We start from the raw sequence: 72089 nt of genomic DNA on the forward strand, positions 1-72089 counted from the left end.
CTTAACGGTATAAGAATTTGACCAATGGTTGGAGATGGTACTAAAATTGGTTTTGTCCTTGTGGAGCCATTCTTAACACTTAAATAATTTCACCAATGGTTTGAGATGGTTTGAAATTTATTTTGTACTTATTGGCGAATTCCTAACGCTATAATAATTTGACCAATAGATAGAGATGGTATTGAAATTGATTATGCCCGAATGGACCCTTCCCCAATGATTTAATAATTGACCAATGGTTGGAGTTGGTTTCGAAATAAATTATGGCTTGGAAGTCTCATTCCTAACGCTTTATAATTTGACAAGAGTTTGGAGATGGTATTGAAATTGATTTTGTTCTTGTGGACATTCTTAAAGCTATAATAATTTGACCAATGGTTGATGATGGTATTCAAATTGATTTCCTTCTTTTCGACCCATTCTTAAAGCTAAAATAATTTTGACCAATGTTTGGAGATGGTATTGAAATATATAATGCCCGGGTGTACTCATTTCTGAGGCTGTCATAATTGACCATTGGTTGGAGTTCGTAGTAAAATTGATTATGTCTTGTTGACACTTTCCCAAAGCTGTAATAATTGACCGATGGATGGAGTTGTTATTAAAATTGATTATGACCCTGTGGACCTATTCCTAACGCTGTGATAATTTGACCAAAGGTTGGAGATGGTATTGAAATTGATTTTGTCCTTTTGGACCCTTTCTTAACGCTTAATTAATTTGACCAATTGTTTGAGATGGTATTGAAATTTATTTTGTACTTGTTGGCCCATTCTTAACGGTGTAAGAATTTGACCAATGGTTGGAGATGGTACTAAAATTGGTTTTGTCCTTGTGGAGCCATTCTTAACGCTTAAATAATTTCACCAATGGTTTGAGATGGTTTGAAATTTATTTTGTACTTATTGGCGAATTCCTAACGCTATAATAATTTGACCAATGGATAGAGATGGTATTGAAATTGATTATGCCCGAATGGACCCTTCCCCAAGGATATAATAATTGACCAATGGTTGGAGTTGGTATCGAAATAAATTATGGCTTGGAAGTCTCATTCCTAACGCTTTAATAATTGACCACTGGTTGGAGATGGCATTGAAATTGATTTTGTCCTTGTGGACCCATTCTTAGCGCTTACATAATTTGACCAATGGTCGGATATGGTATTGAAATTTATTTTGTACTTGTTGGCCCATTCTTAACGGTATAAGAATTTGACCAATGGTTGGAGATGGTATTCAAATTCATTTCGTTCTTGTGGACCCATTGTTAACACTATAGTAATTTGACCAATGGTTGGAGAGGGTATAGAAATTCATTATGGCCGGGTGGACCCATCCCCAACGCTCTAATAATTGACAAATGGTTGGAGTTGGTATCAAAATTGTTTATGCCTTGGAAGTCTCATTTCTAACGCAGTAATAAATGACCATTGGTTGGAGTTGGCTTTAAATTTGATTATGATCTTGTGGACCTATTCCTAACGCTATAATAATTTGACCAATGGTTGGATATGGTATTGAAATTGATTTTGTTCTTGTGAACCCATTCATAAAGCTATAATAATTTGACCAATGGTTGATGATGTTATTCAAATTGATTTCGTTCTTTTGGACCCATTCTTAAAGCTATAATAATTTTACCAATGGTTGGTAATTGTTTTGAAGTTGATTATGCCCCGTAGGTCTCATTTCTGACGTTGTAATAATTGGCCATTGGTAGGAGTTGGTACTAAAATTGATTATGTCCTGGTTGACACATTCCTTGCCCTGTAATAATTGACCGATGGATGGATTTGGTATTAAAATTGATTCTGACCTTGTGGACCTATTCCTAACGCTGTAATAATTTGACCAATGGTTGGAGATGGTATTGAAACTTATTTTGTCCTTGTGGACCCATTCTTAACGCTTAAATAATTTGACCAATGTTTGTAGATGGTATTGAAACTTATTTTGTCCTTGTTGGCGCATTCTTAACGCTTTATAATTTGACGAAAGTTTGGAGATGGTATTGAAATTGATTTTGTTCTTGTGGACATTCTTAAAGCTATAATAATTTGACCAATGGTTGATGATGGTATTCAAATTGATTTCCTTCTTGTCGACCCATTCTTAAAGCTAAAATAATTTTGACCAATGACTGGAGATGGTATTGAAATATATAATGCCCGGGCGGACTCATTTCTGCGGCTGTCATAATTGACCATTGGTTGGAGTTCGTAGTAAAATTGATTATGTCCTGTTGACACTTTCCTAAAGCTGTAATAATTGACCGATGGATGGAGTTGTTATTAAAATTGATTATGACCCTGTGGACCTATTCCTAACGCTGTAATAATTTGACAAATGGTTGGAGATGGTATTGAAATTGACTTTGTCCTTGTGGACCCATTCTTAATGCTTAAATAATTTGACCAATGGTTTGAGATGGTATTGAAATTTATTTTGTACTTGTTGGCCATTCTTAACGGTATAAGAATTTGACCAATGGTTGGAGATGGTATACAAATTGATTTCCTTCTTGTGGACCCATTGTTAACGCTATAGTAATTTGACCAATGGTTGGAGAGGGTATTGAAATTGATTATGGCCGGGTGGACGCATCCCCAACGCTCTAATAATTGACAAATGGTTGGAGTTGGTATCAAAAGTGTTTATGCCTTGGAAGTCTCATTTCTAACGCAGTAATAAATGACCATTGGTTGGATTTGGTTTTAAATTTGATTATGACCTTGTGGACCTATTCCTAACGCTATAATAATTTGACCAATGATTGGAGATGGTATACAAATTGATTTTGTCCTTGTGGACCCATTCTTAACGCTTAAATAATTTGACCAATGGATGGAGATGGTATTGAAATTCATTATGCCCGAATGGACCCTTCCCCAAGGATTTAATAATTGACCAATGGTTGGAGTTGGTATCGAAATAAATTATGCCTTGGAAGTCTCATTCCTAACGCTGTAATAATTGACCACTGGTTGTAGATGGCATTGAAATTGATTTTGTCCTTGTGGACCCATTCTTAACGCTTACATAATTTGACCAATGGTTGGATATGGTATTGAAATTTATTTTGTACTTGTTGGCCCATTCTTAACGGTATAATAATTTGACCAATGGTTGGAGATGGTATTCAAATTCATTTCGTTCTTGTGGACCCATTGTTAACACTATAGTAATTTGACCAATGGTTGGAGAGGGTAAAGAAATTCATTATGGCCGGGTGGACCCATCCCCAACGCTCTAATAATTGACAAATGGTTGGAGTTGGTATCAAAATTGTTTATGCCTTGGAAGTCTCATTTCTAACGCAGTAATAAATGACCATTGGTTGGAGTTGGCTTTAAATTTGATTATGATCATGTGGAGCTAATCCTAACGCTATAGTAATTTGACCAATGGTTGGAGCTGGTATTGAAATTGTTTTTGTTCTTGTGAACCCATTCTTAAAGCTATAATAATTTGACCAATGGTTGATGATGGTATTCAAATTGATTTCGTTCATGTGGACCCATTCTTAAAGCTATAATAATTTTACAAATGGTTGGTGATTGTATTGAAATTGATTATGCCCCGGAGGACTCATTACTGACGTTGTAATAATTGACCATTGGTTGGAGTTGGTACTAAAATTGGTTTTGTCCTTGTGGACCCATTGTTAACGCTTAAATAATTTGACCAATGGTTTGAGAAGGTTTGAAATTTATTTTGTCCTCGTTGGCGCATTCCTAACGCTATAATAATTTGACCAATGGATGGAGATGGTACTCAAATGGATTATGCCTGAATGGACCCATCCCAAAGGTCTTAATAATTGACCAATGGTTGGAGTTGGTATCGAAATAAATTATGCCTTGGAAGTATCATTCCTAACGCTGTAATAATTGACCATTGGTTGGAGATGGCATTGAAATTGATTTTGTCCTTGTGGACCCATTCTTAACGCTTAAATAATTTGACCAATGGTTGGAGATGGTATTGAAATTTATTTTGTACTTGTTGGCCCATTCTTAACGGTATAAGAATTTGACCAATGGATGGAGATGGTATTGAAATTGATTATGCCCGAATGAACTAATCCCAGAGGATCTTATAATTGACCAATGGTTGGAGTTGGTATCGAAATAAATTATGCCATGGAAGTCTCGTTCCTAAGGCTGTAATAATATAACCAATGGTTGGAGATGGCATTGAAATTGATTTTGTCCTTGTGGACCCATTCTTAACGCTTAAATAATTTGACCAATGGTTGGAGATGGTATTGAAATTTATTTTGAACTTGTTGGCCCATTCTTAACGCTATAATAATTTTACCAATGGTTGGAGATCGTATTGATATATTATGCCTTGGAAGACTCATTCCTAACACTAATAATTTGACCAATGGTTGGAGATGGTATCGAAATATATTATTCCCGAGTGGACTCATTCCGACGTTATAATTATTGACCATTGGTTGGAGTTGGTACTAAAATTGAATATGTCATTGTTGACCGATTCCTAACGCTGTAATAATTGACTGATGGATTGAGATGGTATTAAAATTGATTATGACCTTGTGGACCTATTCCTAACGCTATAAAAATTTGACTAATGGTTGGAGATGGTATTGAAATTGATTTTGTCCTTGTGGACCCATTCTTAACGCTTAAATAATTTGACCAATGGTTGGAAATCGTATTGAAATTTATTTTGTTATTGTTCGCCCATTCTTAACGCTTTAATAATTGACCAATGGTTGGAGTTTGTGTCAAAATTGATTATGCCTTGGAAGACTCATTCCTAACGCTGTAATAATTTACCATTGGTTGGAGTTGGTACTACAATTGATTAAGTCTGGTCCACCCATTGCTAACGCTGTAATAATTTGACCAATAGTTGGAGATGGTATTGAAATATATTTTGTCCTTGTTGGCCAATTCTTAACGCTGTAATAATTTAACCACTGGTTGGAGATTGTACTGAAATTGATTATGCCCGAATGAACCCATCCCCAAGGATCTAATAATTGACCAATGGTTGGAGTTGGTATCAAAATAAATTATGCCTTGGAAGTTTCATTCCTAAGGCTGTAATAATTTGACCAATGGTTGGAGATGGTACTAAAATTGATTATGACCTTGTGGACCTATTCCTACCGCTGTAATAATTTGACCAATGGTTGAGATGGTATTGAAATTGATTTTGTCGTTGAGGACCCATTCTTAACGGTATAAGAATTTGACCAATGGTTGGAGATGGTATTCAAATTCATTTCGTTCTTGTGGACCCATTGTTAACGCTATAGTAATTTGACCAATGGTTGGAGAGGGTATTGAAATTGATTATGGCCGGGTGGACGCATCCCCAACGCTCTAATAATTGACAAATGGTTGGAGTTGGTATCAAAATTGTTTATGCCTTGGAAGTCTCATTTCTAACGCAGTAATAAATGACCATTGGTTGGATTTGGTTTTAAATTTGATTATGACCTTGTGGACCTATTCCTAACGCTATAATAATTTGACCAATGATTGGAGATGGTATACAAATTGATTTCCTTCTTGTGGACCCATTGTTAACGCTATAGTAAATTGACCAATGGATGGAGATGGTATTGAAATTCATTATGCCCGAATGGACCTTTCCCCAAGGATTTAATAATTGACCAATGGTTGGAGTTGGTATCGAAATAAATTATGCCTTGGAAGTCTCATTCCTAACGCTGTAATAATTGACCACTGGTTGTAGATGGCATTGAAATTGATTTTGTCCTTGTGGACCCATTCTTAACGCTTACATAATTTGACCAATGGTTGGATATGGTATTGAAATTTATTTTGTACTTGTTGGCCCATTCTTAACGGTATAAGAATTTGACCAATGGTTGGAGATGGTATTCAAATTCATTTCGTTCTTGTGGACCCATTGTTAACACTATAGTAATTTGACCAATGGTTGGAGAGGGTAAAGAAATTCATTATGGCCGGGTGGACCCATCCCCAACGCTCTAATAATTGACAAATGGTTGGAGTTGGTATCAAAATTGTTTATGCCTTGGAAGTCTCATTTCTAACGCAGTAATAAATGACCATTGGTTGGAGTTGGCTTTAAATTTGATTATGATCTTGTGGACCTATTCCTAACGCTATAGTAATTTGACCAATGGTTGGAGCTGGTATTGAAATTGTTTTTGTTCTTGTGAACCCATTCTTAAAGCTATAATAATTTGACCAATGGTTGATGATGGTATTCAAATTGATTTCGTTCATGTGGACCCATTCTTAAAGCTATAATAATTTTACAAATGGTTGGTGATTGTATTGAAATTGATTATGCCCCGGAGGACTCATTACTGACGTTGTAATAATTGACCATTGGTTGGAGTTGGTACTAAAATTGGTTTTGTCCTTGTGGACCCATTGTTAACGCTTAAATAATTTGAACAATGGTTTGAGAAGGTTTGAAATTTATTTTGTCCTCGTTATCGCATTCCTAACGCTATAATAATTTGACCAATGGATGGAGATGGTACTCAAATGGATTATGCCTGAATGGACCCATCCCAAAGGTCTTAATAATTGACCAATGGTTGGAGTTGGTATCGAAATAAATTATGCCTTGGAAGTATCATTCCTAACGCTGTAATAATTGACCATTGGTTGGAGATGGCATTGAAATTGATTTTGTCCTTGTGGACCCATTCTTAACGCTTAAATAATTTGACCAATGGTTGGAGATGGTATTGAAATTTATTTTGTACTTGTTGGCCCATTCTTAACGGTATAAGAATTTGACCAATGGATGGAGATGGTATTGAAATTGATTATGCCCGAATGGACTAATCCCAGAGGATCTAATAATTGACCAATGGTTGGAGTTGGTATCGAAATAAATTATGCCATGGAAGTCTCGTTCCTAAGGCTGTAATAATATAACCAATGGTTGGAGATGGCATTGAAATTGATTTTGAACTTGTGGACCCATTCTTAACGCTTAAATAATTTGACCAATGGTTGGAGATGGTATTGAAATTTATTTTGAACTTGTTGGCCCATTCTTAACGCTATAATAATTTTACCAATGGTTGGAGATCGTATTGATATATTATGCCTTGGAAGACTCATTCCTAACACTAATAATTTGACCAATGGTTGGAGATGGTATCGAAATATATTATTCCCGAGTGGACTCATTCCGACGTTATAATTATTGACCATTGGTTGGAGTTGGTACTAAAATTGAATATGTCATTGTTGACCGATTCCTAACGCTGTAATAATTGACTGATGGATTGAGATGGTATTAAAATTGATTATGACCTTGTGGACCTATTCCTAACGCTATAAAAATTTGACTAATGGTTGGAGATGGTATTGAAATTGATTTTGTCCTTGTGGACTCATTCTTAACGCTTAAATAATTTGACCAATGGTTGGAAATCGTATTGAAATTTATTTTGTTATTGTTCGCCCATTCTTAACGCTTTAATAATTGACCAATGGTTGGAGTTTGTGTCAAAATTGATTATGCCTTGGAAGACTCATTCCTAACGCTGTAATAATTTACCATTGGTTGGAGTTGGTACTACAATTGATTAAATCTGGTACACCCATTGCTAACGCTGTAATAATTTGACCAATAGTTGGAGATGGTATTGAAATATATTTTGTCCTTGTTGGCCTATTCTTAACGCTGTAATAATTTAACCACTGGTTGGAGATTGTACTGAAATTGATTATGCCCGAATGAACCCATCCCCAATGATCTAATAATTGACCAATGGTTGGAGTTGGTATCAAAATAAATTATGCCTTGGAAGTTTCATTCCTAAGGCTGTAATAATTTGACCAATGGTTGGAGATGGTACTAAAATTGATTATGACCTTGTGGACCTATTCCTACCGCTGTAATAATTTGACCAATGGTTAAGATGGTATTGAAATTGATTTTGTCGTTGAGGACCCATTCTTAACGGTATAAGAATTTGACCAATGGTTGGAGATGGTATTCAAATTCATTTCGTTCTTGTGGACCCATTGTTAACGCTATAGTAATTTGGCCAATGGTTGGAGAGGGTATTGAAATTGATTATGGCCGGTAGACCTATCCCCAACGCTCTAATAATTGACAAATGGTTGGAGTTGGTATCAAAATTGTTTATGCCTTGGAAGTCTCATTTGTAATGCAGTAATAAATGACCATTGGTTGGAGTTGGTTTTAAATTTGATTATGATCTTGTGGACCTATTCCTAACGCTTTAATAATTTGACCAATGGTTGGAGATGGTATTGAAATTGATTTTGTTCTTGTGAACCCATTCATAAAGCTATAATAATTTGACCAATGGTTGATGATGGTATTCAAATTGATTTCGTTCTTGTGGACCCATTCTTAAAGCTATAATAATTTTACCAATGGTTGGTGATTGTTTTGAATTTGATTATGCCCCGTAGGACTCATTTCTGACGTTGTAATAATTGGCCATTGGTTGGAGTTGGTACTAAAATTGATTATGTCCTGGTTGACACATTCCTAGCAATGTAATAATTAACCGATGGATGGATTTGGTTTTAAAATTGATTCTGACCTTGTGGACCTATTCCTAACTCTGTAATAATTTGACCAATGGTTGGAGATGTTATTGAAATTGATTTTGTCCTTGTGGACCCATTCTTAACGCTTAAATAATTTGACCAATGTTTGTAGATGGTATTGAAACTTATTTTGTCCTTGTTGGCCCATTCTTAACGCTTTATAATTTGACCAGAGTTTGGAGATGGTATTGAAATTGATTTTGTTCTTGTGGACATTCTTAAAGCTATAATAATTTGACCAATGGTTGATGATGGTATTCAAATTGATTTCCTTCTTGTCGACCCATTCGTAAAGCTAAAATAATTTTGACCAATGGTTGGAGATGGTATTGAAATATATAATGCCCAGGTGGACTCATTTCTGAGGCTGTCATAATTGACCATTGGTTGGAGTTCGTAGTAAAATTGATTATGTCTTGTTGACACTTTCCCAAAGCTGTAATAATTGACCGATGGATGGAGTTGTTATTAAAATTGATTATGACCCTGTGGACCTATTCCTAACGCTGTAACAATTTGACCAAAGGTTGGAGATGGTATTGAAATTGATTTTGTCCTTTTGGACCCATTCTTAACAATTAAATAATTTGACCAATTGTTTGAGATGGTATTGAAATTTATTTTGTACTTGTTGGCCCATTATTAACGGTATAAGAATTTGACCAATGGTTGGAGATGGTACTAAAATTGGTGTTGTCCTTGTGGAACCATTCTTAACGCTTAAATAATTTCACCAATGGTTTGAGATGGTTTGAAATTTATATTGTACTTATTGGCGAATTCCTAACGCTATAATAATTTGACCAATGGATAGAGATGGTATTGAAATTGATTATGCCCGAATGGACCCTTCCCCAAGGATTTAATAATTGACCAATGGTTGGAGTTGGTATCGAAATAAATTATGGCTTGGAAGTCTCATTCCTAACGCTTTAATAATTGACCACTGGTTGGATATGGCATTGAAATTGATTTTGTCCTTGTGGACCCATTCTTAGCGCTTACATAATTTGACCAATGGTCGGATATGGTATTGAAATTTATTTTGTACTTGTTGGCCCATTCTTAACGGTATAGGAATTTGACCAATGGTTGGAGATGGTATTCAAATTCATTTCGTTCTTGTGGACCCATTGTTAACGCTATAGTAATTTGACCAATGGTTGGAGAGGGTATAGAAATTCATTATGGCCGGGTGGAACCATCCCCAACGCTCTAATAATTGACAGATGGTTGGAGTTGGTATCAAAATTGTTTATGCCTTGGAAGTCTCATTTCTAAAGCAGTAATAAATGACCATTGGTTGGAGTTGGCTTTAAATTTGATTATGATCTTGTGGACCTATTCCTAACGCTATAGTAATTTGACCAATGGTTGGAGCTGGTATTGAAATTGTTTTTGTTCTTGTGAACCCATTCTTAAAGCTATAATAATTTGACCAATGGTTGATGATGGTATTCAAATTGATTTCGTTCATGTTGACCCATTCTTAAAGCTATAATAATTTTTCAAATGGTTGGTGATTGTATTGAAATTGATTATGCCCCGGAGGACTCATTACTGACGTTGTAATAATTGACCATTGGTTGGAGTTGGTACTAAAATTGGTTTTGTCCTTGTGGACCAATTGTTAGCGCTTAAATAATTTGACCAATGGTTTGAGATGGTTTGAAATTTATTTTGTCCTCGTTGGCGCATTCCTAACGCTATAATAATTTGACCAATGGATGGAGATGGTACTCAAATGGATTATGCCTGAATGGACCCATCCCAAAGGTCTTAATAATTGACCAATGGTTGGAGTTGGTATCGAAATAAATTATGCCTTGGAAGTATCATTCCTAAAGCTGTAATAATTTACCATTGGTTGGAGATGGCATTGAAATTGATTTTGTCCTTGTTGACCCATCCTTAACGCTGAAATAATTTAACCAATGGTTGGAGATGGTATTGAAATTTATTTTGTACTTGTTGGCCCATTCTTAACGGTATAAGAATTTGACCAATGGATGGAGATGGTATTGAAATTGATTATGCCCGAATGGACTAATCCCAGAGGATCTAATAATTGACCAATGGTTGGAGTTGGTATCGAAATAAATTATGCCATGGAAGTCTCGTTCCTAAGGCTGTAATAATATAACCAATGGTTGGAGATGGCATTGAAATTGATTTTGTCCTTGTGGACCCATTCTTAACGCTTAAATAATTTGACCAATGGTTGGAGATGGTATTGAAATTTATTTTGAACTTGTTGGCCCATTCTTAACGCTATAATAATTTTACCAATGGTTGGAGATGGTATTGATATATTATGCCTTGGAAGACTCATTCCTAACACTAATAATTTGACCAATGGTTGGAGATGGTATCGAAATATATTATTCCCGAGTGGACTCATTCCGACGTTATAATTATTGACCATTGGTTGGAGTTGGTACTAAAATTGAATATGTCATGGTTGACCCATTCCTAACGCTGTAATAATTGACTGATGGATTGAGATGGTATTAAAATTGATTATGACCTTGTGGACCTATTCCTAACACCTATAAAAATTTGACTAATGGTTGGAGATGGTGTTGAAATTGATTTTGTCCTTGTGGACCCATTCTTAACGCTTAAATAATTTGACCAATGGTTGGAAATCGTATTGAAATTTATTTTGTTATTGTTCGCCCATTCTTAACGCTTTAATAATTGACCAATGGTTGGAGTTCGTATCAAAATTGATTATGCCTTGGAAGACTCATTCCTAACGATGTAATAATTTACCATTGGTTGGAGTTGGTACTACAATTGATTAAGTCTGGTACACCCATTGCTAACGCTGTAATAATTTGACCAATAGTTGGAGATGGTATTGAAATATATTTTGTCCTTGTGGACCCATTCTTAACGCTTAAATAATTTGACCAATGGTTGGAGACTGTATTGAAATTGATTTTGCCCGGGTGGACCCATCCCCAACTCTCTAATAATCGACCAATGGTTGGAGTTGGCATCGAAATTGATTATGCCTTGGAAATCTCATTTCTAACGCTGTTATAAATGACCATTGGTTGGAGTTGGTTTTGAAATTGATTATGAACTTCTGGACCTATTCCTAATGCTCTAATAATTGACCAATGGTTGGAGTTGGTATCGAAATTGATTATGCTTTGGAAGTTTCATTCCTAACTCTGTGTAAATTAACCATTGGTTGGAGATTGTATTGAAATATATTTTGTCCTTGTAGACCCATTCCTAACCCTGAAATAATTTGTCCAATGGTTGGAGATGGTATTTAAATTGATTTTGTAATTGAGGACCTATCCTTAACGCTATAATAATTTGACCAATGGATGGAGATGGTATTGAAATTGATTATGCCCGAATGAACCCATCCCCAAGGACCTAATAATTGACCAATGGTTGGAGTTGGTGTCGAAATAAATTATGTCTTGGAAGTTTCATTCCTAAGGCTGTAATAATTTGACCAATGGTTGGAGATGGTATTAAAATTGATTATGACCTTGTGGACCTATTCCTAACGCTGTAATAATTTGACCAATGGTTGCATTTTGGTATTGAAATTGATTTTGTCCTTGTGGACCCATTCTTAACGGTATAAGAATTTGACCAATGGTTGGAGATGGTATTCAAATTCATTTCGTTCTTGTGGACCCATTGTTAACGCTATAGTAATTTGGCCAATGGTTGGAGAGGGTATTGAAATTGATTATGGCCGGTAGACCTATCCCCAACGCTCTAATATTTGACAAATGGTTGGAGTTGGTATCAAAATTGTTTATGCCTTGGAAGTCTCATTTGTAACGCAGTAATAAATGACCATTGGTTGGAGTTGGTTTTAAATTTGATTATGATCTTGTGGACCTATTCCTAACGCTTTAATAATTTGACCAATGGTTGGAGATGGTATTGAAATTGATTTTGTTCTTGTGAACCCATCCAAAAAAACTATAATAAATTGACCAATGGTTGATGATGGTATTCAAATTGATTTCGTTCTTGTGGACCCATTCTTAAAGCTATAATAATTTTACCAATGGTTGGTGATTGTTTTGAATTTGATTATGCCCCGTAGGACTCATTTCTGACGTTGTAATAATTGGCCATTGGTTGGAGTTGGTACTAAAATTGATTATGTCCTGGTTGACACATTCCTAGCACTGTAATAATTCACCGATGGATGGATTTGGTATTAAAATTGATTCTGACCTTGTGGACCTATTCCTAACTCTGTAATAATTTGACCAATGGTTGGAGATGTTATTGAAATTGATTTTGTCTTTGTGGACCCATTCTTAACGCTTAAATAATTTGACCAATGTTTGTAGATGGAATTGAAACTTATTTTGTCCTTGTTGGCCCATTGTTAACGCTTTATAATTTGACCAGAGTTTGGAGATGGTATTGAAATTGATTTTGTTCTTGTGGACATTCTTAAAGCTATAATAATTTGACCAATGGTTGATGATGGTATTCAAATTGATTTCCTTCTTGTCGACCCATTCTTAAAGCTAAAATAATTTTGACCAATGGTTGGAGATGGTATTGAAATATATAATGCCCGGGTGGACTCATTTCTGAGGCTGTCATAATTGACCATTGGTTGGAGTTCCTAGTAAAATTGATTATGTCTTGTTGACACTTTCCCAAAGCTGTAATAATTGACCGATGGATGGAGTTGTTATTAAAATTGATTATGACCCTGTGGACCTATTCCTAACGCTGTAATAATTTGACCAAAGGTTGGAGATGGTATTGAAATTGATTTTGTCCTTTTGGACCCATTCTTAACGCTTAAATAATTTGACCAATTGTTTGAGATGGTATTGAAATTTATTTTGTACTTGTTGGCCCATTATTAACGGTATAAGAATTTGACCAATGGTTGGAGATGGTACTAAAATTGGTTTTGTCCTTGTGGAGCCATTCTTAACGCTTAAATAATTTCACCAATGGTTTGAGATGGTTTGAAATTTAGATTGTACTTATTGGCGAATTCCTAACGCTATAATAATTTGACCAATCGATAGAGATTTTATTGAAATTGATTATGCCCGAATGGACCCTTCCCCAAGGATTTAATAATTGAGCAATGGTTGGAGTTGGTATCGAAATAAATTATGGCTTGGAAGTCTCATTCCTAACGCTTTAATAATTGACCACTGGTTGGAGATGGTATTGAAATTGATTTTGTCCTTGTGGACCCATTCTTAGCGCTTACATAATTTGACCAATGGTCGGATATGGTATTGAAATTTATTTTGTACTTGTTGGCCCATTCTTAACGGTATAAGAATTTGACCAATGGTTGGAGATGGTATTCAAATTCATTTCGTTCTTGTGGACCCATTGTTAACGCTATAGTAATTTGACCAATGGTTGGAGAGGGTATAGAAATTCATTATGGCCGGGTGGACCCATCCCCAACACTCTAATAATTGACAAATGGTTGGAGTTGGTATCAAAATTGTTTATGCCTTGGAAGTCTCATTTCTAAAGCAGTAATAAATGACCATTGGTTGGAGTTGGCTTTAAATTTGATTATGATCTTGTGGACCTATTCCTAACGCTATAGTAATTTGACCAATGGTTGGAGCTGGTATTGAAATTGTTTTTGTTCTTGTGAACCCATTCTTAAAGCTATAATAATTTGACCAATGGTTGATGATGGTATTCAAATTGATTTCGTTCATTTGGACCCATTCTTAAAGCTATAATAATTTTTCAAATGGTTGGTGATTGTATGGAAATTGATTATGCCCCGGAGGACTCATTACTGACGTTGTAATAATTGACCATTGGTTGGAGTTGGTACTAAAATTGGTTTTGTCCTTGTGGACCAATTGTTAGCGCTTAAATAATTTGACCAATGGTTTGAGATGGTTTGAAATTTATTTTGTCCTCGTTGGCGCATTCCTAACGCTATAAGAATTTGACCAATGGATGGAGATGGTATTGAAATTGATTATGCCCGAATGGACTAATCCCAGAGGATCTAATAATTGACCAATGGTTGGAGTTGGTATCGAAATAAATTATGCCATGGAAATCTCGTTCCTAAGGCTGTAATAATATAACCAATGGTTGGAGATGGCATTGAAATTGATTTTGTCCTTGTGGACCCATTCTTAACGCTTAAATAATTTGACCAATGGTTGGAGATGGTATTGAAATTTATTTTGAACTTGTTGGCCCATTCTTAACGCTATAATAATTTTACCAATTTTTGGAGATGGTATCGAAATATATTATTCCCGAGTGGACTCATTCCGACGTTATAATTATTGACCATTGGTTGGAGTTGGTACTAAAATTGAATATGTCATGGTTGACCGATTCCTAACGCTGTAATAATTGACTGATGGATTGAGATGGCATTAAAATTGATTATGACCTTGTGGACCTATTCCTAACGCTATAAAAATTTGACTAATGGTTGGAGATGGTATTGAAATTGATTTTGTCCTTGTGGACCCATTCTTAACGCTTAAATAATTTGACCAATGGTTGGAAATCGTATTGAAATTTATTTTGTTATTGTTCGCCCATTCTTAACGCTTTAATAATTGACCAATGGTTGGAGTTCGTATCAAAATTGATTATGCCTTGGAAGACTCATTCCTAACGATGTAATAATTTACCATTGGTTGGAGTTGGTACTACAATTGATTAAGTCTGGTACACCCATTGCTAACGCTGTAATAATTTGACCAATAGTTGGAGATGGTATTGAAATATATTTTGTCCTTGTTGGCCTATTCTTAACGCTGTAATAATTTAACCACTGGTTGGAGACTGTATTGAAATTGATTTTGCCCGGGTGGACCCATCCCCAACTCTCTAATAATCGACCAATGGTTGGAGTTGGCATCGAAATTGATTATGCCTTGGAAATCTCATTTCTAACGCTGTTATAAATGACCATTGGTTGGAGTTGGTTTTGAAATTGATTATGAACTTCTGGACCTATTCCTAATGCTCTAATAATTGACCAATGGTTGGAGTTGGTATCGAAATTGATTATGCTTTGGAAGTTTCATTCCTAACTCTGTGTAAATTAACCATTGGTTGGAGATTGTATTGAAATATATTTTGTCCTTGTAGACCCATTCCTAACCCTGAAATAATTTGTCCAATGGTTGGAGATGGTATTTAAATTGATTTTGTAATTGAGGACCTATCCTTAACGCTATAATAATTTGACCAATATATGGAGATGGTATTGAAATTGATTATGCCCGAATGAACCCATCCCCAAGGACCTAATAATTGACCAATGGTTGGAGTTGGTGTCGAAATAAATTATGTCTTGGAAGTTTCATTCCTAAGGCTGTAATAATTTGACCAATGGTTGGAGATGGTATTAAAATTGATTATGACCTTGTGGACCTATTCCTAACGCTGTAATAATTTGACCAATGGTTGCAGATGGTATTGAAATTGATTTTGTCCTTGTGGACCCATTCTTAACGGTATAAGAATTTGACAAATGGTTGGAGATGGTATTCAAATTCATTTCGTTCTTGTGGACCCATTGTTAACGCTATAGTAATTTGACCATTGGTTGGAGAGGGTATTGAAATTGATTATTGCCGGTGGACCTATCCCCAACGCTCTAATAATTGACAAATGGTTGGAGTTGGTATCAAAATTGTTTATGCCTTGGAAGTCTCATTTGTAACTCAGTAATAAATGACCATTGGTTGGAGATGGTTTTAAATTTGATTATGATCTTGTGGACCTATTCCTAACGCTATAATAATTTGACCAATGGTTTGATATGGTATTGAAATTGATTTTGTTCTTGTGAACCCATTCATAAAGCTATAATAATTTGACCAATGGTTGATGATGTTATTCAAATTGATTTCGTTCTTTTCGACCCATTCTTAAAGCTATAATAATTTTACTAATGGTTGGTGATTGTTTTGAAATTGATTATGCCCCGTAGGTCTCATTTCTGACGTTGTAATAATTGGCCATTGGGAGGAGTTGGTACTAAAATTGATTATGTCCTGGTTGACACATTCCTTGCCCTGTAATAATTGACCGATGGATGGATTTGGTATTAAAATTGATTCTGACCTTGTGGACCTATTCATAACGCTGTAATAATTTGACCAATGGTTGGATATGGTATTGAAACTTATTTTGTCCTAGTGGACCCATTCTTTACGCTTAAATAATTTGACCAATGTTTGGAGAAGGTATTGAAACTTATTTTGTCCTTGTTGGCGCATTCTTAACGCTTTATAATTTGACCAAAGTTTGGAGATGGTATTGAAATTGATTTTGTTCTTGTGGACATTCTTAAAGCTATAATAATTTGACCAATGGTTGATGATGGTATTCAAATTGATTTCCTTCTTGTCGACCCATTCTTAAAGCTAAAATAATTTTGACCAATGGCTGGAGATGGTATTGAAATATATAATAACCGGGCGGACTCATTTCTGCGGCTGTCATAATTGACCATTGGTTGGAGTTCGTAGTAAAATTGATTATGTCCTGTTGACACTTTCCTAAAGCTGTAATAATTGACCGATGGATGGAGTTGTTATTAAAATTGATTATGACCCTGTGGACGTATTCCTAACGCTGTAACAATTTGACCAATGGTTGGAGATGGTATTGAAATTGACTTTGTCCTTGTGGACCCATTCTTAATGCTTAAATAATTTGACCAATGGTTTGAGATGGTATTGAAATTTATTTTGTACTTGTTGGCCATTCTTAACGGTATAAGAATTTGACCAATGGTTGGAGATGGTATACAAATTGATTTCCTTCTTGTGGACCCATTGTTAACGCTATAGTAATTTGACAAATGGTTGGAGAGGGTATTGAAATTGATTATGGCCGGGTGGACGCATCCCCAACGCTCTAATAATTGACAAATGGTTGGAGTTGGTATCAAAATTGTTTATGCCTTGGAACTCTCATTTCTAACGCAGTAATAAATGACCATTGGTTGGATTTGGTTTTAAATTTGATTATGACCTTGTGGACCTATTCCTAACGCTATAATAATTTGACCAATGGCTGGAGATGGTATACAAATTGATTTCCTTCCTGTGGACCCATTGTTAACGCTATAGTAATTTGACCAATGGATGGAGATGGTATTGAAATTCATTATGCCCGAATGGACCCTTCCCCAAGGATTTAATAATTGACCAATGGTTGGAGTTGGTATCGAAATAAATTATGCCTTGGAAGTCTCATTCCTAACGCTGTAATAATTGACCACTGGTTGTAGATGGCATTGAAATTGATTTTGTCCTTGTGGACCCATTCTTAACGCTTACATAATTTGACCAATGGTTGGATATGGTATTGAAATTTATTTTGTACTTGTTGGCCCATTCTTAACGGTATAAGAATTTGACCAATGGTTGGAGATGGTATTCAAATTCATTTCGTTCTTGTGGACCCATTGTTAACACTATAGTAATTTGACCAATGGTTGGAGAGGATAAAGAAATTCATTATGGCCGGGTGGACCCATCCCCAACGCTCTAATAATTGACAAATGGTTGGAGTTGGTATCAAAATTGTTTATGCCTTGGAAGTCTCATTTCTAACGCAGTAATAAATGACCATTGGTTGGAGTTGGCTTTAAATTTAATTATGATCTTGTGGACCTATTCCTAACGCTATAGTAATTTGACCAATGGTTGGAGCTGGTATTGAAATTGTTTTTGTTCTTGTGAACCCATTCTTAAAGCTATAATAATTTGACCAATGGTTGATGATGGTATTCAAATTGATTTCGTTCATGTGGACCCATTCTTAAAGCTATAATAATTTTACAAATGGTTGGTGATTGTATTGAAATTGATTATGCCCCGGAGGACTCATTACTGACGTTGTAATAATTGACCATTGGTTGGAGTTGGTACTAAAATTGGTTTTGTCCTTGTGGACCCATTGTTAACGCTTAAATAATTTGACCAATGGTTTGAGATGGTTTGAAATTTATTTTGTCCTCGTTGGCGCATTCCTAACGCTATAATAATTTGACTAATGGATGGAGATAGTACTCAAATGGATTATGCCTGAATGGACCCATCCCAAAGATCTTAATAATTGACCAATGGTTGGAGTTGGTATCGAAATAAATTATGCCTTGGAAGTATCATTCCTAACGCTGTAATAATTGACCATTGGTTGGAGATGGCATTGAAATTGATTTTGTCCTTGTGGACCCATTCTTAACGCTTAAATAATTTGAAAAATGGTTGGAGATGGTATTGAAATTTATTTTGTACTTGTTGGCCCATTCTTAACGGTATAAGAATTTGACCAATGGATGGAGATGGTATTGAAATTGATTATGCCCGAATGGACTAATCCCAGAGGATCTAATAATTGACCAATGGTTGGAGTTGGTATCGAAATAAATTATGCCATGGAAGTCTCGTTCCTAAGGCTGTAATAATATAACCAATGGTTGGAGATGGCATTGAAATTGATTTTGTCCTTGTGGACCCATTCTTAACGCTTAAATAATTTGACCAATGGTTGGAGATGGTATTGAAATTGATTTTGAACTTGTTGGCCCATTCTTAACGCTATAATAATTTTACCAATGGTTGGAGATGGTATTGATATATTATGCCTTGGAAGACTCATTCCTAACACTAATAATTTGACCAATGGTTGGAGATGGTATCGAAATATATTATTCCCGAGTGGACTCATTCCGACGTTATAATTATTGACCATTGGTTGGAGTTGTTACTAAAATTGAATATGTCATTGTTGACCGATTCCTAACGCTGTAATAATTGACTGATGGATTGAGATGGTATTAAAATTGATTATGACCTTGTGGACCTATTCCTAACGCTATAAAAATTTGACTAATGGTTGGAGATGGTATTGAAATTGATTTTGTCTTTGTGGACCCATTCTTAACGCTTAAATAAATTGACCAATGGTTGGAAATCGTATTGAAATTTATTTTGTTATTGTTCGCCCATTCTTATCGCTTTAATAATTGACCAATGGTTGGAGTTTGTATCAAAATTGATTATGCCTTGGAAGACTCATTCCTAACGCTGTAATAATTTACCATTGGTTGGAGTTGGTACTACAATTGATTAAGTCTGGTACACCCATTGCTAACGCTGTAATAATTTGACCAATAGTTGGAGATGGTACTAAAATTGATTATGACCTTGTGGACCTATTCCTACCGCTGTAATAATTTGACCAATGGTTGAGATGGTATTGAAATTGATTTTGTCGTTGAGGACCCATTCTTAACGGTATAAGAATTTGACCAATGGTTGGAGATGGTATTCAAATTCATTTCGTTCTTGTGGACCCATTGTTAACGCTATAGTAATTTGGCCAATGGTTGGAGAGGGTATTGAAATTGATTATGAACTTCTGGACCTATTCCTAATGCTCTAATAATTGACCAATGGTTGGAGTTGGTATCGAAATTGATTATGCTTTGGAAGTTTCATTCCTAACTCTGTGTAAATTAACCATTGGTTGGAGATTGTATTGAAATATATTTTGTCCTTGTAGACCCATTCCTAACCCTGAAATAATTTGTCCAATGGTTGGAGATGGTATTTAAATTGATTTTGTAATTGAGGACCTATCCTTAACGCTATAATAATTTGACAAATATATGGAGATGGTATTGAAATTGATTATGCCCGAATGAACCCATCCCCAAGGACCTAATAATTGACCAATGGTTGGAGTTGGTGTCGAAATAAATTATGTCTTGGAAGTTTCATTCCTAAGGCTGTAATAATTTGACCAATGGTTGGAGATGGTATTAAAATTGATTATGACCTTGTGGACCTATTCCTAACGCTGTAATAATTTGACCAATGGTTGCAGATGGTATTGAAATTGATTTTGTCCTTGTGGACCCATTCTTAACGGTATAAGAATTTGACAAATGGTTGGAGATGGTATTCAAATTCATTTCGTTCTTGTGGACCCATTGTTAACGCTATAGTAATTTGACCATTGGTTGGAGAGGGTATTGAAATTGATTATTGCCGGTGGACCTATCCCCAACGCTCTAATAATTGACAAATGGTTGGAGTTGGTATCAAAATTGTTTATGCCTTGGAAGTCTCATTTGTAACTCAGTAATAAATGACCATTGGTTGGAGATGGTTTTAAATTTGATTATGATCTTGTGGACCTATTCCTAACGCTATAATAATTTGACCAATGGTTTGATATGGTATTGAAATTGATTTTGTTCTTGTGAACCCATTCATAAAGCTATAATAATTTGACCAATGGTTGATGATGTTATTCAAATTGATTTCGTTCTTTTGGACCCATTCTTAAAGCTATAATAATTTTACTAATGGTTGGTGATTGTTTTGAAATTGATTATGCCCCGTAGGTCTCATTTCTGACGTTGTAATAATTGGCCATTGGGAGGAGTTGGTACTAAAATTGATTATGTCCTGGTTGACACATTCCTTGCCCTGTAATAATTGACCGATGGATGGATTTGGTATTAAAATTGATTCTGACCTTGTGGACCTATTCCTAACGCTGTAATAATTTGACCAATGGTTGGATATGGTATTGAAACTTATTTTGTCCTAGTGGACCCATTCTTTACGCTTAAATAATTTGACCAATGTTTGGAGAAGGTATTGAAACTTATTTTGTCCTTGTTGGCGCATTCTTAACGCTTTATAATTTGACCAAAGTTTGGAGATGGTATTGAAATTGATTTTGTTCTTGTGGACATTCTTAAAGCTATAATAATTTGACCAATGGTTGATGATGGTATTCAAATTGATTTCCTTCTTGTCGACCCATTCTTAAAGCTAAAATAATTTTGACCAATGGCTGGAGATGGTATTGAAATATATAATAACCGGGCGGACTCATTTCTGCGGCTGTCATAATTGACCATTGGTTGGAGTTCGTAGTAAAATTGATTATGTCCTGTTGACACTTTCCTAAAGCTGTAATAATTGACCGATGGATGGAGTTGTTATTAAAATTGATTATGACCCTGTGGACGTATTCCTAACGCTGTAACAATTTGACCAATGGTTGGAGATGGTATTGAAATTGACTTTGTCCTTGTGGACCCATTCTTAATGCTTAAATAATTTGACCAATGGTTTGAGATGGTATTGAAATTTATTTTGTACTTGTTGGCCATTCTTAACGGTATAAGAATTTGACCAATGGTTGGAGATGGTATACAAATTGATTTCCTTCTTGTGGACCCATTGTTAACGCTATAGTAATTTGACCAATGGTTGGAGAGGGTATTGAAATTGATTATGGCCGGGTGGACGCATCCCCAACGCTCTAATAATTGACAAATGGTTGGAGTTGGTATCAAAATTGTTTATGCCTTGGAACTCTCATTTCTAACGCAGTAATAAATGACCATTGGTTGGATTTGGTTTTAAATTTGATTATGACCTTGTGGACCTATTCCTAACGCTATAATAATTTGACCAATGGCTGGAGATGGTATACAAATTGATTTCCTTCCTGTGGACCCATTGTTAACGCTATAGTAATTTGACCAATGGATGGAGATGGTATTGAAATTCATTATGCCCGAATGGACCCTTCCCCAAGGATTTAATAATTGACCAATGGTTGGAGTTGGTATCGAAATAAATTATGCCTTGGAAGTCTCATTCCTAACGCTGTAATAATTGACCACTGGTTGTAGATGGCATTGAAATTGATTTTGTCCTTGTGGACCCATTCTTAACGCTTACATAATTTGACCAATGGTTGGATATGGTATTGAAATTTATTTTGTACTTGTTGGCCCATTCTTAACGGTATAAGAATTTGACCAATGGTTGGAGATGGTATTCAAATTCATTTCGTTCTTGTGGACCCATTGTTAACACTATAGTAATTTGACCAATGGTTGGAGAGGATAAAGAAATTCATTATGGCCGGGTGGACCCATCCCCAACGCTCTAATAATTGACAAATGGTTGGAGTTGGTATCAAAATTGTTTATGCCTTGGAAGTCTCATTTCTAACGCAGTAATAAATGACCATTGGTTGGAGTTGGCTTTAAATTTAATTATGATCTTGTGGACCTATTCCTAACGCTATAGTAATTTGACCAATGGTTGGAGCTGGTATTGAAATTGTTTTTGTTCTTGTGAACCCATTCTTAAAGCTATAATAATTTGACCAATGGTTGATGATGGTATTCAAATTGATTTCGTTCATGTGGACCCATTCTTAAAGCTATAATAATTTTACAAATGGTTGGTGATTGTATTGAAATTGATTATGCCCCGGAGGACTCATTACTGACGTTGTAATAATTGACCATTGGTTGGAGTTGGTACTAAAATTGGTTTTGTCCTTGTGGACCCATTCTTAACGCTTAAATAATTTGACCAATGGTTTGAGATGGTTTGAAATTTATTTTGTCCTCGTTGGCGCATTCCTAACGCTATAATAATTTGACTAATGGATGGAGATAGTACTCAAATGGATTATGCCTGAATGGACCCATCCCAAAGGTCTTAATAATTGACCAATGGTTGGAGTTGGTATCGAAATAAATTATGCCTTGGAAGTATCATTCCTAACGCTGTAATAATTGACCATTGGTTGGAGATGGCATTAAAATTGATTTTGTCCTTGTGGACCCATTCTTAACGCTTAAATAATTTGACCAATGGTTGGAGATGGTATTGAAATTTATTTTGTACTTGTTGGCCCATTCTTAACGGTATAAGAATTTGACCAATGGATGGAGATGGTATTGAAATTGATTATGCCCGAATGGACTAATCCCAGAGGATCTAATAATTGACCAATGGTTGGAGTTGGTATCGAAATAAATTATGCCATGGAAGTCTCGTTCCTAAGGCTGTAATAATATAACCAATGGTTGGAGATGGCATTGAAATTGATTTTGTCCTTGTGGACCCATTCTTAACGCTTAAATAATTTGACCAATGGTTGGAGATGGTATTGAAATTGATTTTGAACTTGTTGGCCCATTCTTAACGCTATAATAATTTTACCAATGGTTGGAGATGGTATTGATATATTATGCCTTGGAAGACTCATTCCTAACACTAATAATTTGACCAATGGTTGGAGATGGTATCGAAATATATTATTCCCGAGTGGACTCATTCCGACGTTATAATTATTGACCATTGGTTGGAGTTGTTACTAAAATTGAATATGTCATTGTTGACCGATTCCTAACGCTGTAATAATTGACTGATGGATTGAGATGGTATTAAAATTGATTATGACCTTGTGGACCTATTCCTAACGCTATAAAAATTTGACTAATGGTTGGAGATGGTATTGAAATTGATTTTGTCTTTGTGGACCCATTCTTAACGCTTAAATAAATTGACCAATGGTTGGAAATCGTATTGAAATTTATTTTGTTATTGTTCGCCCATTCTTATCGCTTTAATAATTGACCAATGGTTGGAGTTTGTATCAAAATTGATTATGCCTTGGAAGACTCATTCCTAACGCTGTAATAATTTACCATTGGTTGGAGTTGGTACTACAATTGATTAAGTCTGGTACACCCATTGCTAACGCTGTAATAATTTGACCAATAGTTGGAGATGGTACTAAAATTGATTATGACCTTGTGGACCTATTCCTACCGCTGTAATAATTTGACCAATGGTTGAGATGGTATTGAAATTGATTTTGTCGTTGAGGACCCATTCTTAACGGTATAAGAATTTGACCAATGGTTGGAGATGGTATTCAAATTCATTTCGTTCTTGTGGACCCATTGTTAACGCTATAGTAATTTGGCCAATGGTTGGAGAGGGTATTGAAATTGTTTATGGCCGGTAGACCTATCCCCAACGCTCTAATAATTGACAAATGGTTGGAGTTGGTATCAAAATTGCTTATGCCTTGGAAGTCTCATTTGTAACGCAGTAATAAATGACCATTGGTTGGAGTTGGTTTTAAATTTGATTATGATCTTGTGGACCTATTCCTAACGCTTTAATAATTTGACCAATGGTTGGAGATGGTATAGAAATTGATTTTGTTCTTGTGAACCCATTCATAAAGCTATAATAATTTGACCAATGGTTGATGATGGTATTCAAATTGATTTCGTTCTTGTGGACCCATTCTTAAAGCTATAATAATTTTACCAATGGTTGGTGATTGTTTTGAATTTGATTATGCCCCGTAGGACTCATTTCTGACGTTGTAATAATTGGCCATTGGTTGGAGTTGGTACTAAAATTGATTATGTCCTGGTTGACACATTCCTTGCCCTGTAATAATTGACCGATGGATGGATTTGGTATTAAAATTGATTCTGACCTTGTGGACCTATTCCTAACTCTGTAATAATTTGACCAATGGTTGGAGATGGTATTGAAATTGATTTTGTCCTTGTGGACCCATTCTTAACGCTTAAATAATTTGACCAATGTTTGGAGATGGTATTGAAACTTATTTTGTCCTTGTTGGCCCATTCTTAACGCTTTATAATTTGAAAAGAGTTTGGAGATGGTATTGAAATTGATTTTGTTCTTGTGGACATTCTTAAAGCTATAAAAATTTGACCAATGGTTGATGATGGTATTCAAATTGATTTCCTTCTTGTCGACCCATTCTTAAAGCTAAAATAATTTTGACCAATGGTTGGATATGGTATTGAAATATATAATGCCCGGGTGGACTCATTTCTGAGGCTGTCATAATTGACCATTGGTTGGAGTTCGTATTAAAATTGATTATGTCTTGTTGACACTTTCCCAAAGCTGTAATAATTGACCGATGGATGGAGTTGTTATTAAAATTGATTATGAACCTGTGGACCTATTCCTAACGCTGTAATAATTTGACCAAAGGTTGGAGATGGTATTGAAATTTATTTTGTCCTTTTGGACCCATTCTTAACGCTTAAATAATTTGACCAATTGTTTGAGATGGTATTGAAATTTATTTTGTACTTGTTGGCCCATTCTTAACGGTATAAGAATTTGACCAATGGTTGGAGATGGTACTAAAATTGGTTTTGTCCTTGTGGAGCCATTCTTAACGCTTAAATAATTTCACCAATGGTTTGAGATGCTTTGAAATTTTTTATGTACTTATTGGCGAATTCCTAACGCTATAATAATTTGACCAATGGATAGAGATGGTATTGAAATTGATTATGCCCGAATGGACCCTTCCACAAGGATTTAATAATTGACCAATGGTTGGAGTTGGTATCGAAATAAATTATGGCTTGGAAGTCTCATTCCTAACGCTTTAATAATTGACCACTGGTTGGAGATGGCATTGAAATTGATTTTGTCCTTGTGGACCCATTCTTAGCGCTTACATAATTTGAACAATGGTCGGATATGGTATTGAAATTTATTTTGTACTTGTTGGCCCATTCTTAACGGTATAAGAATTTGACCAATGGTTGGAGATGGTATTCAAATTCATTTCGTTCTTGTGGACCCATTGTTAACGCTATAGTAATTTGACCAATGGTTGGAGAGGGTATAGAAATTCATTATGGCCGGGTGGACCCATCCCCAACGCTCTAATAATTGACAAATGGTTGGAGTTGGTATCAAAATTGTTTATGCCTTGGAAGTCTCATTTCTAATGCAGTAATAAATGACCATTGGTTGGAGTTGGCTTTAAATTTGATTATGATCTTGTGGACCTATTCCTAACGCTATAATAATTTGACCAATGGTTGGAGCTGGTATTGAAATTGTTTTTGTTCTTGTGAACCCATTCTTAAAGCTATAATAATTTGACCAATGGTTGATGATGGTATTCAAATTGATTTCGTTCATGTGGACCCATTCTTAAAGCTATAATAATTTTACAAATGGTTGGTGATTGTATTGAAATTGATTATGCCCCGGAGGACTCATTACTGACGTTGTAATAATTGACCATTGGTTGGAGTTGGTACTAAAATTGGTTTTGTCCTTGTGGACCCATTGTTAACGCTTAAATAATTTGACCAATGGTTTGAGATAGTTTGAAATTTATTTTGTCCTCGTTGGCGCATTCCTAACGCTATAATAATTTGACCAATGGATGGAGATGGTACTCAAATGGATTATGCCTGAATGGACCCATCCCAAAGGTCTTAATAATTGACCAATGGTTGGAGTTGGTATCGAAATAAATTATGCCTTGGAAGTATCATTCCTAACGCTGTAATAATTGACCATTGGTTGGAGATGGCATTGAAATTGATTTTGTCCTTGTTGACCCATTCTTAACGCTTAAATAATTTAACCAATGGTTGGAGATGGTATTGAAATTTATTTTGTACTTGTTGGCCCATTCTTAATGGTATAAGAATTTGACCAATGGATGGAGATGGTATTGAAATTGATTATGCACGAATGGACTAATCCCAGAGGATCTAATAATTGACCAATGGTTGGAGTTGGTATCGAAATAAATTATGCCATGGAAGTCTCGTTCCTAAGGCTGTAATAATATAACCAATGGTTGGAGATGGCATTGAAATTAATTTTGTCCTTGTGGACCCATTCTTAACGCTTAAATAATTTGACCAATGGTTGGAGATGGTATTGAAATTTATTTTGAACTTGTTGGCCCATTCTTAACGCTATAATAATTTTACCAATGGTTGGAGATGGTATTGATATATTATGCCTTGGAAGACTCATTCCTAACACTAATAATTTGACCAATGGTTGGAGATGGTATCGAAATATATTATTCCCGAGTGGACTCATTCCGACGTTATAATTATTGACCATTGGTTGGAGTTGGTACTAAAATTGAATATGTCATGGTTGACCGATTCCTAACGCTGTAATAATTGAATGATGGATTGAGATGGTATTAAAATTGATTATGACCTTGTGGACCTATTCCTAACGCTGTAATAACTTGACCAATGGTTGGAAATCGTATTGAAATTTATTTTGTTATTGTTCGCCCATTCTTAAAGCTTTAATAATTGACCAATGGTTGGAGTTCGTATCAAAATTGATTATGCCTTGGAAGACTCATTCCTAACGCTGTAATAATTTACCATTGGTTGGAGTTGGTACTACAATTGATTAAGTCTGGTACACCCATTGCTAACGCTGTAATAATTTGACCAATAGTTGGAGATGGTATTGAAATATATTTTGTCCTTGTTGACCTATTCTTAACGCTGTAATAATTTAACCACTGGTTGGAGATTGTATTGAAATTGATTTTGCCCGGGTGGACCCATCCCCAACTCTCTAATAATCGACCAATGGTTGGAGTTGGCATCGAAATTGATTATGCCTTGGAAATCTCATTTCTAACGCTAAAATAATTGACCATTGGTTGGAGTTGGTTTTGAAATTGATTATGAAGTTCTGGACCTATTCCTAATGCTCTAATAATTGACCAATGGTTGGAGTTGGTATCGAAATTGATTATGCTTTGGAAGTTTCATTCCTAACTCTGTGTAAATTAACCATTGGTTGGAGATTGTATTGAAATATATTTTGTCCTTGTAGACCCATTCCTAACCCTGAAATAATTTGTCCAATGGTTGGAGATGGTATTTAAATTGATTTTGTAATTGAGGACCTATCCTTAACGCTATAATAATTTGACCAATGGATGGAGATGGTATTGAAATTGATTATGCCCGAATGAACCCATCCCCAAGGACCTAATAATTGACCAATGGTTGGAGTTGGTATCGAAATAAATTATGTCTTGGAAGTTTCATTCCTAAGGCTGTAATAATTTGACCAATGGTTGGAGATGGTATTAAAATTGATTATGACCTTGTGGACCTGTTCCTAACGCTGTAATAATTTGACCAATGGTTGCAGATGGTATTGAAATTGATTTTGTCCTTGTGGACCCATTCTTAACGGTATAAGAATTTGACCAATGGTTGGAGATGGTATTCAAATTCATTTCGTTCTTGTGGACCCATTGTTAACGCTATAGTAATTTGACCATTGGTTGGAGAGGGTATTGAAATTGATTATGGCCGGTGGACCTATCCCCAACGCTCTAATAATTGACAAATGGTTGGAGTTGGTATCAAAATTGTTTATGCCTTGGAAGTCTCATTTGTAACTCAGTAATAAATGACCATTGGTTGGAGATGGTTTTAAATTTGATTATGATCTTGTGGACCTATTCCTAACGCTATAATAATTTGACCAATGGTTGGATATGGTATTGAAATTGATTTTGTTCTTGTGAACCCATTCATAAAGCTATAATAATTTGACCAATGGTTGATGATGTTATTCAAATTGATTTCGTTCTTTTGGACCCATTCTTAAAGCTATAATAATTTTACCAATGGTTGGTGATTGTTTTGAAATTGATTATGCCCCGTAGGTCTCATTTCTGACGTTGTAATAATTGGCCATTGGTAGGAGTTGGTACTAAAATTGATTATGTCCTGGTTGACACATTCCTTGCCCTGTAATAAATGACCGATGCATGGATTTGGTATTAAAATTGATTCTGACCTTGTGGACCTATTCCTAACGCTGTAATAATTTGACCAATGGTTGGAGATGATATTGAAACTTATTTTGTCCTAGTGGACTCATTCTTAACGCTTAAATAATTTGACCAATGTTTGGAGATGGTATTGAAACTTATTTTGTCCTTGTTGGCGCATTCTTAACGCTTTATAATTTGACCAAAGTTTGGAGATGGTATTGAAATTGATTTTGTTCTTGTGGACATTCTTAAAGCTATAATAATTTGACCAATGGTTGATGATGGTATTCAAATTGATTTCCTTCTTGTCGACCCATTCTTAAAGCTAAAATAATTTTGACCAATGGCTGGAGATGGTATTGAAATATATAATACCCGGGCGGACTCATTTCTGCGGCTGTCATAATTGACCATTTGTAGGAGTTCGTAGTAAAATTGATTATGTCCTGTTGACACTTTCCTAAAGCTGTAATAATTGACCGATGGATGGAATTGTTATTAAAATTGATTATGACCCTGTGGACCTATTCCTAACGCTGTAATAATTTGACAAATGGTTGGAAATGGTATTGAAATTGACTTTGTCCTTGTGGACCCATTCTTAATGCTTAAATAATTTGACCAATGGTTGGAGATGGTATACAAATTGATTTCCTTCTTATGGACCCATTGATAACGCTATAGTAATTTGACCAATGGTTGGAGAGGGTATTGAAATTGATTATGGCCGGGTGGACGCATCCCCAACGCTCTAATAATTGACAAATGGTTGGAGTTGGTATCAAAATTGTTTATGCCTTGGAAGTCTCATTTCTAACGCAGTAATAAATGACCATTGGTTGGATTTGGTTTTAAATTTGATTATGACCTTGTGGACCTATTCCTAACGCTATAATAATTTGACCAATGGTTGGAGATGGTATACAAATTGATTTCCTTCTTGTGGACCCATTGTTAACGCTATAGTAATTTGACCAATGGATGGAGATGGTATTGAAATTCATTATGCCCGAATGGACCCTTCCCCAAGGATTTAATAATTGACCAATGGTTGGAGTTGGTATCGAAATAAATTATGCCTTGGAAGTCTCATTCCTAACGCTGTAATAATTGACCACTGGTTGAAGATGGCATTGAAATTGATTTTGTCCTTGTGGACCGATTCTTAACGCTTACATAATTTGACCAATGGTTGGATATGGTATTGAAATTTATTTTGTACTTGTTGGCCCATTCTTAACGGTATAAGAATTTGACCAATGGTTGGAGATGGTATTCAAATTCATTTCGTTCTTGTGGACTTATTGTTAACGCTATAATAATTTGACCAATGGTTGGAGATGGTATTGAAATTGTTTTTGTTCTTGTGAACCCATTCTTAAAGCTATAATAATTTGACCAATGGTTGATGATGGTATTCAAATTGATTTCGTTCTTGTGGACCCATTCTTAACGCTATAATAATTTTACCAATGTTTGGCGATGGTATTGAAATCAATTATGGACAGGTGTAAACATCCCTAACTATCTAAATATCGACCAATGGTTCAAGTTGGTATCAAAATTGATTATGCCCTTGAAGACTCATTCCTAACGCTATAATAATTTGACCAATGGTTGGAGATGGTATCGAAATATATAATGCCCGGGTGGACTCATTTCTGAGGCTGTAATAATTGACCATTGGTTGGAGTTGGTACAAAATTTGAATATGTCCTGCTTTACCAATTCCTAACGCTGTAATAATTAACCGCAGGATGGAGTTGGTATTAAAATTGATTATGACCTAGTGGACCTATTCCTAATGCAGTAATAATTTGACCAATAGTTGGAGATGGTATTGAAATTTATTTTGTCTTTGTGGACCCATTCTTAATGCTATAATAATTGACCATTGGTTGGAGTTGGTACTAAAATTGATTATGTCCTGGTTCACCCATCCCTAACGTTGTAATAATTGACCAATGGATGGAGTTGGTATTATAATTGACTATGACTTTGTGGACCTATTCCTAACGCTGTAAAAATTTGACAAATGGTTGGAGATGGTACTGAAATATATTTTGTCCTTGTTGGCCTATTCTTATCGCTGTAATAATTTGACCAATGGTTGGAGATTGTATTGAAATTGATTTCCCCGGGTGGACCCATCCCCAACGCTCTAAAAATCGACCAATGGTTGGAGTTGGCATCGAAATAGATTATGCCTTGGAAATCTCATTTCTAACCATGCAATAATTGACCATTGGTTGGAGTTGGTTTTTTCGAAATTGATTATCAACTTCTGGACCTATTCCTAATGCTCTATAAATTGACCAATGTTTGGAGTTGGTATCGAAATTGATTATGCTTTGGAAGTCTCATTCCTAACGCTGTAATAATTGACCATTTGTTGGAGGTGGTATTGAAATTGATTTTGTCCTTCTGGACCCATTCCTAATGCTGAAATAATTTGTCCAATGGCTTGAGATGGTATTGAAATTTATTTTGTTCTTGAGGACATATCCTTAACGCTGTAATAATTTGACCAATGGTTGGAGATTGTATTGAAATTGATTTCCCCCGGGTGGACCCATCCCCAACGCTCTAAAAATCGACCAATGGTTGGAGTTGGCATCGAAATAGATTATGCCTTGGAAATCTCATTTCTAACGCTGCAATAATTGACCATTGGTTGGAGTTGGTTTTTTCGAAATTGATTATCAACTTCTGGACCTATTCCTAATGCTCTATAAATTGACCAATGTTTGGAGTTCTAATCGAAATTGATTATGCTTTGGAAGTCTCATTCCTAACGCTGTAATAATTGACCATTTGTTGGAGGTGGTATTGAAATTGATTTTGTCCTTCTGGACCCATTCCTAATGCTGAAATAATTTGTCCAATGGTTGGAGATGGTATTGAAATTGATTTTGTTCTTGAGTACATATCCTTAACGCTATATAAATTTGACCAATAGATGTAGATGGTATCGAAATTGATTATGCGCGAAAGGACTCATCCGCAAGGATCTAGGATCTAATAATTGACCAATGGTTGGAGTTGGTATTGAAATAAATTATGCCTTGGAAGTCTCATTCCTAACGCTGTAATAATTGACCATTGGTTAGAGATGGCATTGAAATTGATTTTGTAATTGTGGACCCATTCTTAACGCTTAAATAATTTGACCGATGGTTGGAGATGGTATTGAAATTTATTTTGTACTTGTTGGCCCATTCCTAACGGTATAAGAATTTGACCAATGGATGGAGATGGTATTGAAATTGATTATGCCCGAATGGACCCATACACAAGGATTTAATAATTGACCAATGGTTGGAGTTGGTATCGAAATAAATTATGCCATGGAAGTCTCATTCCTAAAGCTGTAATAATATAACCAATGGTTGGAGATGTTATTAAAATTGATTATGACCTTGCGGACCTATTCCTAGCGCTGTAATACTTTGACCAATGGTTGGAGATGGAATTGAAATTGATTTTGTCCTTGTGGACCCATTCTTAACGCTTAAATAATTTGACCAATGGTTGGAGATGGAATTAAAATTTATTTTGTACTTGTTGGCCCATTCTTAAAGCAATAATAATTTTACCAATGGTTGGTGATTGTATTGAAACTGATTATGCCCCGGAGGACTCATTTCTGACGTTGTAATAATTGACCATTGGTTGGAGTTGGTACTAAAATTGATTATGTCATGGTTGACCCATTCCTAACGCTCTAATAATTGACCGATGGATGGATTTGGTATTAAAATTGATTCTGACCTTGTGGACCTATTCCTAAAGTTCGTAGTAAAATTGATTTTGTCCTGTTGACACTTTCCTAAAGCTGTAATAATTGACCGATGGATGGAGTTGTTATTAAAATTGATTATGACCCTGTGGACCTATTCCTAACGCTGTAATAATTTGACCAATAGTTGGAGATGGTATTGAAATTGATTTTGTCCTTTTGGACCCATTCTTAATGCTTAAATAATTTGACAAATGGTTTGAGATGGTATTGAAATTTATTTTTTACTTGTTGGCCCATTCTAAACGCTTTAATAATTTGACCAATGGTTGGAGATGGTCTTGAAATTGATTTTGTTCTTGTGAACCCATTCATAAAGCTATAATAATTTGACCAATGGTTGATGATGGTATTCAAATTGATTTCGTTCTTGTGGACCCATTCTTAAAGCTATAATAATTTTACCAATGGTTGGTGATTGTTTTGAATTTGATTATACCCCGTAGGACTCATTTCTGACGTTGTAATAATTGGCCATTGGTTGGAGTTGGTACTAAAATTGATTATGTCCTGGTTGACACATTCCTAGCGCTGTAATAATTGACCGATGGATGGATTTGGTATTAAAATTGATTCTGATTTTGTGGACCTATTCCAAACTCTGTAATAATTTGACCAATGGTTGGAGATGGTATTGAAATTGATTTTGTCCTTGTGGACCCATTCTTAACGCTTAAATAATTTGACCAATGGTTGGAGATGGTATCGAAATATATAATGCCCGGGTGGACTAATTTCTGAGGCTGTCATAATTGACCATTGGTTGGAGTTCGTACTAAAATTGAATATGTCCTGTTGACCTTTTCCTAAAGCTGTAATAATTGACCGATGGATGGAGTTGTTATTGAAATTGATTATGACCCTGTGGACCTATTCCTAACGCTGTAATAATTTGACCAATGGTTGGAGATGGTATTGAAATTGATTTTGTCCTTGTGGACACATTCTTAACGCTTAAATAATTTGACCAATGGTTTGAGATGGTTTCAAATTTATTTTGTCCTCGTTGGCGCATTCCTAACGCTATAAAAATTTGACCAATCGATGGAGATGGTACTCAAATTGATTATGCCCGAATGGACCAATCCCAAAAGTTTTAATAATTGACCAATAGTTGGAGTTGGTATCGAAATAATTTATGCCTTGGAAGTATCATTCCTAACGCTGTAATAATTGACCATTGGTTGGAGATGGCATTGAAATTGATTTTGTCCATCTGGACCCATTCTCAGCGCTTAATTAATTTGACCAATGTTTGGAGATGGTATTGAAATTTATTTTGTACTTGCTGGCCAATTCTTAACGGTATACGAATTTGACCAATGGTTGGAGATGGTATTCAAATTAATTTCGTTCTTGTGGACCCATTGTTAACGCTATAGTAATTTGACCAATGGTTGGAAAGGGAATTGAAATTGATTATGCCCAGGTGGAACCTTAACCAACGCTCTAATAATCGACCAATGGTTGGAGTTGGCATCGAAATTGATTATGCCTTGGAAATCTCATTTCTAACGCTGTAATAATTGACCACTGGTTGGAGTTGGTTTTGAAATTGATTATGAACTTCTGGACGTATTCCTAATGCTCTACTAATTGGCCAATGGTTGGATTTTGGTATCGAAATTGATTATGCTTTGGAATTTTCATTCCTAACGCTGTATAAATTGACCATTGGTTGGAGATGGTATTGAAATATATTTTGTCTTTGTTGACCCGTTCCTAACACTGAAATAATTTGTCAAATTGATGGAGATGGTATTGAAATTGATTTTGTTCTTGTGAACCCATTCTTAAAGCTATAATAATTTGACCAATGGTTGATGATGGTATTCAAATTGATTTCGTTCTTGTGGACCCATTCTTAAAGCTATAATAATTTTACCAATGTTTGGTGATTTTATTGAAATTGATTATGCCCGGGAGGACTCATTTCTGACGTTGTAATAATTGACCATTGGTTGGAGTTGGTACTAAAATTGATTATGTCCTGGATGACCCATTCCTAACGCTGTAATAATTGACCGATGGATGGAGTTGGTATTAAAATTGATTATGTCCTGGTTGACACATTCCTTGCCCTGTAATAATTGACCGATGGATGGATTTGGTATTAAAATTGATTCTGACCTTGTGGACCTATTCCTAACTCTGTAATAATTTGACCAATGGTTGGAGATGGTATTGAAATTGATTTTGTCCTTGTGGACCCATTCTTAACGCTTAAATAATTTGACCAATGTTTGGAGATGGTATTGAAACTTATTTTGTCCTTGTTGGCCCATTCTTAACGCTTTATAATTTGAAAAGAGTTTGGAGATGGTATTGAAATTGATTTTGTTCTTGTGGACATTCTTAAAGCTATAATAATTTGACCAATGGTTGATGATGGTATTCAAATTGATTTCCTTCTTGTCGACCCATTCTTAAAGCTAAAATAATTTTGACCAATGGTTGGATATGGTATTGAAATATATAATGCCCGGGTGGACTCATTTCTGAGGCTGTCATAATTGACCATTGGTTGGAGTTCGTAGTAAAATTGATTATGTCTTGTTGACACTTTCCCAAAGCTGTAATAATTGACCGATGGATGGAGTTGTTATTAAAATTGATTATGACCCTGTGGACCTATTCCTAACGCTGTAATAATTTGACCAAAGGTTGGAGATGGTATTGAAATTTATTTTGTCCTTTTGGACCCATTCTTAGCGCTTACATAATTTGACCAATGGTCGGATATGGTATTGAAATTTATTTTGTACTTGTTGGCCCATTCTTAACGGTATAAGAATTTGACCAATGGTTGGAGATGGTACTAAAATTGGTTTTGTCCTTGTGGAGCCATTCTTAACGCTTAAATAATTTCACCAATGGTTTGAGATGCTTTGAAATTTTTTTTGTACTTATTGGCGAATTCCTAACGCTGTAATAATTTGACCAATGGATAGAGATGGTATTGAAATTGATTATGCCCGAATGGACCCTTCCACAAGGATTTAATAATTGACCAATGGTTGGAGTTGGTATCGAAATAAATTATGGCTTGGAAGTCTCATTCCTAACGCTTTAATAATTGACCACTGGTTGGAGATGGCATTGAAATTGATTTTGTCCTTGTGGACCCATTCTTAGCGCTTACATAATTTGACCAATGGTCGGATATGGTATTGAAATTTATTTTGTACTTGTTGGCCCATTCTTAACGGTATAAGAATTTGACCAATGGTTGGAGATGGTATTCAAATTCATTTCGTTCTTGTGGACCCATTGTTAACGCTATAGTAATTTGACCAATGGTTGGAGAGGGTATAGAAATTCATTATGGCCGGGTGGACCCATCCCCAACGCTCTAATAATTGACAAATGGTTGGAGTTGGTATCAAAATTGTTTATGCCTTGGAAGTCTCATTTCTAATGCAGTAATAAATGACCATTGGTTGGAGTTGGCTTTAAATTTGATTATGATCTTGTGGACCTATTCCTAACGCTATAATAATTTGACCAATGGTTGGAGCTGGTATTGAAATTGTTTTTGTTCTTGTGAACCCATTCTTAAAGCTATAATAATTTGACCAATGGTTGATGATGGTATTCAAATTGATTTCGTTCATGTGGACCCATTGTTAAAGCTATAATAATTTTACAAATGGTTGGTGATTGTATTGAAATTGATTATGCCCCGGAGGACTCATTACTGACGTTGTAATAATTGACCATTGGTTGGAGTTGGTACTAAAATTGGTTTTGTCCTTGTGGACCCATTGTTAACGCTTAAATAATTTGACCAATGGTTTGAGATAGTTTGAAATTTATTTTGTCCTCGTTGGCGCATTCCTAACGCTATAATAATTTGACCAATGGATGGAGATGGTACTCAAATGGATTATGCCTGAATGGACCCATCCCAAAGGTCTTAATAATTGACCAATGGTTGGAGTTGGTATCGAAATAAATTATGCCTTGGAAGTATCATTCCTAACGCTGTAATAATTGACCATTGGTTGGAGATGGCATTGAAATTGATTTTGTCCTTGTTGACCCATTCTTAACGCTTAAATAATTTAACCAATGGTTGGAGATGGTATTGAAATTTATTTTGTACTTGTTGGCCCATTCTTAATGGTATAAGAATTTGACCAATGGATGGAGATGGTATTGAAATTGATTATGCACGAATGGACTAATCCCAGAGGATCTAATAATTGACCAATGGTTGGAGTTGGTATCGAAATAAATTATGCCATGGAAGTCTCGTTCCTAAGGCTGTAATAATATAACCAATGGTTGGAGATGGCATTGAAATTGATTTTGTCCTTGTGGACCCAATCTTAACGCTAAAATAATTTGACCAATGGTTGGAGATGGCATTGAAATTTATTTTGAACTTGTTGGCCCATTCTTAACGCTATAATAATTTTACCAATGGTTGGAGATGGTATTGATATATTATGCCTTGGAAGACTCATTCTTAACACTAATAATTTGACCAATGGTTGGAGATGGTATCGAAATATATTATTCCCGAGTGGACTCATTCCGACGTTATAATTATTGACCATTGGTTGGAGTTGGTACTAAAATTGAATATGTCATGGTTGACCCATTCCTAACGCTGTAATAATTGAATGATGGATTGAGATGGTATTAAAATTGATTATGACCTTGTGGACCTATTCCTAACGCTGTAATAACTTGACCAATGGTTGGAAATCGTATTGAAATTTATTTTGTTATTGTTCGCCCATTCTTAAAGCTTTAATAATTGACCAATGGTTGGAGTTCGTATCAAAATTGATTATGCCTTGGAAGACTCATTCCTAACGCTGTAATAATTTACCATTGGTTGGAGTTGGTACTACAATTGATTAAGTCTGGTACACCCATTGTTAACGCTGTAATAATTTGACCAATAGTTGGAGTTGGTATTGAAATATATTTTGTCCTTGTTGGCCTATTCTTAACGCTGTAATAATTTAACCACTGGTTGGAGATTGTATTGAAATTGATTTTGCCCGGGTGGACCCATCCCCAACTCTCTAATAATCGACCAATGGTTGGAGTTGGCATCGAAATTGATTATGCCTTGGAAATCTCATTTCTAACGCTAAAATAATTGACCATTGGTTGGAGTTGGTTTTGAAATTGATTATGAAGTTCTGGACCTATTCCTATTGCTCTAATAATTGACCAATGGTTGGAGTTGGTATCGAAATTGATTATGCTTTGGAAGTTTCATTCCTAACTCTGTGTAAATTAACCATTGGTTGGAGATTGTATTGAAATATATTTTGTCCTTGTAGACCCATTCCTAACCCTGAAATAATTTGTCCAATGGTTGGAGATGGTATTTAAATTGATTTTGTAATTGAGGACCTATCCTTAACGCTATAATAATTTGACCAATGGATGGAGATGGTATTGAAATTGATTATGCCCGAATGAACCCATCCCCAAGGACCTAATAATTGACCAATGGTTGGAGTTGGTATCGAAATAAATTATGTCTTGGAAGTTTCATTCCTAAGGCTGTAATAATTTGACCAATGGTTGGAGATGGTATTAAAATTGATTATGACCTTGTGGACCTGTTCCTAACGCTGTAATAATTTGACCAATGGTTGCAGATGGTATTGAAATTGATTTTGTCCTTGTGGACCCATTCTTAACGGTATAAGAATTTGACCAATGGTTGGAGATGGTATTCAAATTCATTTCGTTCTTGTGGACCCATTGTTAACGCTATAGTAATTTGACCATTGGTTGGAGAGGGTATTGAAATTGATTATGGCCGGTGGACCTATCCCCAACGCTCTAATAATTGACAAATGGTTGGAGTTGGTATCAAAATTGTTTATGCCTTGGAAGTCTCATTTGTAACTCAGTAATAAATGACCATTGGTTGGAGATGGTTTTAAATTTGATTATGATCTTGTGGACCTATTCCTAACGCTATAATAATTTGACCAATGGTTGGATATGGTATTGAAATTGATTTTGTTCTTGTGAACCCATTCATAAAGCTATAATAATTTGACCAATGGTTGATGATGTTATTCAAATTGATTTCGTTCTTTTGGACCCATTCTTAAAGCTATAATAATTTTACCAATGGTTGGTGATTGTTTTGAAATTGATTATGCCCCGTAGGTCTCATTTCTGACGTTGTAATAATTGGCCATTGGTAGGAGTTGGTACTAAAATTGATTATGTCCTGGTTGACACATTCCTTGCCCTGTAATAATTGACCGATGAATGGATTTGGTATTAAAATTGATTCTGACCTTGTGGACCTATTCCTAACGCTGTAATAATTTGACCAATGGTTGGAGATGATATTGAAACTTATTTTGTCCTAGTGGACCCATTCTTAACGCTTAAATAATTTGACCAATGTTTGGAGATGGTATTGAAACTTATTTTGTCCTTGTTGGCGCATTCTTAACGCTTTATAATTTGACCAAAGTTTGGAGATGGTATTGAAATTGATTTTGTTCTTGTGGACATTCTTAAAGCTATAATAATTTGACCAATGGTTGATGATGGTATTCAAATTGATTTCCTTCTTGTCGACCCATTCTTAAAGCTAAAATAATTTTGACCAATGGCTGGAGATGGTATTGAAATATATAATACCCGGGCGGACTCATTTCTGCGGCTGTCATAATTGACCATTTGTAGGAGTTCGTAGTAAAATTGATTATGTCCTGTTGACACTTTCCTAAAGCTGTAATAATTGACCGATGGATGGAATTGTTATTAAAATTGATTATGACCCTGTGGACCTATTCCTAACGCTGTAATAATTTGACAAATAATTGGAGATGGTATTGAAATTGATTTTGTCCTTGTGGACCCATTCTTAGAGATTAAATAATTTGACCAATGGTTTGAGATGGTATTGAAATTTATTTTGTACTTGTTGGCCATTCTTAACGGTATAAGAATTTGACCAATGGTTGGAGATGGTATACAAATTGATTTCCTTCTTGTGGACCCATTGATAACGCTATAGTAATTTGACCAATGGTTGGAGAGGGTATTGAAATTGATTATGGCCGGGTGGACGCATCCCCAACGCTCTAATAATTGACAAATGGTTGGAGTTGGTATCAAAATTGTTTATGCCTTGGAAGTCTCATTTCTAACGCAGTAATAAATGACCATTGGTTGGATTTGGTTTTAAATTTGATTATGACCTTGTGGACCTATTCCTAACGCTATAATAATTTGACCAATGGTTGGAGATGGTATACAAATTGATTTCCTTCTTGTGGACCCATTGTTAACGCTATAGTAATTTGACCAATGGATGGAGATGGTATTGAAATTCATTATGCCCGAATGGACCCTTCCCCAAGGATTTAATAATTGACCAATGGTTGGAGTTGGTATCGAAATAAATTATGCCTTGGAAGTCTCATTCCTAACGCTGTAATAATTGACCACTGGTTGTAGATGGCATTGAAATTGATTTTGTCCTTGTGGACCCATTCTTAACGCTTACATAATTTGACCAATGGTTGGATATGGTATTGAAATTTATTTTGTACTTGTTGGCCCATTCTTAACGGTATAAGAATTTGACCAATGGTTGGAGATGGTATTCAAATTCATTTCGTTCTTGTGGACTTATTGTTAACGCTATAGTAATTTGACCAATGGTTGGAGAGGGTATAGAAATTCATTATGGCCGGGTGGGCCCATCCCCAACGCTCTAATAATTGACAAATGGTTGGAGTTGGTATCAAAATTGTTTATGCCTTGGAAGTCTCATTTCTAACGCAGTAATAAATGACCATTGGTTGGAGTTGGTTTTATATTTGATTATGATCTTGTGGACCTATTCCTAACGCTATAATAATTTGACCAATGGTTGGAGATGGTATTGAAATTGTTTTTGTTCTTGTGAACCCATTCTTAAAGCTATAATAATTTGACCAATGGTTGATGATGGTATTCAAATTGATTTCGTTCTTGTGGACCCATTCTTAACGCTATAATAATTTTACCAATGGTTGGCGATGGTATTGAAATCAATTATGGACAGGTGTAAACATCCCTAACTATCGAAATATCGACCAATGGTTCAAGTTGGTATCAAAATTGATTATGCCCTGGAAGACTCATTCCTAACGCTATAATAATTTGACCAATGGTTGGAGATGGTATCGAAATATATAATGCCCGGGTGGACTCATTTCTGAGGCTGTAATAATTGACCATTGGTTGGAGTTGGTACAAAATTTGAATATGTCCTGCTTTACCAATTCCTAACGCTGTAATAATTAACCGCAGGATGGAGTTGGTATTAAAATTGATTATGACCTAGTGGACCTATTCCTAATGCAGTAATAATTTGACCAATAGTTGGAGATGGTATTGAAATTTATTTTGTCCTTGTGGACCCATTCTTAATGCTATAATAATTGACCATTGGTTGGAGTTGGTACTAAAATTGATTATGTCCTGGTTCACCCATCCCTAACGTTGTAATAATTGACCAATGGATGGAGTTGGTATTATAATTGACTATGACTTTGTGGACCTATTCCTAACGCTGTAAAAATTTGACAAATGGTTGGAGATGGTACTGAAATATATTTTGTCCTTGTTGGCCTATTCTTATCGCTGTAATAATTTGACCAATGGTTGGAGATTGTATTGAAATTGATTTCCCCGGGTGGACCCATCCCCAACGCTCTAAAAATCGACCAATGGTTGGAGTTGGCATCGAAATAGATTATGCCTTGGAAATCTCATTTCTAACGCTGCAATAATTGACCATTGGTTGGAGTTGGTTTTTTCGAAATTGATTATCAACTTCTGGACCTATTCCTAATGCTCTATAAATTGACCAATGTTTGGAGTTGGTATCGAAATTGATTATGCTTTGGAAGTCTCATTCCTAACGCTGTAATAATTGACCATTTGTTGGAGGTGGTATTGAAATTGATTTTGTCCTTCTGGACCCATTCCTAATGCTGAAATAATTTGTCCAATGGCTTGAGATGGTATTGAAATTGATTTTGTTCTTGAGGACATATCCTTAACGCTATAATAATTTGACCAATGGATGGAGATGGTATTGAAATTGATTATGCCCGAATGAACCCATCCCCAAGGACCTAATAATTGACCAATGGTTGGAGTTGGTATCGAAATAAATTATGTCTTGGAAGTTTCATTCCTAACGCTGTAATAATTTGACCAATGGTTGCAGATGGTATTGAAATTGATTTTGTCCTTGTGGACCCATTCTTAACGGTATAAGAATTTGACCAATGGTTGGAGATGGTATTCAAATTCATTTCGTTCTTGTGGACCCATTGTTAACGCTATAGTAATTTGACCATTGGTTGGAGAGGGATTGAAATTGATTATGGCCGGTGGACCTATCCCCAACGCTCTAATAATTGACAAATGGTTGGAGTTGGTATCAAAATTGTTTATGCCTTGGAAGTCTCATTTGTAACTCAGTAATAAATGACCATTGGTTGGAGATGGTTTTAAATTTGATTATGATCTTGTGGACCTATTCCTAACTCTATAATAATTTGACCAATGGTTGATGATGGTATTCAAATAGATTTCGTTCTTGTGGACCCATTCTTAACGCTATAATAATTTTACCAATGGTTGGCGATGGTATTGAAATCAATTATGGACAGGTGTAAACATCCCTAACTATCAAAATATCGACCAATGGTTCCAGTTGGTATCAACATTGATTATGCCCTGGAAGACTCATTCCTAACGCTATAATAATTTGACCAATGGTTGGAGATGGTATCGAAATATATAATGCCCGGGTGGACTCATTTCTGAGGCTGTAATAATTGACCATTGGTTGGAGTTGGTACAAAATTTGAATATGTCCTGCTTTACCCATTCCTAACGCTGTAATAATTAACCGCAGGATGGAGTTGGTATTAAAATTGATTATGACCTAGTGGACCTATTCCTAATGCAGTAATAATTTGACCAATAGTTGGAGATGGTATTGAAATTTATTTTGTCCTTGTGGACCCATTCTTAATGCTATAATAATTGACCATTGGTTGGAGTTGGTACTAAAATTGATTATGTCCTGGTTCACCCATCCCTAACGTTGTAATAATATACCGATGGATGGAGTTGGTATTATAATTGACTATGACTATGTGGACCTATTCCTAACGCTGTAAAAATTTGACAAATGGTTGGAGATGGTACTGAAATATATTTTGTCCTTGTTGGCCTATTCTTATCGCTTTAATAAATTGACCAATGGTTGGAGATTGTATTGAAATTGATTTGCCCCGGGTGGACCCATCCCCAACGCTCTAAAAATCGACCAATGGTTGGAGTTGGCATCGAAATAGATTATGCCTTGGAAATCTCATTTCTAACGCTGCAATAATTGACCATTGGTTGGAGTTGGTTTTTTCGAAATTGATTATCAACTTCTGGACCTATTCCTAATGCTCTATAAATTGACCAATGTTTGGAGTTCTAATCGAAATTGATTATGCTTTGGAAGTCTCATTCCTAACGCTGTAATAATTGACCATTTGTTGGAGGTGGTATTGAAATTGATTTTGTCCTTCTGGACCCATTCCTAATGCTGAAATAATTTGTCCAATGGTTGGAGATGGTGTTGAAATTGATTTTGTTCTTGAGTACATATCCTTAACGCTATATAAATTTGACCAATGGATGTAGATGGTATTGAAATTGATTATGCGCGAAAGGACTCATCCCCAAGGATCTAGGATCTAATAATTGACCAATGGTTGGAGTTGGTATTGAAATAAATTATGCCTTGGAAGTCTCATTCCTAACGCTGTAATAATTGACCATTGGTTGGAGATGGCATTGAAATTGATTTTGTAATTGTGGACCCATTCTTAACGCTTAAATAATTTGACCGATGGTTGGAGATGGTATTGAAATTTATTTTGTACTTGTTGGCCCATTCTTAACGGTATAAGAATTTGACCAATGGATGGAGATGGTATTGAAATTGATTATGCCCGAATGGACCCATCCACAAGGATTTAATAATTGACCAATGGTTGGAGTTGGTATCGAAATAAATTATGCCATGGAAGTCTCATTCCTAAAGCTGTAATAATATAACCAATGGTTGGAGATGTTATTAAAATTGATTATGACCTTACGGACATATTCCTAGCGCTGTAATACTTTGACCAATGGTTGGAGATGGAATTGAAATTGATTTTGTCCTTGTGGACCCATTCTTAACGCTTAAATAATTTGAGCAATGGTTGGAGATGGAATTAAAATTTATTTTGTACTTGTTGGCCCATTCTTAAAGCAATAATAATTTTACCAATGGTTGGTGATTGTATTGAAACTGATTATGCCCCGGAGGACTCATTTCTGACGTTGTAATAATTGACCATTGGTTGGAGTTGGTACTAAAATTGATTATGTCATGGTTGACCCATTCCTAACGCTCTAATAATTGACCGATGGATGGATTTGGTATTAAAATTGATTCTGACCTTGTGGACCTATTCCTAAAGTTCGTAGTAAAATTGATTTTGTCCTGTTGACACTTTCCTAAAGCTGTAATAATTGACCGATGGATGGAGTTGTTATTAAAATTGATTATGACCCTGTGGACCTATTCCTAACGCTGTAATAATTTGACCAATGGTTGGAGATGGTATTGAAATTGATTTTGTCCTTTTGGACCCATTCTTAATGCTTAAATAATTTGACAAATGGTTTGAGATGGTATTGAAATTTATTTTGTACTTGTTGGCCCATTCTTAACGCTTTAATAATTTGACCAATGGTTGGAGATGGTCTTGAAATTGATTTTGTTCTTGTGAACCCATTCGTAAAGCTATAATAATTTCACCAATGGTTGATGATGGTATTCAAATTGATTTCGTTCTTGTGGACCCATTCTTAAAGCTATAATAATTTTACCAATGGTTGGTGATTGTTTTGAATTTGATTATACCCCGTAGGACTCATTTCTGACGTTGTAATAATTGGCCATTGGTTGGAGTTGGTACTAAAATTGATTATGTCCTGGTTGACACATTCCTAGCGCTGTAATAATTGACCGATGGATGGATTTGGTATTAAAATTGATTCTGACCTTGTGGACCTATTCCAAACTCTGTAATAATTTGACCAATGGTTGGAGATGGTATTGAAATTGATTTTGTCCTTGTGGACCCATTCTTAACGCTTAAATAATTTGACCAATGGTTGGAGATGGTATCGAAATATATAATGCCCGGGTGGACTAATTTCTGAGGCTGTCATAATTGACCATTGGTTGGAGTTCGTACTAAAATTGAATATGTCCTGTTGACCTTTTCCTAAAGCTGTAATAATTGACCGATGGATGGAGTTGTTATTGAAATTGATTATGACCCTGTGGACCTATTCCTAACGCTGTAATAATTTGACCAATGGTTGGAGATGGTATTGAAATATATTATGCCTTTGTGGACCCATTCCTGCCGTTGTAATAAATGACCATTGGTTCGAGTTGGTACTAAAAATGATTATGTCTGGTGGACTCATTCCTAACGCTGTAATATTTTGTCCAAACTTTGGAGATGGTATTGTAATTGATTATGCCCTGTTGGACCCATTGTTAACGCTATAATAATTTTACCAATGGTTGGCGATGGTATTGAAATCGATTATGGACAGGTGGAAACATCCCCAACTATCTAAAAATCGACCAATGGTTCAAGTTGATATCAAAATTGATTTTGCCCTGGAAGACTCATTCCTAACGCTAAAATAATTTGACCAATGGTTGGAGATGGTATCGAAATATATAATGCCCGGGTGGACTCATTTCTGAGGCTGTAATAATTGACCATTGGTTGGAGTTGGTATTGAAATAAATTATGCCTTGGAAGTCTCATTCTTAACGCAGTAATCATTGACCATTTCTTGGAGATGGCATTGAAATTGATTTTGTCCTTGTGGACCCATTCTTAACGCTTAAATAATTTGACCAATGGCTGGAGATGGTATTGAAATTTATTTTGTACTTGTTGGCCCATTCTTAACGGTATAAGAATTTGACCAATGGATGGAGATGGTATTGAAATTGATTATGCCCGAATGGACCCATCCCAGAGAATCTAATAATTGACCAGTGGTTGGAGTTGGTATGGAAATAAATTATGCCATGGAAGTCTCATTCCTAAGGCTGTAATAATATAACCAATGGTTGGAGATGGTATTAAAATTGATTATGACCTTGCGGACCTATTCCTAACGCTGTAGTAATTTGACCAATGGTTGGAGATGGAATTGAAATTGATTTTGTCCTTGTGGACCCATTCTTAACGCTTAAATAATTTGACCAATGGTTTGAGATTGTTTGAAATTTATTTTGTACTTGTTGGCCCTTTCTTAACGCTATAATAATTTGAACAAATGTTGGAGATGGTATGGAAATATATTATTCCCGGGTGGACTATTTCCGACGTTATAATTATTGTCCATTGGTTGGAGTTGGTACTAAAATTGAATATGTCATGGTTGACCCATTCCTAACGCTGTAATAATTGACTGATGGATTGAGATGGTATTAAAATTGATTATGACCTTGTGGACCTATTCCTAACGCTATAAAAATTTGACTAATGGTTGGAGATGGTATTGAAATTGATTTTGTTCTTGTGGACCCATTGTTAACGCTTAAATAATTTGACCAATGGTTGGAAATCGTATTAAAATTTATTTTGTTATTGTTCGCCAATTCTTAACGCTTTAATAATTGACCAATGGTTGGAGTTTGTATCAAAATTGATTATGCCTTGGAAGACTCATTCCTAACGCTGTAATAATTGACCATTGGTTGGAGTTGGTACTACAATTGATTATGTCTGGTACACCCATTGCTAACGCTGTAATAATTTGACCAATAGTTGGAGATGGTATTGAAATATATTTTGTCCTTGTTGGCCTATTCTTATGGCTGTAATAATTTGACCACTGGTTGGAGATTGTATTGAAGTTGATTTTGCCCGGGTGGACCCATCCCCAACTCTCTAATAATCGAACAATGGTTGGAGTTGGCATCGAAATTGATTATGGCTTGGAAATCTCATTTCTAACGCTGTAATAATTGACCATTGGTTGGAGTTGGTTTTGAAATTGATTATGAACTTCTGTACCTATTCCTAATGCTCTAATAATTGACCAGTGGTTGGAGTTGGCATCGAAATTGATTATGCTTTGGAAGTTTCATTCCTAACTCTGTGTAAATTAACCATTGGTTGGAGATGGTATTGAAATATATTTTGTCCTTGTAGACCCATTCCTAATGCTGAAATAATTTGTCCAATGGTTGGAGATGGTATTGAAATTGATTTTGTCCTTGAGGACCTATCCTTAACGCTATAATAATTTGACCAATGGATGGAGATGGTACTGAAATTGATTATGCCCGAATGAACCCATCCCCAAGGATCTAATAATTGACCAATGGTTGGAGTTGGTATCAAAATAAATTATGCCTTGGAAGTTTCATTCCTAAGGCTGTAATAATTTGACCAATGGTTGGAGATGGTACTAAAATTGATTATGACCTTGTGGACCAATTCCTACCGCTGTAATAATTTGACCAATGGTTGAGATGGTATTGAAATTGATTTTGTCGTTGTGGACCCATTCTTAACGGTATAAGAATTTGACCAATGGTTGGAGATGGTATTCAAATTCATTTCGTTCTTGTGGACCCGTTGTTAACGCTATAGTAATTTGGCCAATGGTTGGAGAGGGTATTGAAATTGATTATGGCCGGTAGACCTATCCCCAACGCTCTAATAATTGACAAATGGTTGGAGTTGGTATCAAAATTGTTTATGCCTTGGAAGTCTCATTTGTAACGCAGTAATAAATGACCATTGGTTGGAGTTGGTTTTAAATTTGATTATGATCTTGTGGACCTATTCCTAACGCTTTAATAATTTGACCAATGGTTGGAGATGGTATTGAAATTGATTTTGTTCTTGTGAACCCATTCATAAATCTATAATAATTTGACCAATGGTTGATGATGGTATTCAAATTGATTTCGTTCTTGTGGACCCATTCTTAAAGCTATAATAATTTTACCAATGGTTGGTGATTGTTTTGAATTTGATTATGCCCCGTAGGACTTATTTCTGACGTTGTAATAATTGGCCATTGGTTGGAGTTGGTACTAAAATTGATTATGTCCTGGTTGACACATTCCTAGCGCTGTAATAATTGACCGATGGATGGATTTGGTATTAAAATTGATTCTGACCTTGTGGACCTATTCCTAACTCTGTAATAATTTGACCAATGGTTGGAGATGGTATTGAAATTGATTTTGTCCTTGTGGACCCATTCTTAACGCTTAAATAATTTGACCAATGTTTGGAGATGGTATTGAAACTCATTTTGTCTTTGTTGGCCCACTCTTAACGCTTTATAATTTGACCAAAGTTTGGAGATGGTATTGAAATTGATTTTGTTCTTGTGGACATTCTCAAAGCTATAATAATTTGACCAATGGTTGATGATGGTATTCAAATTGATTTCCATCTTGTCGACCCATTCTTAAAGCTAAAATAATTTTGACCAATGGCTGGAGATGGTATTGAAATATATAATACCCGGGCGGACTCATTTCTGCGGCTGTCATAATTGACCATTGGTTGGAGTTTGTAGTAAAATTGATTATGTCCTGTTGACACTTTCCTAAATCTGTAATAATTGACAGATGGATGGAGTTGTTATTAAAATTGATTATGACCCTGTGGACCTATTCCTAACGCTGTAATAATTTGACCAATGGTTGGAGATGGTATTTAAATTGACTTTGTCCTTGTGGACCCATTCTTAATGCTTAAATAATTTGACCAATGGTTTGAGATGGTATTGAAATTTATTTTGTACTTGTTGGCCATTCTTAACGGTATAAGAATTTGACCAATGGTTCGAGATGGTATACAAATTGATTTCCTTCTTGTGGACCCATTGTTAACGCTATAGTAATTACCAATGGTTGGAGAGGGTATTGAAATTGATTATGGCCGGGTGGACGCATCCCCAACGCTCTAATAATTGACAAATGGTTGGAGTGGGTATCAAAATTCTTTATGCCTTGGAAGTCTCATTTCTAACGCAGTAATAAATGACCATTGGTTGGAGTTGGTTTTAAATTTGATTATGATCTTGTGGACCTATTCCTAACGCTATAATAATTTGACCAATGGTTGGAGATGGTATTGAAATTGTTTTTGTTCTTGTGAACCCATTCTTAAAGCTATAATAATTTGACCAATGGTTGATGATGGTATTCAAATTGATTTCGTTCTTGCGAACCCATTTTTAAAGCTATAATAATTTTACCAATGGTTGGTGAATCTATTGAAATTGATTATGCCGCGGAGGACTCATTTCTGACGTTGTAATAATTGACCATTGGTTGGAGTTGGTACTAAAATTGATTTTGTCCTTGTGGACCCATTTTTAATGATTAAATAATTTGACCAATGGTTTGAGATGGTTTGAAATTTATTTTGTACTTGTTGGCGAATTCCTAACGCTATAATAATTTGACCAATGGATAGAGATGGTATTGAAATTGGTTATGCCCGAATGGACCCTTCTCCAAGGATTTAATAATTGACCAATGGTTGGAGTTGGTATCGAAATAAATTATGCCTTGGAAGTCTCATTCCTAACGCTGTAATAATTGACCACTGGTTGTAGATGGCATTGAAATTGATTTTGTCATTGTGGACACATTCTTAACGCTTACATAATTTGACCAATGGTTGGATATGGTATTGAAATTTATTTTGTACTTGTTGGCCCATTCTTAACGGTATAAGAATTTGGCCAATGGTTGGAGATGATATTCAAATTCATTTCGTTCTTGTGGACCCATTGTTAACGCTATAGTAATTTGACCAATGGTTGGAGAGGGTATAGAAATTCATTATGGCCGGGTGGACCCATCCCCAACGCTCTAATAATTGACAAATGGTTGGAGTTGGTATCAAAATTGTTTATGCCTTGGAAGTCTCATTTCTAACGCAGTCATAAATGACCATTGGTTGGAGTTGGTTTTAAATTTGATTATGATCTTGTGGACCTATTCCTAACGCTATAATAATTTGACCAATGGTTGGAGATGGTATTGAAATTGTTTTTGTTCTTGTGAACCCATTCTTAAAGCTATAATAATTTGACCAAAGGTTGATGATGGTATTCAAATTGATTTCGTTCTTGTGGACCCATTTTTAAAGCTATAATAATTTTACCAATGGTTGGTGAATCTATTGAAATTGATTATGCCCCGGAGGACTCATTTCTGACTTTGTAATAATTGACCATTGGTTGGAGTTGGTACTAAAATTGATTTTGTCCTTGTGGACCCATTCTTAGAGATTAAATAATTTGACCAATGGTTTGAGATGGTTTGAAATTTATTTTGTCCTCGTTCGCGCATTCCTAACGCTATAATAATTTGACCAATGGATGGAGATGGTACTCAAATTGATTATGCCCGAATGGACCCATCCACAAGGATTTAATAATTGACCAATGGTTGGAGTTGGTATCGAAATAAATTATGCCTTGGAAGTATCATTCCTAACGCTGTAATAATTGACCATTGGTTGGAGATGGTATTGAAATTGATTATGTTCTTGTGGACATTCTTAAAGCTATAATAATTTGACCAATGGTTGATGATGGTATTCAAATTGATTTCCTTCTTGTGGACCCATTCTTAAAGCTAAAATAAATTTGACCAATGGTTGGAGATGGTATCGAAATATATCATGCCCGGGTGGACTCATTTCTGAGGCTGTCATAATTGACCATTGGTTGGAGTTCGTACTAAAATTGAATATGTCCTGTTGACCTTTTCCTAAAGCCGTAATAATTGACCGATGGATGGAGTTGTTATTAAAATTGATTATGACCCTGTGGACCTATTCCTAACGCTGTAATAATTTGACCAATGGTTGGAGATGGTATTGAAATTGATTTTGTCCTTGTGGACCCATTCTTAGAGATTAAATAATTTGACCAATGGTTTGAGATGGTTTCAAATTTATTTTGTCCTCGTTGGCGCATTCCTAACGCTATAATAATTTGACCAATCGATGGAGATGGTACTCAAATTGATTATGCCCGAATGGACCCATCCCAAAATTATTAATAATTGACCAATAGTTGGAGTTGGTATCGAAATAATTTATGCCTTGGAAGTATCATTCCTAACGCTGTAATAATTGACCATTTGTTGGAGATGGCATTGAAATTGATTTTGTCCTTCTGGACCCATTCTCAGCGCTTAATTAATTTGACCAATGTTTGGAGATGGTATTGAAATTTATTTTGTACTTGCTGGCCAATTCTTAACGGTATACGAATTTGACCAATGGTTGGAGATGGTAATCAAATTGATTTCGTTCTTGTGGACCCATTGTTAACGCTATAGTAATTTGACCAATGGTTGGAAAGGGAATTGAAATTGATTATGCCCAGGTGGAACCTTAACCAACGCTCTAATAATCGACCAATGGTTGGAGTTGGCATCGAAATTGATTATGCCTTGGAAATCTCATTTCTAACGCTGTAATAATTGACCACTGGTTGGAGTTGGTTTTGAAATTGATTATGAACTTCTGGACGTATTCCTAATGCTCTACCAATTGGCCAATGGTTGGAGTTGGTATCGAAATTGATTATGCTTTGGAATTTTCGTCCCTAGCGCTGTATAAATTGACCATTGGTTGGAGATGGTATTGAAATATATTTTGTCTTTGTTGACCCGTTCCTAACACTGAAATAATTTGTCAAATTGATGGAGATGGTATTGAAATTGATTTTGTTCTTGTGAACCCATTCTTAAAGCTATAATAATTTGACCAATGGTTGATGATGGTATTCAAATTGATTTCGTTCTTGTGGACCCATTCTTAAAGCTATAATAATTTTACCAATTGTTGGTGATTTTATTGAAATTGATTATGCAAGGGATGACTCATTTCTGACGTTGTAATAATTGACCATTGGTTGGAGTTGGTACTAAAATTGATTATATCCTGGATGACCCATTCCTAACGCTGTAATAATTGACCGATGGATGGAGTTGGTATTAAAATTGATTAAGACCCTGTGGACCTATTCCTAACGCTGTAATAATTTGACCAATCGTTGGAGATGATATTGAAATTGATTTTGTGCTTGTTGGCCCATTCATAAAGCTATAATAATTTGACCAATGGTTTGAGATGGTTTGAAATTTATTTTGTACTTGTTGGCCCATTCTTAACGCTATAATAATTTGAACAAATGTTGGAGATGGTATGGAAATATATTATTCCCGGGTGGACTCATTCCGACGTTATAATTATTGACCATTGGTTGGAGTTGGTACTAAAATTGAATATGTCATGGTTGACCCATTCCTAACGCTGTAATAATTGACTGATGGATTGAGATGGTATTAAAATTGATTATGACCTTGTGGACCTATTCCTAACGCTATAAAAATTTGACTAATGGTTGGAGATGGTATTGAAATTGATTTTGTTCTTGTGGACCCATTGTTAACGCTTAAATAATTTGACCAATGGTTGGAAATCGTATTGAAATTTATTTTGTTATTGTTCGCCAATTCTTAACGCTTTAATAATTGACCAATGGTTGGAGTTTGTATCAAAATTGATTATGCCTTGGAAGACTCATTCCTAACGCTGTAATAATTGACCATTGGTTGGAGTTGGTACTACAATTGGTTATGTCTGGTACACCCATTGCTAACGCTGTAATAATTTGACCAATAGTTGGAGATGGTATTGAAATATATTTTGTCCTTGTTGGCCTATTCTTATGGCTGTAAAAATTTGACCACTGGTTGAAGATTGTATTGAAATTGATTTTGCCCGGGTGGACCCATCCCCAACTCTCTAATAATCGAACAATGGTTGGAGTTGGCATCGAAATTGATTATGGCTTGGAAATCTCATTTCTAACGCTGTAATAATTGACCATTGGTTGGAGTTGGTTTTGAAATTGATTATGAACTTCGGGACCTATTCCTAATGCTCTAATAATTGACCAATGGTTGGAGTTGGTATCGAAATTGATTATGCTTTGGAAGTTTCATTCCTAACTCTGTGTAAATTAACCATTGGTTGGAGATGGTATTGAAATTTATTTTGTCCTTGTAGACCCATTCCTAATGCTGAAAAAATTTGTCCAATGGTTGGAGATGGTATTGAAATTGATTTTGTCCTTGAGGACCTATCCTTAACGCTATAATAATTTGACCAATGGATGAAGATGGTACTGAAATTGATTATGCCCGAATGAACCCATCCCCAAGGATCTAATAATTGACCAATGGTTGGAGTTGGTATCAAAATAAATTATGCCTTGGAAGTTTCATTCCTAAGGCTGTAATAATTTGACCAATGGTTGGAGATGGTACTAAAATTGATTATGACCTTGTGGACCTATTCCTACCGCTGTAATAATTTGACCAATGGTTGAGATGGTATTGAAATTGATTTTGTCGTTGTGGACCCATTCTTAACGGTATAAGAATTTGACCAATGGTTGGAGATGGTATTCAAATTCATTTCGTTCTTGTGGACCCGTTGTTAACGCTATAGTAATTTGGCCAATGGTTGGAGAGGGTATTGAAATTGATTATGGCCAGTAGACCTATCCCCAACACTCTAATAATTGACAAATGGTTGGAGTTGGTATCAAAATTGTTTATGCCTTGGAAGTCTCATTTGTAACGCAGTAATAAATGACCATTGGTTGGAGTTGGTTTTAAATTTGATTATGATCTTGTGGACCTATTCCTAACGCTTTAATAATTTGACCAATGGTTGGAGATGGTATTGAAATTGATTTGGTTCTTGTGAACCCATTCATAAATCTATAATAATTTGACCCATGGTTGATGATGGTATTCAAATTGATTTCTTTCTTGTGGACCCATTCTTAAAGCTATAATAATTTTACCAATGGTTGGTGATTGTTTTGAATTTGATTATGCCCCGTAGGACTTATTTCTGACGTTGTAATAATTGGCCATTGGTTGGAGTTGGTACTAAAATTGATTATGTCCTGGTTGACACATTCCTAGCGCTGTAATAATTGACCGATGGATGGATTTGGTATTAAAATTGATTCTGACCTTGTGGACCTATTCCTAACTCTGTAATAATTTGACCAATGGTTGGAGATGATATTGAAATTGATTTTGTCCTTGTGGACCCATTCTTAACGCTTAAATAATTTGACCAATGTTTGGAGATGGTATTGAAACTTATTTTGTCTTTGTTGGCCCATTCTTAACGCTTTATAATTTGACCAAAGTTTGGAGATGGTATTGAAATTGATTTTGTTCTTGTGGACATTCTTAAAGCTATAATAATTTGACCAATGGTTGATGATGGTATTCAAATTGATTTCCTTCTTGTCGACCCATTCTTAAAGCTAAAATAATCTTGACCAATGGCTGGAGATGGTATTGAAATATATAATACCCGGGCGGACTCATTTCTGCGGCTGTCATAATTGACCATTTGTTGGAGTTCGTAGTAAAATTGATTATGTCCTGTTGACACTTTCCTAAATCTGTAATAATTGACCGATGGATGGAGTTGTTATTAAAATTGATTATGACCCTGTGGACCTATTCCTAACGCTGTAATAATTTGACCAATGGTTGGAGATGGTATTGAAATTGACTTTGTCCTTGTGTACCCATTCTTAATGCTTAAATAATTTGACCAATGGTTTGAGATGGTATTGAAATTTATTTTGCACTTGCTGGCCAATTCTTAACGGTATACGAATTTGACCAATGGTTGGAGATGGTATTCAAATTAATTTCGTTCTTGTGGACCCATTGTTAACACTATAGTAATTTGACCAATGGTTGGAAAGGGAATTGAAATTGATTATGCCGAGGTGGAACCTTAACCAACGCTCTAATAATCGACCAATGGTTGGAGTTGGCATCGAAATTGATTATGCCTTGGAAATCTCATTTCTAACGCTGTAATAATTGACCACTGGTTGGAGTTGGTTTTGAAATTGATTATGAACTTCTGGACGTATTCCTAATGCTCTACTAATTGGCCAATGGTTGGATTTTGGTATCGAAATTGATTATGCTTTGGAATTTTCATTCCTAACGCTGTATAAATTGACCATTGGTTGGAGATGGTATTGAAATATATTTTGTCTTTGTTGACCCGTTCCTAACACTGAAATAATTTGTCAAATTGATGGAGATGGTATTGAAATTGATTTTGTTCTTGTGAACCCATTCTTAAAGCTATAATAATTTGACCAATGGTTGATGATGGTATTCAAATTGATTTCGTTCTTGTGGACCCATTCTTAAAGCTATAATAATTTTACCAATGTTTGGTGATTTTATTGAAATTGATTATGCCCGGGAGGACTCATTTCTGACGTTGTAATAATTGACCATTGGTTGGAGTTGGTACTAAAATTGATTATGTCCTGGATGACCCATTCCTAACGCTGTAATAATTGACCGATGGATGGAGTTGGTATTAAAATTGATTATGACCCTGTGGACCTATTCCTAACGCTGTAATAATTTGACCAATCGTTGGAGATGATATTGAAATTGATTTTGTGCTTGTTGGCCCATTCTTGTCGCTGTAATAATTTGACCAATGGTTGGAGATGGTATTGAAATTGATTTTGTTCTTGTGAACCCATTCTTAACACTTAAATAATTTGACCAATGGTTGGAGATGTTATTGAAATATATTTTGTCCTTGTTGGCCCATTCTTAACGCTATAATAATTGAGCAATGGTTGGAGTTGGTATTGAAATATATTATGCCTTTGTGGACCCATTCCTGCCGTTGTAATAAATGACCATTGGTTGGAGTTGGTACTAAAATTGATTATGTCTGGTGGACTCATTCCTAACGCTGTAATAATTTGCCCAAACTTTGGAGATGGTATTGTAATTGATTATGCCCTGTTGGACCCATTGTTAACGCTATAATAATTTTACCAATGGTTGGCGATGGTATTGAAATCGATTATGGACAGGTGGAAACATCCCCAACTATCTAAAAATCGACCAATGGTTCAAGTTGATATCAAAATTGATTTTGCCCTGGAAGACTCATTCCTAACGCTAAAATAATTTGACCAATGGTTGGAGATGGTATCGAAATATATAATGCCCGGGTGGACTCATTTCTGAGTCTGTAATAATTGACCATTGGTTGGAGTTGGTATTGAAATAAATTATGCCTTGGAAGTCTCATTCTTAACGCAGTAATAATTGACCATTTCTTGGAGATGGCATTGAAATTGATTTTGTCCTTGTGGACCCATTCTTAACGCTTAAATAATTTGACCAATGGCTGGAGATGGTATTGAAATTTATTTTGTACTTGTTGGCCCATTCTTAACGGTATAAGAATTTGACCAATGGATGGAGATGGTATTGAAATTGATTATGCCCGAATGGACCCATCCCAGAGAATCTAATAATTGACCAATGGTTGGAGTTGGTATGGAAATAAATTATGCCATGGAAGTCTCATTCCTAAGGCTGTAATAATATAACCAATGGTTGGAGATGGTATTAAAATTGATTATGACCTTGCGGACCTATTCCTAACACTGTAGTAATTTGACCAATGGTTGGAGATGGAATTGAAATTGATTTTGTCCTTGTGGACCCATTCTTAACGCTTAAATAATTTGACCAATGGTTTGAGATGATTTGAAATTTATTTTGTACTTGTTGGCCCATTCTTAACGCTATAATAATTTGAACAAATGTTGGAGATGGTATGGAAATATATTATTCCCGGGTGGACTCATTCCGACGTTATAATTATTGACCATTGGTTGGAGTTGGTACTAAAATTGAATATGTCATGGTTGACCCATTCCTAACGCTGTAATAATTGACTGATGGATTGAGATGGTATTAAAATTGATTATGACCTTGTGGACCTATTCCTAACGCTATAAAAATTTGACTAATGGTTGGAGATGGTATTGAAATTGATTTTGTTCTTGTGGACCCATTGTTAACGCTTAAATAATTTGACCAATGGTTGGAAATCGTATTGAAATTTATTTTGTTATTGTTCGCCAATTCTTAACGCTTTAATAATTGACCAATGGTTGGAGTTTGTATCAAAATTGATTATGCCTTGGAAGACTCATTCCTAACGCTGTAATAATTGACCATTGGTTGGAGTTGGTACTACAATTGATTATGTCTGGTACACCCATTGCTAACGCTGTAATAATTTGACCAATGTTTGGAGATGGTATTGAAACTTATTTTGTCCTTGTTGGCGCATTCTTAACGCTTTATAATTTGACCAAAGTTTGGAGATGGTATTGAAATTGATTTTGTTCTTGTGGACATTCTTAAAGCTATAATAATTTGACCAATGTTTGATGATGGTATTGAAATTGATTTCCTTCTTGTCGACCCATTCTTAAAGCTAAAATAATTTTGACCAATGGCTGGAAATGGTATTGAAATATATAATACCCGGGCGGACTCATTTCTGCGGCTGTCATAATTGACCATTGGTTGGAGTTCGAAGTAAAATTGATTATGTCCTGTTGACACTTTCCTAAAGCTGTAATAATTGACCGATGGATGGAGTTGTTATTAAAATTGATTATGACCCTGTGGACCTATTCCTAACGCTGTAATAATTTGACAAATGGTTGGAGATGGTATTGAAATTGACTTTGTCCTTGTGGACCCATTCTTAATGCTTAAATAATTTGACCAATGGTTTGAGATGGTATTGAAATTTATTTTGTAGTTGTTGGCCATTCTTAACGGTATAAGAATTTGACCAATGGTTGGAGATGGTATACAAATTAATTTCGTTCTTGTGGACCCATTGTTAACGCTATAGTAATTTGACCAATGGTTGGAGAGGGTATTGAAATTGATTATGGCAGGGTGGACGCATCCCCAACGCTCTAATAATTGACAAATGGTTGGAGTTGGTATCAAAACTGTTTATGCCTTGGAAGTCACATTTCTAACGCAGTAATAAATGACCATTGGTTGGATTTGGTTTTAAATTTGATTATGACCTTGTGGACCTATTCCTAACGCTATAATAATTTGACCAATGATTGGAGATGGTATACAAATTGATTTCCTTCTTGTGGACCCATTGTTAACGCTATAGTAATTTGACCAATGGATGGAGATGGTATTGAAATTCATTATGCCCGAATGGACCCTTCCCCAAGGATTTAATAATTGACCAATGGTTGGAGTTGGTATCGAAATAAATTATGCCTTGGAAGTCTCATTCCTAACGCTGTAATAATTGACCACTGGTTGTAGATGGCATTGAAATTGATTTTTTCATTGTGGACCCATTCTTAACGCTTACATAATTTGACCAATGGTTGGATATGGTATTGAAATTTATTTTGTACTTGTTGGCCCATTCTTAACGGTATAAGGATTTGACCAATGGTTGGAGATGGTATTCAAATTCATTTCGTTCTTGTGGACCCGTTGTTAACACTATAGTAATTTGACCAATGGTTGGAGAGGGTAAAGAAATTCATTATGGCCGGGTGGACCCATCCCCAACGCTCTAATAATTGACAAATGGTTGGAGTTGGTATCAAAATTGTTTATGCCTTGGAAGTCTCATTTCTAACGCAGTAATAAATGACCATTGGTTGGAGTTGGCTTTAAATTTGATTATGATCTTGTGGAGCTATTCCTAACGCTATAGTAATTTGACCAATGGTTGGATCTGGTATTGAAATTGTTTTTGTTCTTGTGAACCCATTCTTAAAGCTATAATAATTTGACCAATGGTTGATGATGGTATTCAAATTGATTTCGTTCATGTGGACCCATTCTTAAAGCTATAATAATTTTACAAATGGTTGGTGATTGTATTGAAATTGATTATGCCCCGGAGGACTCATTACTGACGTTGTAATAATTGACCATTGGTTGGAGTTGGTACTAAAATTGGTTTTGTCCTTGTGGACCCATTGTTAACGCTTAAATAATTTGACCAATGGTTTGAGATGGTTTGAAATTTATTTTGTCCTCGTTGGCGCATTCCTAACGCTATAATAATTTGACCAATGGATGGAGATGGTACTCAAATGGATTATGCCTGAATGGACCCATCCCAAAGGTCTTAATTATTGACCAATGGTTGGAGTTGGTATCGAAATAAATTATGCCTTGGAAGTACCATTCCTAACGCTGTAATAATTGACCATTGGTTGGAGATGGCATTGAAATTGATTTTGTCCTTGTGGACCCATTCTTAACGCTTAAATAATTTGACCAATGGTTGGAGATGGTATTGAAATTTATTTTGTACTTGTTGGCCCATTCTTAACGGTATAAGAATTTGACCAATGGATGGAGATGGTATTGAAATTAATTATGCCCGAATGGACTAATCCCAGAGGATCTAATAATTGACCAATGGTTGGAGTTGGTATCCAAATAAATTATGCCATGGAAGTCTCGTTCCTAAGGCTGTAATAATATAACCAATGGTTGGAGATGGCATTGAAATTGATTTTGTCCTTGTGGACCCATTCTTAACGCTTAAATAATTTGACCAATGGTTGGAGATGGTATTGAAATTGATTTTGAACTTGTTGGCCCATTCTTAACGCTATAATAATTTTACCAATGGTTGGAGATCGTATTGATATATTATGCCTTGGAAGACTCATTCCTAACACTAATAATTTGACCAATGGTTGGAGATGGTATCGAAATATATTATTCCCGAGTGGACTCATTCCGACGTTATAATTATTGACCATTGGTTGGAGTTGGTACTAAAATTGAATATGTCATTGTTGACCGATTCCTAACGCTGTAATAATTGACTGATGGATTGAGATGGTATTAAAATTGATTATGACCTTGTGGACCTATTCCTAACGCTATAAAAATTTGACTAATAGTTGGAGATGGTATTGAAATTGATTTTGTCCTTGTGGACCCATTCTTAACGCTTAAATAATTTGACCAATGGTTGGAAATCGTATTGAAATTTATTTTGTTATTGTTCGCCCATTCTTAACGCTTTAATAATTGACCAATGGTTGGAGTTTGTGTCAAAATTGATTATGCCTTGGAAGACTCATTCCTAACGCTGTAATAATTTACCATTGGTTGGAGTTGGTACTAAAATTGAATATGTCATTGTTGACCGATTCCTAACGCTGTAATAATTGACTGATGGATTGAGATGGTATTAAAATTGATTATGACCTTGTGGACCTATTCCTAACGCTATAAAAATTTGACTAATGGTTGAGATGGTATTGAAATTGATTTTGTCGTTGAGGACCCATTCTTAACGGTATAAGAATTTGACCAATGGTTGGAGATGGTATTCAAATTCATTTCGTTCTTGTGGACCCATTCTTAAAGCTATAATAATCTTACCAATGGTTGGTGATTGTTTCGAATTTGATTATGCCGCGTAGGACTCGTTTCTGACGTTGTAATAATTGGCCATTGGTTGGAGTTGGTACTAAAATTGATTATGTCCTGGTTGACACATTCCTAGCACTGTAATAATTGACCGATGGATGGATTTGGTATTAAAATTGATTCTGACCTTGTGGACCTATTCCTAACTCTGTAATAATTTGACCAATGGTTGGAGATGGTATTGAAATTGATTTTGTCCTTGTGGACCCATTCTTAACGCTTAAATAATTTGACCAATGTTTGTAGATGGTATTGAAACTTATTTTGTCCTTGTTGGCCCATTCTTAACGCTTTATAATTTGACCAAAGTTTGGAGATGGTATTGAAATTGATTTTGTTCTTGTGGACATTCTTAAAGCTATAATAATTTGACCAATGTTTGATGATGGTATTCAAATTGATTTCCTTCTTGTCGACCCATTCTTAAAGCTAAAATAATTTTGACCAATGGTTGGAGATGATATTGAAATATATAATGCCCGGGTGGACTCATTTCCGAGGCTGTCATAATTGACCATTGGTTGGAGTTCGTAGTAAAATTGATTATGTCTTGTTGACACTTTCCCAAAGCTGTAATAATTGACCGATGGATGGAGTTGTTATTAAAATTGATTATGACCCTGTGGACCTATTCCTAACGCTGTAATAATTTGACCAAAGGTTGGAGATGGTATTGAAATTGATTTTGTCCTTTTGGACCCATTCTTAACGCTTAAATAATTTGGCCAATTGTTTGAGATGGTATTGAAATTTATTTTGTACTTGTTTGCCCATTATTAACGGTATAAGAATTTGACCAATGGTTGGAGATGGTACTAAAATTGGTTTTGTCCTTGTGGAGCCATTCTTAACGCTTAAATAATTTCACCAATGGTTTGAGATGGTTTGAAATTTATATTGTATTTATTGGCGAATTCCTAATGCTATAATAATTTGACCAATGGATAGAGATTGTATTGAAATTGATTATGCCCGAATGGACCTTTCCCCAAGGATTTAATAATTGACCAATGGTTGGAGTTGGTATCGAAATAAATTATGGCTTGGAAGTCTCATTCCTAACGCTTTAATAATTGACCACTGGTTGGAGATGGCATTGAAATTGATTTTGTCCTTGTGGACCCATTCTTAGCGCTTACATAATTTGACCAATGGTCGGATATGGTATTGAAATTTATTTTGTACTTGTTGGCCCATTCTTAACGGTATAAGAATTTGACCAATGGTTGTAGATGGTATTCAAATTCATTTCGTTCTTGTGGACCCATTGTTAACGCTATAGTAATTTGACCAATGGTTGGAGAGGGTATAGAAATTCATTATGGCCGGGTGGACCCATCCCCAACGCTCTAATAATTGACAAATGGTTGGAGTTGGTATCAAAATTGTTTATGCCTTGGAAGTCTCATTTCTAACGCAGTAATAAATGACCATTGGTTGGATTTGGTTTTAAATTTGATTATGACCTTGTGGACCTTTTCCTAACGCTATAATAATTTGACCAATGATTGGAGATGGTATACAAATTGATTTCCTTCTTGTGGACCCATTGTTAACGCTATAGTAATTTGACCAATGGATGGAGATGGTATTGCAATTCATTATGCCCGAATGGACCCTTCCCCAAGGATTTAATAATTGACCAATGGTTGGAGTTGGTATCGAAATAAATTATGCCTTGGAAGTCTCATTCCTAACGCTGTAATAATTGACCACTGGTTGTAGATGGCATTGAAATTGATTTTTTCATTGTGGACCCATTCTTAACGCTTACATAATTTGACCAATGGTTGGATATGGTATTGAAATTTATTTTTTACTTGTTGGCCCATTCTTAACGGTATAAGAATTTGACCAATGGTTGGAGATGGTATTCAAATTCATTTCGTTCTTGTGGACCCGTTGTTAACACTATAGTAATTTGACCAATGGTTGGAGAGGGTAAAGAAATTCATTATGGCCGGGTGGACCCATCCCCAACGCTCTAATAATTGACAAATGGTTGGAGTTGGTATCAAAATTGTTTATGCCTTGGAAGTCTCATTTCTAACGCAGTAATAAATGACCATTGGTTGGAGTTGGCTTTAAATTTGATTATGATCTTGTGGAGCTATTCCTAACGCTATAGTAATTTGACCAATGGTTGGATCTGGTATTGAAATTGTTTTTGTTCTTGTGAACCCATTCTTAAAGCTATAATAATTTGACCAATGGTTGATGATGGTATTCAAATTGATTTCGTTCATGTGGACCCATTCTTAAAGCTATAATAATTTTACAAATGGTTGGTGATTGTATTGAAATTGATTATGCCCCGGTGGACTCATTACTGACGTTGTAATAATTGACCATTGGTTGGAGTTGGTACTAAAATTGGTTTTGTCCTTGTGGACCCATTGTTAACGCTTAAATAATTTGACCAATGGTTTGAGATGGTTTGAAATTTATTTTGTCCTCGTTGGCGCATTCCTAACGCTATAATAATTTGACCAATGGATGGAGATGGTACTCAAATGGATTATGCCTGAATGGACCCATCCCAAAGGTCTTAATTATTGACCAATGGTTGGAGTTGGTATCGAAATAAATTATGCCTTGGAAGTACCATTCCTAACGCTGTAATAATTGACCATTGGTTGGAGATGGCATTGAAATTGATTTTGTCCTTGTGGACCCATTCTTAACGCTTAAATAATTTGACCAATGGTTGGAGATGGTATTGAAATTTATTTTGTACTTGTTGGCCCATTCTTAACGGTATAAGAATTTGACCAATGGATGGAGATGGTATTGAAATTAATTATGCCCGAATGGACTAATCCCAGAGGATCTAATAATTGACCAATGGTTGGAGTTGGTATCCAAATAAATTATGCCATGGAAGTCTCGTTCCTAAGGCTGTAATAATATAACCAATGGTTGGAGATGGCAATGAAATTGATTTTGTCCTTGTGGACCCATTCTTAACGCATAAATAATTTGACCAATGGTTGGAGATGGTATTGAAATTGATTTTGAACTTGTTGGCCCATTCTTAACGCTATAATAATTTTACCAATGGTTGGAGATCGTATTGATATATTATGCCTTGGAAGACTCATTCCTAACACTAATAATTTGACCAATGGTTGGAGATGGTATCGAAATATATTATTCCCGAGTGGACTCATTCCGACGTTATAATTATTGACCATTGGTTGGAGTTGGTACTAAAATTGAATATGTCATTGTTGACCGATTCCTAACGCTGTAATAATTGACTGATGGATTGAGATGGTATTAAAATTGATTATGACCTTGTGGACCTATTCCTAACGCTATAAAAATTTGACTAATGGTTGGAGATGGTTTTGAAATTGATTTTGTCCTTGTGGACCCATTCTTATCGCTTAAATAATTTGACCAATGGTTGGAAATCGTATTGAAATTTATTTTGTTATTGTTCGCCCATTCTTAACGCTTTAATAATTGACCAATGGTTGGAGTTTGTGTCAAAATTGATTATGCCTTGGAAGACTCATTCCTAACGCTGTAATAATTTACCATTGGTTGGAGTTGGTACTAAAATTGAATATGTCATTGTTGACCGATTCCTAACGCTGTAATAATTGACTGATGGATTGAGATGGTATTAAAATTGATTATGACCTTGTGGACCTATTCCTAACGCTATAAAAATTTGACTAATGGTTGAGATGGTATTGAAATTGATTTTGTCGTTGAGGACCCATTCTTAACGGTATAAGAATTTGACCAATGGTTGGAGATGGTATTCAAATTCATTTCGTTCTTGTGGACCCATTCTTAAAGCTATAATAATTTTACCAATGGTTGGTGATTGTTTTGAATTTGATTATGCCCCGTAGGACTCGTTTCTGACGTTGTAATAATTGGCCATTGGTTGGAGTTGGTACTAAAATTGATTATGTCCTGGTTGACACATTCCTAGCACTGTAATAATTGACCGATGGATGGATTTGGTATTAAAATTGATTCTGACCTTGTGGACCTATTCCTAACTCTGTAATAATTTGACCAATGGTTGCAGATGGTATTGAAATTGATTTTGTCCTTGTGGACCCATTCTTAACGCTTAAATAATTTGACCAATGTTTGTAGATGGTATTGAAACTTATTTTGTCCTTGTTGGCCCATTCTTAACGCTTTATAATTTGACCAAAGTTTGGAGATGGTATTGAAATTGATTTTGTTCTTGTGGACATTCTTAAAGCTATAATAATTTGACCAATGTTTGATGATGGTATTCAAATTGATTTCCTTCTTGTCGACCCATTCTTAAAGCTAAAATAATTTTGACCAATGGTTGGAGATGATATTGAAATATATAATGCTCGGGTGGACTCATTTCCGAGGCTGTCATAATTGACCATTGGTTGGAGTTCGTAGTAAAATTGATTATGTCTTGTTGACACTTTCCCAAAGCTGTAATAATTGACCGATGGATGGAGTTGTTATTAAAATTGATTATGACCCTGTGGACCTATTCCTAACGCTGTAATAATTTGACCAAAGGTTGGAGATGGTATTGAAATTGATTTTGTCCTTTTGGACCCATTCTTAACGCTTAAATAATTTGGCCAATTGTTTGAGATGGTATTGAAATTTATTTTGTACTTGTTGGCCCATTATTAACTGTATAAGAATTTGACCAATGGTTGGAGATGGTACTAAAATTGGTTTTGTCCTTGTGGAGCCATTCTTAACGCTTAAATAATTTCACCAATGGTTTGAGATGGTTTGAAATTTATATTGTATTTATTGGCGAATTCCTAACGCTATAATAATTTGACCAATGGATAGAGATTGTATTGAAATTGATTATGCCCGAATAGACCCTTCCCCAAGGATTTAATAATTGACCAATGGTTGGAGTTGGTATCGAAATAAATTATGGCTTGGAAGTCTCATTCCTAACGCTTTAATAATTGACCACTGGTTGGAGATGGCATTGAAATTGATTTTGTCCTTGTGGACCCATTCTTAGCGCTTACATAATTTGACCAATGGTCGGATATGGTATTGAAATTTATTTTGTACTTGTTGGCCCATTCTTAACGGTATAAGAATTTGACCAATGGTTGGAGATGGTATTCAAATTCATTTCGTTCTTGTGGACCCATTGTTAACGCTATAGTAATTTGACCAATGGTTGGAGAGGGTATAGAAATTCATTATGGCCGGGTGGACCCATCCCCAACGCTCTAATAATTGACAAATGGTTGGAGTTGGTATCAAAATTGTTTATGCCTTGGAAGTCTCATTTCTAAAGCAGTAATAAATGACCGTTGGTTGGAGTTGGCTTTAAATTTGATTATGATCTTGTGGACCTATTCCTAACGCTATAGTAATTTGACCAATGGTTGGAGCTGGTATTGAAATTGTTTTTGTTCTTGTGAACCCATTCTTAAAGCTATAATAATTTCACCAATGGTTGATGATGGTATTCAAATTGATTTCGTTCATGTGGACCCATTCTTAAAGCTATAATAATTTTTCAAATGGTTGGTGATTGTATTGAAATTGATTATGCCCCGGAGGACTCATTACTGACGTTGTAATAATTGACCATTGGTTGGAGTTGGTACTAAAATTGGTTTTGTTCTTGTGGACCAATTGTTAGCGCTTAAATAATTTGACCAATGGTTTGAGATGGTTTGAAATTTATTTTGTCCTCGTTGGCGCATTCCTAACGCTATAATAATTTGACCAATGGATGGAGATGGTACTCAAATGGATTATGCCTGAATGGACCCATCCCAAAGGTCTTAATAATTGACCAATGGTTGGAGTTGGTATCGAAGTAAATTATGCCTTGGAAGTATCATTCCTAACGCTGTAATAATTGACCATTGGTTGTAGATGGCATTGAAATTGATTTTGTCCTTGTTGACCCATCCTTAACGCTGAAATAATTTAACCAATGGTTGGAGATGGTATTGATATTTATTTTGTACTTGTTGGCCCATTCTTAACGGTATAAGAATGTGACCAATGGATGGAGATGGTATTGAAATTGATTATGCCACGGAAGTCTCGTTCCTAAGGCTGTAATAATATAACCAATGGTTGGAGATGGCATTGAAATTGATTTTGTCCTTGTGGACCCATTCTTAACGCTTAAATAATTTGACCAATGGTTGGAGATGGTATTGAAATTTATTTTGAACTTGTTGGCCCATTCTTAACGCTATAATAATTTTACCAATGGTTGGAGATGGTGTTGATATATTATGCCTTGGAAGAATCATTCCTAACACTAATAATTTGACCAATGGTTGGAGATGGTATCGAAATATATTATTCCCGAGTGGACTCATCCCGACGTTATAATTATTGACCATTGGTTGGAGTTGGTACAAAAATTGAATATGTCATGGTTGACCCATTCCTAACGCTGTAATAATTGACTGATGGATTGAGATGGTATTAAAATTGATTATGACCTTGTGGACCTATTCCTAACGCTATAAAAATTTGACTAATGGTTGGAGATGGTGTTGAAATTGATTTTGTCCTTGTGGACCCATTCTTAACGCTTAAATAATTTGACCAATGGTTGGAAATCGTATTGAAATTTATTTTGTTATTGTACGCCCATTCTTAACGCTTTAATAATTGACCAATGGTTGGAGTTCGTATCAAAATTGATTATGCCTTGGAAGACTGATTCCTAACGATGTAATAATTTACCATTGGTTGGAGTTGGTACTACAATTGATTAAGTCTGGTACACCCATTGCTAACGCTGTAATAATTTGACCAATAGTTGGAGATGGTATTGAAATATATTTTGTCCTTGTTGGCCTATTCTTAACGCTGTAATAATTTAACCACTGGTTGGAGACTGTATTGAAATTGATTTTGCCCGGGTGGACCCATCCCCAACTCTCTAATAATCGACCAATGGTTGGAGTTGGCATCGAAATTGATTATGGCTTGGAAATCTCATTTCTAACGCTGTTATAAATGACCATTGGTTGGAGTTGGTTTTGAAATTGATTATGAACTTCTGGACCTATTCCTAATGCTCTAATAATTGACCAATGGTTGGAGTTGGTATCGAAATTGATTATGCTTTGGAAGTTTCATTCCTTACTCTGTGTAAATTAACCATTGGTTGGAGATTGTATTGAAATATACTTTGTCCTTGTAGACCCATTCCTAACCCTGAAATAATTTGTCCAATGGTTGGAGATGGTATTTAAATTGATTTTGTAATTGAGGACCTATCCTTAACGCTATAATAATTTGACCAATGGATGGAGATGGTATTGAAATTGATTATGCCCGAATGAACCCATCCCCAAGGACCTAATAATTGACCAATGGTTGGAGTTGGTATCAAAATAAATTATGTCTTGGAAGTTTCATTCCTAAGGCTGTAATAATTTGACCAATGGTTGGAGATGGTATTAAAATTGATTATGACCTTGTGGACCTATTCCTAACGCTGTAATAATTTGACCAATGGTTGCAGATGATATTGAAATTGATTTTGTCCTTGTGGACCCATTCTTAACGGTATAAGAATTTGACCAATGGTTGGAGATGGTATTGAAATTGATTTTGAACTTGTTGGCCCATTCTTAACGCTATAATAATTTTACCAATGGTTGGAGATCGTATTGATATATTATGCCTTGGAAGACTCATTCCTAACACTAATAATTTGACCAATGGTTGGAGATGGTATCGAAATATATTATTCCCGAGTGGACTCATTCCGACGTTATAATTATTGACCATTGGTTGGAGTTGGTACTAAAATTGAATATGTCATTGTTGACCGATTCCTAACGCTGTAATAATTGACTGATGGATTGAGATGGTATTAAAATTGATTATGACCTTGTGGACCTATTCCTAACGCTATAAAAATTTGACTAATGGTTGGAGATGGTATTGAAATTGATTTTGTCCTTGTGGACCCATTCTTAACGCTTAAATAATTTGACCAATGGTTGGAAATCGTATTGAAATTTATTTTGTTATTGTTCGCCCATTCTTAACGCTTTAATAATTGACCAATGGTTGGAGTTTGTGTCAAAATTGATTATGCCTTGGAAGACTCATTCCTAACGCTGTAATAATTTACCATTGGTTGGAGTTGGTACTAAAATTGAATATGTCATTGTTGACCGATTCCTAACGCTGTAATAATTGACTGATGGATTGAGATGGTATTAAAATTGATTATGACCTTGTGGACCTATTCCTAACGCTATAAAAATTTGACTAATGGTTGAGATGGTATTGAAATTGATTTTGTCGTTGAGGACCCATTCTTAACGGTATAAGAATTTGACCAATGGTTGGAGATGGTATTCAAATTCATTTCGTTCTTGTGGACCCATTCTTAAAGCTATAATAATTTTACCAATGGTTGGTGATTGTTTTGAATTTGATTATGCCCTGTAGGACTCGTTTCTGACGTTGTAATAATTGGCCATTGGTTGGAGTTGGTACTAAAATTGATTATGTCCTGGTTGACACATTCCTAGCACTGTAATAATTGACCGATGGATGGATTTGGTATTAAAATTGATTCTGACCTTGTGGACCTATTCCTAACTCTGTAATAATTTGACCAATGGTTGCAGATGGTATTGAAATTGATTTTGTCCTTGTGGACCCATTCTTAACGCTTAAATAATTTGACCAATGTTTGTAGATGGTATTGAAACTTATTTTGTCCTTGTTGGCCCATTCTTAACGCTTTATAATTTGACCAAAGTTTGGAGATGGTATTGAAATTGATTTTGTTCTTGTGGACATTCTTAAAGCTATAATAATTTGACCAATGTTTGATGATGGTATTCAAATTGATTTCCTTCTTGTCGACCCATTCTTAAACCTAAAATAATTTTGACCAATGGTTGGAGATGATATTGAAATATATAATGCCCGGGTGGACTCATTTCCGAGGCTGTCATAATTGACCATTGGTTGGAGTTCGTAGTAAAATTGATTATGTCTTGTTGACACTTTCCCAAAGCTGTAATAATTGACCGATGGATGGAGTTGTTATTAAAATTGATTATGACCCTGTGGACCTATTCCTAACGCTGTAATAATTTGACCAAAGGTTGGAGATGGTATTGAAATTGATTTTGTCCTTTTGGACCCATTCTTAACGCTTAAATAATTTGGCCAATTGTTTGAGATGGTATTGAAATTTATTTTGTACTTGTTGGCCCATTATTAACTGTATAAGAATTTGACCAATGGTTGGAGATGGTACTAAAATTGGTTTTGTCCTTGTGGAGCCATTCTTAACGCTTAAATAATTTCACCAATGGTTTGAGATGGTTTGAAATTTATATTGTATTTATTGGCGAATTCCTAACGCTATAATAATTTGACCAATGGATAGAGATTGTATTGAAATTGATTATGCCCGAATGGACCTTTCCCCAAGGATTTAATAATTGACCAATGGTTGGAGTTGGTATCGAAATAAATTATGGCTTGGAAGTCTCATTCCTAACGCTTTAATAATTGACCACTGGTTGGAGATGGCATTGAAATTGATTTTGTCCTTGTGGACCCATTCTTAGCGCTTACATAATTTGACCAATGGTCGGATATGGTATTGAAATTTATTTTGTACTTGTTGGCCCATTCTTAACGGTATAAGAATTTGACCAATGGTTGGAGATGGTATTCAAATTCATTTCGTTCTTGTGGACCCATTGTTAACGCTATAGTAATTTGACCAATGGTTGGAGAGGGTATAGAAATTCATTATGGCCGGGTGGACCCATCCCCAATGCTCTAATAATTGACAAATGGTTGGAGTTGGTATCAAAATTGTTTATGCCTTGGAAGTCTCATTTCTAAAGCAGTAATAAATGACCGTTGGTTGGAGTTGGCTTTAAATTTGATTATGATCTTGTGGACCTATTCCTAACGCTATAGTAATTTGACCAATGGTTGGAGCTGGTATTGAAATTGTTTTTGTTCTTGTGAACCCATTCTTAAAGCTATAATAATTTCACCAATGGTTGATGATGGTATTCAAATTGATTTCGTTCATGTGGACCCATTCTTAAAGCTATAATAATTTTTCAAATGGTTGGTGATTGTATTGAAATTGATTATGCCCCGGAGAACTCATTACTGACGTTGTAATAATTGACCATTGGTTGGAGTTGGTACTAAAATTGGTTTTGTTCTTGTGGACCAATTGTTAGCGCTTAAATAATTTGACCAATGGTTTGAGATGGTTTGAAATTTATTTTGTCCTCGTTGGCGCATTCCTAACGCTATAATAATTTGACCAATGGATGGAGATGGTACTCAAATGGATTATGCCTGAATGGACCCATCCCAAAGGTCTAAATAATTGACCAATGGTTGGAGTTGGTATCGAAGTAAATTATGCCTTGGAAGTATCATTCCTAACGCTGTAATAATTGACCATTGGTTGGAGATGGTATTGAAATTGATTTTGTCCTTGTTGACCCATCCTTAACGCTGAAATAATTTAACCAATGGTTGGAGATGGTATTGATATTTATTTTGTACTTGTTGGCCCATTCTTAACGGTATAAGAATGTGACCAATGGATGGAGATGGTATTGAAATTGATTATGCACGAATGGACTAATCCCAGAGGATCTAATAATTGACCAATGGTTGGAGTTGGTATCGAAATAAATTATGCCATGGAAGTCTCGTTCCTAAGGCTGTAATAATATAACCAATGGTTGGAGATGGCATTGAAATTGATTTTGTCCTTGTGGACCCATTCTTAACGCTTAAATAATTTGACCAATGGTTGGAGATGGTATTGAAATTTATTTTGAACTTGTTGGCCCATTCTTAACGCTATAATAATTTTACCAATGGTTGGAGATGGTGTTGATATATTATGCCTTGGAAGACTCATTCCTAACACTAATAATTTGACCAATGGTTGGAGATGGTATCGAAATATATTATTCCCGAGTGGACTCATCCCGACGTTATAATTATTGACCATTGGTTGGAGTTGGTACAAAAATTGAATATGTCATGGTTGACCCATTCCTAACGCTGTAATAATTGACTGATGGATTGAGATGGTATTAAAATTGATTATGACCTTGTGGACCTATTCCTAACGCTATAAAAATTTGACTAATGGTTGGAGATGGTGTTGAAATTGATTTTGTCCTTGTGGACCCATTCTTAACGCTTAAATAATTTGACCAATGGTTGGAAATCGTATTGAAATTTATTTTGTTATTGTTCGCCCATTCTTAACGCTTTAATAATTGACCAATGGTTGGAGTTCGTATCAAAATTGATTATGCCTTGGAAGACTGATTCCTAACGATGTAATAATTTACCATTGGTTGGAGTTGGTACTACAATTGATTAAGTCTGGTACACCCATTGCTAACGCTGTAATAATTTGACCAATAGTTGGAGATGGTATTGAAATATATTTTGTCCTTGTTGGCCTATTCTTAACGCTGTAATAATTTAACCACTGGTTGGAGACTGTATTGAAATTGATTTTGCCCGGGTGGACCCATCCCCAACTCTCTAATAATCGACCAATGGTTGGAGTTGGCATCGAAATTGATTATGCCTTGGAAATCTCATTTCTAACGCTGTTATAAATGACCATTGGTTGGAGTTGGTTTTGAAATTGATTATGAACTTCTGGACCTATTCCTAAT

This window comes from Lepisma saccharinum, chromosome 13 (genome assembly GCF_977018435.1).
Source record: "Lepisma saccharinum chromosome 13, izLepSacc3.1, whole genome shotgun sequence".
NCBI classification, from domain to species: Eukaryota; Metazoa; Arthropoda; class Insecta; order Zygentoma; family Lepismatidae; genus Lepisma; species Lepisma saccharinum.